The sequence below is a fragment of the Pinus tabuliformis genome, chromosome 9, assembly GCF_031772625.1.
Source record: "Pinus tabuliformis cultivar Carrire ecotype Pingquan chromosome 9, CPIR1, whole genome shotgun sequence".
Lineage (NCBI taxonomy): Eukaryota > Viridiplantae > Streptophyta > Pinopsida > Pinales > Pinaceae > Pinus > Pinus tabuliformis.
In genome coordinates this window covers 852,600,999-852,673,087 of record NC_142307.1, presented here as the reverse complement: position 1 = coordinate 852,673,087, position 72,089 = coordinate 852,600,999, and the positions used below count along the sequence as shown (strand labels likewise).

Sequence of the window (72,089 nt, the reverse complement as noted above, 5' to 3'; positions counted from 1 at the left end):
TGCTACTAGAAACTAGTTGTATCTTGAAAAGTTGTCAAGCAAAGAAAACATATATGCTCCAAATACTGTCTACAATATATGCTCCATGGACAATACTAGGTAGTTATCCTTGTCCAAGGTGTTGTTGAGATTACAAAAATCTATGCACAAGCGGATCTCCCGAGACTTCTTTCTAATAGGGACTAGATTGGAAACCCATGTGGAATGCCGAACTTTGTAAATGATCTGAGCATCCAACAACTCAGTTAGTTCTTTTTGTATGAGGGGCTCAAGTGAAGGATGAACTTTCCTTAGCTTATGTTGAAAAGGCTTGGCCCCTTCCTTGATTAGAATGACATGCTAGATTATTCACGTGTCATATGTCTTCATCGTATGTCCACGCAAACACATCACGGTACTATATTAAAAGGAGGATGAAAGCTTGCCACTCTTGTGATGTACAACACGTACCGAGATTTACGAACTTTGGATCCTTATCCATTCCCAGATAGACCTATTCATGCAACAATGTAGAGCTTTGGGTTTTAGCATTCACGGGTCCGTAAAATTGGTTTTGCAAGTCATACAACTTCTCAAGTGATACCATACCCTTGGGGATGAGGTTGCCTTTGCTTGCATCGGTTGCATTTTGTAGAGACTGCTTGTGCTCATCCTCCTCTATCGCTACGTCTTTGAAGACTTCAACGTTAGCCATGAAATGCAGTATCTGTTGATCATCATCAAAAACACGTAAATTAGTGATGTTATTCGAGACAAATGGTTTATACAAAATCTCAACAGAAAATCTATCTCTTAACGGTGACATCCTAGCAGTTGCATTCGCCAAGGCATCTGTAGTTTCATTACACATTCTTGGTACATAAATAATATCAAAAGCTTAGAATTGAGAGATGAGTCACCATATCTCCTATTGATAACTCTTAAGGCAGGGTGACACACAGTGTATAGTGTTACTTACCTAACACACCACGATCTCTGAGTCACCTAACACTTTTAGAATGGCAATGTTGAGGTTGATGGTTTTCTGTAAGCCCAAGATGAATGCTTCATACTCGTCGGTGTTGTTTGTGCACTCAAACTCCAAGAGGCTAGAGATTAATTGTTTTCTCTACAGCAAGTCTGTCAAAACACAACCAGCTCCAGAGCCCTCCTACGGCTTGGATCCATCAAAGTACATGGTCCACATGTTGTTTGTACAAGGACCACTTGCTGCACTAGTACTACTATCACTACTACTACTACTGTTACAAAGTACTGTACAAGTTTCATTTTCGCCAGTTGGGCATGGAAGGAGACCCAACTGTGTCTGGTGGGGTAGAGGATGGCTCTGCAAGATAGCACCCTAACTGTGTTTCCAGAAAGAAATTACGAACATAAGTTCTGTGAAAGCCAATGATTCATTTTCTCCATTCAAGGGAATCACATTATGCTTCATGTATCTCTATGACAACACCCGGATTTGGTTGTTTCTACCCTTGTATGGAAGCCATAGGTGTGACTAGTCAGAAGCAAAGTATCCCTGCAACTTGCTTGACCAATCTCTGTTGAGCAACACGTTGTATGCTTCTAGGATGTCCATAATCACAATATTGATGCATTGATGAACCTGTCCATCGGACGATAACCAAATGATCACATCCCAGAGTTCACTAATTGTTGGCACACATGTTTTGTCAAGTTGGATGATATATGCAGCTATCTTTCTACATTGGGCATTGATCTTCTTAGTGATGGAGAGTAGCATGACATTGTCCGATGCACCAAAATCAACTAGAAATTTGTGGACATTGAAATTGAAGATTTCAAATGATAACAGGAAAGGTGGGCAGAGTGAGTTCGCCTCCTCTATGTGGAGCACGTTGAGAATGGATGCGAGTGTGTCAGGAGACTTACTTGATCCCTTGTTAGAAGAGGTAGCATCACCTGTAGAGGTTTTCCCAAGTGCATGCAGAAGAATGTCCGCTAACTCATGATTTTGGTTAACTCATACAGAGATATGTTTGCACAAGTCTTCTTCATATCCTCTATAATGTTGTAATCCAAAGCAGGGAGACTCATCGAGGTGTCTAGGGGTAGACTTGTGTTCATGGTGTCCAGTGGGCTGCTCTTGTCTTTGCTTCTTACGGGTGTACTCTTTGTTGTAGTTGTCTTCCCAGACTTGCTCTGAATTTTCTGTGTTGAGTTGACCGGAAAATATACTGTTCTTAGCATGTCCTTTCTTATTTTATCTCTCGATATCTTAAACACAGTGGGGACCCCTTGATTTCTCAAGTTGTATTGATTTTTTTGCTTTGGGGTCAGGCCATCACTCAGAGACCCCTTCTCGGTAGTGGTCTTCTGGGTTGTGCGTGAAAACTGATACATGTTTACTACATGCCCAGTACTTGCGGCTTCATCGGATGCAACATCTTCTTCATCTTCATCATTGGGCTCAACTTGTTCATCAGCCACGAGGTTGTCGGATAACTGTGTGGCCATGATGCTCATCATATGGTTCCATTCCGAGTGTGTTCTTTCCGAGTGTTGTTCACGGTGGAACGAGCAGTATGAGTCTGTCACGAACTTGTCAAGGTTCAACACCAGGTTGGAGCTCTATGCAGATTTGGTTGGATGGCTGTTGCTATTACCTGAAGCCACATTATTCTTCAGCAGGTACCTAGAAGGCCTGCTGCTCAAAGTTATCTCGCTCATCCATTGTTTGAGTTCAACAACTTCGGTAGTCAAGGACTTGAGGAGATGAGTAAGGGTGTCAATGTCACTTACTTCCCTTTCCTTAGCCTTACTCACAGAGGCCTGAGACCTCTTTCCTGTGTCCTTGGATTCCTTAGTGGATTCGTCATCTGCAATGACTCCAATAGTGCGCAGGTATTTCTCCACGGAAATAACCTCTTCACAATTTTCTATCAGGGTTGGTCTCACAACTCGCTTAACGAACTGCACAACACTAGTCGACAAGGCAGATGTGTAGTAGTCGATGGTGATGGAGTCATGAGGTTTAGTGTCTACTGAGAACTTGTTCAAAATTTGGTTAAACCTCTGATTGAAATCTTTGACCTTCTCTTTCTGCTCCATCTTGAGACTACCCAACTCCTTTAGCAACATGGCGAGGGTCTTGTCTTCAGAAAACTTTTCAAGAATTTGAACACCCCCCAATTCTGGATGGAATTTGGTGGAAGGATGTGGTACCATACAATTGCTTTGCCATCCAAGGTACATGGAAGCAGTTTGCATGCAACCTTGTCATAACATAACTCGAGTGTCTGCAGATGTAGGTAGAGCGTGTCTTAATGGTCTTCCACCTTCACAGTCTTATCAGGGTCATACTTCGTTAAGAGCTTCTCTGCGTGTCTTGGAATCTTGTGCAGGACACCCAGGAGTGCTAATGGGCCCTGAGTAATCCATTCCAGATTTTTCTCTGCCATGTTGTCCTCTTCTTCGTCGTCCTCCTCCTCTTCAAATTTGATGGTTCTTCCTCTAAACCTGTTGGTTCATCTTTGCCTCCGCCTCCTCCGCTGCCTTCCCCTCCGCCTCCTCCATCAGAACTTGAGCCCAAGAGTAAGAGGCTTTTATTCTTCTTCCTTTCAAAATATTGGAGGTTCCTCTTGTTTTTCCACATCTTCTGCCAACTCTTCAACAGTTGCAAATATTGCTTCTTCCATAGATGAGGCTACCACTCCTTTGGGAGTAGTCTTTTACTTCATATGTGAATATGGAAGAGCGTACACTAGAATTAGTAAAATGGCTTTAGCGAATTGATGGGTGATGGGACTGAAAACGCGGATATGCTGATACAGAATTTCACGTTCGGGTCTGGGAGGTGAGAAATGACCAACTTCATAGTTGCGCATAGGGGAGAGGGAGTGAGTGTTATTGCCTTGACGAGATGATGGATGAGTGGGGTCAGTGGGACAATCAACCATAAATTGCTAGTGGCCCTCCTTCTAGGACCTGAAATTTTGATGATGTTGGACCCACCAACATTTATGGGATCTCCCCCGTATGAATTCCCAACTAGACCTCACACTGTTTGGTGTAGGATTCCCATATGGTACGATGGCCTGGTTGCCATTTACTTAGAGATTTGCCTTAGCTCTTGTTGTTCAACACATGAGAGTATTATGCTAGTGTCTTCAAAAATCTAGGTGAGTGCGTATTGTAACTCGTGTCTCGGTTCTCTTACTGCAAAGGGGGAGAGTAAAGTGAGCCTCTAAGTGAGATGTAATAGCACCACCCAGGAAGAGACACACGCAAACCAGAAAGTTCTTTCCAGCACCCAACGTAATATTCCATAGTGAATGTGGCAGTCATTAAAACCGAAGTGAAGGTGACAACACGTATACCACCCAACGGAGTAGTCCACGCAGATGTGACGGCTGTTATAACCAGAAAATAAAGATGGTCTATCGAGTATCCCACAGAGTAGTCCACAAGGATGTGACAGTGGTGATAACCAATACACAAAGGTGGTCTGTCTAGTATCTCGTGGAGTAGTCCATAGGGATGAGAAAACAGTGATAACTAATACAACACATTCCAAACAATGTAAGTAATAAAACAACTAAAGTAGTTCAACTATCTTAGTATAGGTGAAACAAACATGCATTACAAACGTCGAAAAATAATCTTACAAACATCTACAAAACATGCATGAAAACATGTTGGCCTTAACAGGCTTCTGAATTAAGCAAAATTCCCATGACACATATGTACACCATACATCACTAGTCCCAATAGTGGGACATTGGAGCCACTCCTCGCTCCTCAAAGAACTGATTTTCTACTCTCAAGGCTATGTGGGAGGAGCCAAGGTGAAAAGTCATTTCTTATATAATGGGAGGGGTATATATAGCCAAGGGTGATGCTTGACCTTTGTGACTCTTGGACTACCCTCATGACCGTTCAAATTCCGATGAATTTTCAACTGACATGACTCTTCAACTTCTTGTGTGTGTCCATTGGAATTTCACTTTACATTACATTCAGTTATAATAGATATGACCCATGGTGGTGACGTGGCCTTGACAACTCATGACACAACTTGACACGACACTGCTGACATGTACTGGCTGGCTATGGTGTCCATGTCAAGTTGCTGCTCTGCTAATGATGGATGTAATCTCAGGTGTGCTTTTTCTTCCCCTTCACATGGCTTGATGCTATAGGGTCTTTGATGGTCTTGGTCTTGCAAGATGGTTTCGTACATGTGTTCCTTTCTCTTGTTGCTTCTTTCATCTGTCCAACAGCAAGTAACTCTTCTAGCATGTGTGCTCCTTCTTGATATTGTTCGTCATTTCGCCATGATCTATTAGTGTACATGTTCCTGCAATTCACTCATGACGGGATGACATCATATCCAAAACCTCCTAGTCTAGTGTGATGCATTGTTTTCCATGTTTCGGGACTGGGACAAATGACAGGTTGGGAGAGGGCTTAGTAACTGTACCATGCATAGTTCCAAGTGACAGGGAGGGAGGAATGGTCACTGAGACTACGTAGAGAGAAGCTTAGGCTTGGACAAGGAACTTTGGGGCACAGTCTTCACTATCGGGGAAAACTGCGCAGAGGTCATTGGGACGCAGAATTGCACAGTTAAGGACACTAGTGGCAACTGCAAGGTGGGAACCTGAGGGACACCTCTGTGCATTTTCCAGAGGGATGACAAGGCAGGACAGGAGAGGGACCAGTTCTGTGCAGTTTTTGAGAGTAGTGAGTCTCGGATGAGGAAAGCCACTGGGAGGACATCTCTACACAAATTTTGGGAGTAGTGTAGGCTCAAGTCTCTGTGCAATGTAGAGTTCCAGCAAGCAGGAAGGAGGCTTGATGAATATTCTTACAGAGTGTGTAGTTCAAATAGGTAGTGAGGCAATTTATGCATAGTTATGGGAAGGAATATAGGTTGTTCACCTTTGGGATTGCATAGTGCCACTAACCCAGAGGACAACCTCAAGTACTGCGCAGTTCCAAACAGCAGAGCAGCACCACTGAGGGTTGAGACTGCGTAGTGTAGATCAGTCGGAGTCCAGTGAAGTGAAGTTGTTCCGTCGAGAGATTTTCAGGAAAATGGCTGTGTGAGAGGCAAGTGAACTTGTGATGACTCGACATTCTGATCACACACTTAACATACTTCGACAACACTGACCACCGAGACAATATAGAAAAGCATGACCCTCTATGGGATTGTCTATTACTGAAAGCGAGAAGTGTGGCACTTGGTATAGACCTTTGGACGACCATGACGACACTTTCTTAACAGTGCTTACAACTTTGTGTGTGTGTGTGATGGGTGTTCACATAGCTAAGACAACCCAAACACACCAAGTCAAACCTTTGAAATCACCAAAACAAGGTCGCAAGCATGACAAAGCAATCAACATGCCAAAAGACGACAGTTGGTTAAGCAAGCAAAAGGTTGAAAGGACCCTGAAAGAGGTCAAGGAATGAGCTTGAATGTTTGCAACCATCAAAGGAAAAACCAAAGAAGGCTCTAAAATGTGAGTGCAAGCCAAAATTTTGGAGGGTGTTGCAGCCTCTACAACATGGTCCTAAAGATCACAAGAAAGGTTAGTAAAGTTTTAGTTTGTCAACTCCACTTCCTTAATGAATCTAGGAGGTCAAGTCATATCATAGTAGCTCTTCCTCTCATATTTACCTTGGCAGGGCGGTGAAACTGGGTAGATATGGGAGGGATGGTTACATCGTATTTCTACTCACAACTTTTATAAGTAATATTCATAGCACATTTTTTGATGTGCAAAAAATTTCACTAGATATTTTTGCAATCAGTTATACATTAGATCTACAATTTTTGTTTAATGTAGCTCACATTATGGTGGTATTTAATGTGTAATTCTAATATTGAGAAGTAGTCATATGCTAAATCAATGCAGAAGGTAAAGAACATTTGATGTATATCTTCTGAAATCACTAGTATATTTTAAGCTTGAAGTTGTGCATGTGTCAATAGTTGTATATACTTGTATTGCCTCACTCATAAACTCAAATAAAATAACATAATATCACGTATAAAGTTAAGTAAACATACAAGTTCTACTTGCAAGTGGAAAAACCAATACATATAGGTTTTATTCTTACTTGAAATGAAAACCTAAACCAAAAGATGAAATTCCTCAATGGCGTCAATGGACACAAAGATTCGTGTTTCCAAAAGGAAGAACTTCGTAAGCAATGACACACCTTTTCCAAGTAGCTTTTATCCTCTTGAAAGGATGTGCAACACATGTAGTAGACGAAAGGGCTAAAGAAACAATTATGTCATATGCCACAGATATCAGCAACACGACATCTAAAAACCTCAAAAAATACATTGTTCAAATAGATACTCACATAATAATGATGGAACTGCTTGTTCGCACTGATTTTTGTCGGCAATGGGCATGACCTGCATAGAACACGAACATTAACAAAAATCGTCCGTGGAGGCATTTCCCTCGCGCGGGAAAATTAGGGAACTCCCACACACAAACACACAAAGATGTTATAGGATTTGATTGTGCAATAAAGAAACTGACTGTGATGAGAACGAGGGTTAAGGCATTGCTTGGGGTGCGCAATGATGTGCCTGAGGAGCACCACGTGCCATATTTCATTAGAATGAGGAGGATGAAAATAGGCACTTCTAATTGGCTAGATCTTCCCATCCAAAACTTGTAAATGGATGCTTATCAACGTAATTAAATGGCTTATAAATTTGGATACACATCAAAACACTTACCTCATGATATATCTCACATTGTCAAGATTAAAAAGTCGTAAAAATTAACCACAAGAGATTTGAACCTTGAATCTCATGGTTTATATAATATTTCATAACATATTATGATTGTCAATCACCCTCTCTCTTAGCCTAAGGGCAAGAATGAGGGTCAACACAACAATATTCATAGAATCATAGTCATTACATCAATATTTCTCATCATCCTATCGCTCGTAGGGAATTGAACCTGCTTAGGGAAGATAACAATCATTTTCTCCAATCACCTGAGATAGCCCCAATTGACCTAGTGAGTCAACTTGCTTTAAAATCATTATTAGTATCCCCGCCGCCCCTGACAGGATAACGCATTTGGTATTGCGTTGATTACTGATTAATTCAGTCAAACAACTATTTTTTTTAATATAATAAAGTATAAATTTAAACATTATTTTTTCTATTTTATTGAAATTATTTTATTAATATTTATCTCTAATTCTATTGGTTTTCAAATTAGAGATGTTATTGCCCCAGTCTTCGTAACTAGTGACAACATGACCAATAGTTGACACATACATTTATTGTAATTATAATAGAAAATGCTCTGCAAGCTGTCCCTATCCCATCTACTCTGCACTCAAATTTCTTTGCAAGTTGTCCCCTGTCCCATCTACTTTGCAAGCATGCATTCATTTATTTATCTCATTAATTACACAAATGAGATAAATAACGTAGGCTGACGCAAGGGACATGTAAAAGTTCAATTCCTCAAGATTTGATTCCGCCTTGGGCAAGGGACATGTCATTGAAGTCCAAAGACATTTACTGAATATTTTATAACATATTTCTTACGTCTTAATTAAATAAGTCCTGACAATACAAAATTCAACCACTTTAATTTCCAGTAGGATGATGTTGATTAAATGACATTAATACGAATCGAAAAAAATATTAAAACTTTTCAAATATGTGTTCATGGCCTAAAAAGACATATTTTTTATCACATTTGGAATTTTGATTTCCTTTTCTTTGTTCCTTTATTATTTTTCTAGAACTATGAATTCAACTTAATTTTGATTTGATGATGTAACACCCCAGGAAAATGTAAATATTTGAATTTACTGTGGTTAAAAACTAAATATGACATTATTAACTATTTTGGAATTTAATAATATTTTATTATTTCTAAAATAAGAATAAATGTTATTGTTGGAAATGCTAGCAACTTCTGAGAGGGAAGTTGGAGAAAACAATTCCAGTGAACTGCAACCCTAACCACCTCCCCTAACTGGGAAGGTTCCCTGAGGAAAAGGGGAGGAAAAAGGTTAGTCTGTGCTGTAGAGATAGGCAGAAAAAAGGAGAAAGAAATCTGGTGGCTAAGTCTGGTGATGATCAGATAGCCCCGCTCGTTGTTGAGCACTTGCAGAAGACTGCGGTCTAGCAAGAAGCAAGGGGGGAGATTTGGGTCCCGAAGGACGAATCTCATGGTCAGGTGGATTGAAGACAGTAGACCCAGACTCGGGTAACTGCTAGAAGCAATTTATCAGCCAGAGGATTCCAGGTATGTAAGAATTCAACTTTTCAGTCAGAGGACTCAGGTATGTAAGAAACTATGTACTTGGATTTCTTTAGAGGTTTGTACAATGTTAATCCTGTTATCTCCTCCTTGGTTTCCTGTGTTATTTTAGAAGTCTGTATAATGTTAATTTCGTTATCTCCTCCTTGGTTTTTCTGTGTGCAATGTGGAAAAGGGAGTGAGAGAAGTTTTCTTATAGGAAACCAGGATGGGTAGCTCAGTAAGAAAGGGACTGTTTTTCCCAGGGAATTTTATATTGATGAAAATGTTTGTCACTTGCGATAAATCTGAAACTTGTTTTCTTAAAAATGTCGAGAGGGAAATGTCGGATTAGTCTATTGGGAGATTCTCTCAAAAGTTGCAGTAGGAATAAACATAGCAAACCAGAATCATGAATCTATAGTACAGAGTCTATAAAATGGATCATGCAATAAAGAAAAGAAATAACATTTCGCTGAAAAGAAATAACAGAGCTCTTTCTTTAAATCTAATATTACGCTTAACACTGAGATAAATGTGTAGACAATTTAATGTACAGATTTGAACCTTGAAACAATGGGGCTAACGGTATGCATATAAAACAAAAATTATTGAGTGGCATGACCGCACTTGCATGGAGAAGCAGGCCTTACAGCTAGGGTTAGTGACCCTTCTCCACATGCAAAATCAATTAGGAGACAGTAAGATAAGAATTCAGGCAAATTACTCATATATATATCTATATATATATATATATATATATATATATATATATATATATATATATATATATATATATATATATATATAGATATATATATATATATATATATAGATAGATATATATAAAGAATATCCGCAAACAAACTCTACAGGACTCGGACCCATACGGAATCGAATAGCTCGGAGAGAATGCAAATATGAGGTCGAACATAGGGTATAGCCTTGATAGATATAGACATGAGATTTGTGGCACGCAGAGGCCATTTCTCATTCCAATTTGTACAAGAAAATTAAAACCTGGGTGGAGACCAAAAACCTTGCTATCGTGCGGTGCACATTATACAAAACATCTTACAATATAAAAACAGAATATTGTGCATTATGAAACAGAACCCCACAGGCAACGGGGGGGGTGTGGAACGACCACATATATCATATAAATAATGGAAAGATTTACACTACTACAGTGGCATAATCATTACAACATATATCATATAAATAATGGCAAGATTTACACTGCTACAGTGGCTTATTCATTATAATTCCATAACTTATAAAATTAACCAGGGGTTTGTAAATACAGAGTAGGCAATGGCCCATTAAACCGACTAAATTCAACCAGTAGAGACCAGACCAGTAGTTGGAGGATAAAAGAAAACTGGTACTTGCATAATTACATTGGGCGCATGAACAACTGTAAACTCAGAAGTCAAGTATTCACCAGGGCAAGGACCGAAATAAAATTATTTAACAGAAAATTCATTACATGAACAATAATGTAATAGAGCTCGAGGGCTCGTCCCAAATTACAGTCTACAACTAAAATGGAACCCTCTCGAAGAAGGATTCATAACCCTGTGTGAGCCGAGCGGAATTGTCAGGTTCAAACCCCGTCAATAATCTGCCATTATGCAGAAGAGGAAATAAAACTGTAAGGAACAGGTCAGAGGGCCTCTCTAGCCGACAAAGGCAATAAGCAGCTCTACTGATTCAGAAGAACCCCCGTTACTTGCTGTAGATTTAGCAAGACAAGTATAGAACGCAGGAAGCATACCTGTTAGTCAGGCGTGAGGACAGCCGCATCCACACCCATATATGATTCATAGGAAAAAGAAGAAGTAAAATCCATACCTATAGACAGCAACACAAGCCTGCGGTGTGTTAAAGGCCATAAATCTGAGCAGTAACAAAAGCGAACTGTAATTGCAGACAGATAATTGTGTAACACAAAGAACACTTACCAAGACCTCTGCTGTGGGAATAAACAGCTTCAAGCCGAACTGGTAACGTGACTAGGTAGCAGAATGATAGCCCTCCCTTGTCAAGTCAGGGCTTTGAGCCTGCTCGATGCTGAGGAGAGGTTGGAGCAGTGCAGAGCCGAACCAAATGTTTCATGGAATGCCATATTGGAACAATAAACCCAAATGAATTGCCTCAAGCCAGCTCCACCCTCGGATGGGCACCTCCCCATCTCCACCGTCGATGCGGGGAGAGCCCCGAGGGCGTGAAGGCAAAGGAGCCTCCATCACGTGATCGAGCCAGCCAGCATAAATGCCATAAGCCAGGTGGACCGGAAGCAGCCAGCGACATTTATGTCCGCAGACAATATCCTATCCTCCGCCAGATACTTCCCAATATGACTATGGTCATCTAGATAATTCCATTCATGAACCTTCTCTGTGATTGCCGCGTGTAAGCGTCATTAATCTGGAAAAAGCAACCACGTACAGGACCATGCAGGGTGGTAGCTTATGTGTAAATGTGCACAAAATTTTTATTAATGTGTAGATTAATTAGGGGGGGTCATTACAAATGAGTAATATTGATATCTAAACATTAAATTTATGATTATTTATTTTTATTGCTCTAATATTTTATATTTAGAATCTTTTTTTATTAAAAATCAAATATATCTAGAAAAAAGATGAGTTAATTTTCTATATAATTTTATTTTTATAATTTGGACAACAATATTATGATAAGTTAATATTAACATACATTAATAACATATAAAATATATTTACAATATCTTACTCAAACTTAAAAATTAATTTTCTTTAAATTTAATTAAAAATATCAACAATAGAAAACTAGATAAAGAAAAGAATTAATGTGGTTTTCATTTAATGATAATAATAATTAATTTTATTATTAATAATAAATAATAATTTTTTATTAATTAATTATTAAATTATAATAAATTATTCTAAATAAAAAAAAAATATTTTATCATATAAAATTATTTACAAATAAATAATTAAAACTTAAATTTAATTAAATTAAAATTGCCAAACTCAAATATAGAAGTGTCTCATTCCCAATCTAATATATTTTTAAAGTTAATGAAAATTTTCATTAAATAAAAATTACAAGTTTTTATCACACCAATTTTTATTATTATATAATTATAGAAAATTCCCTTTAAAAACATCCACAAACATGATGTTGAATAATAATATTATAAATTTATTTAATTACATATAGCAAACTTATTACAATATTTTTTCATTGCCTAAGAGTTACACTTAATAATACCTCACAATTTAATTTAACAATATTTAAAGTATAGGGCAGGGATTAGCTACTATGTAGCACTTGTTATTTATAAAAAGAATTAATATATGAGTTAAACACACACACATATATATTTAAAAAATATATAACAAGATTCTTAACCATGAAGATTCACTCTCATTATACCATGGAGATTCTTGACCAGTAAATAAGCTTTATTACAATACCATGGTTTATTAATACCACATACCCAAGTAAACCATAACTCATGTTCATATGGTATTTTATTTAATTAATCAATTTTATTAAAAGGGTATAAAGAGCATAACTACTTTTAAAATAAATCTCAATCTTTAATTTGTGATAATTATTAAAAAAATTGTAAAATATTCCATGAAGGTTAAATCATTATTATTTATTATTAAATTAATCTTCTAAAAACTTTATTCCAAAATAAACACAATCTAATTATACCTAAAACTCTGCTACTTCTTACGTGAGTACACATCCACAAACATTAATATATCTTTTACTTTTTTTTTTTAAATATGGTGAATAGGTAACTTATTGGAGTACTCTCACCAAGGCCCAAGACTAGGGTGGAGGAGCCTACTTGTCATTGGTTCCACTGAAAAAAATTGATTAAATTCTAAGTTGTGAGTAGACATCCACAAACATTAATATATTTTTTACTTTTTTTTTTTTAAATATGGTGAATAGGTAACTTATTGGAGTACTCTCACCAAGGCCCAAGACAAGGGTGGGGGAGCTTACTTGTGATTGAGTTCCAATGAAAAAAATTGATTAAAATCTAAGTTCGTTTGGGTGAATTTATCTAAACATGAATAAGCCAAACACAAACACGAATAATTTCAAGAAAATTTTCTAGAATTTTATTGAAATTCGTTTCAATTTTGTTATGAAATCACATGAAATTCAAAGAGGTTTGTAATAATAATAAATAAAAAAACAATAAAACCCTAAAGGCTAAAACCTAGGCTTGCTTTAAAAAAAATTCCAAATTGCATGCAATAATAGAATGTTGTCTCTGTCAAACTTGATAATGAAGGAGAGCCCAATACCAGTAAAGTTAGCTTTAGGACGATGTTGGGAGTCGTGTTGTTAATTTACATAGAACACTATTTTTTTTAATAATATTTTTCATTTCTATTTGTTTATCTTTATCTTCACAATTTTGGAATTTTAACATCATGTATATTTAAACTATATAAAATTATATATTTATAAATAATTATAATATAAGTGTAGTATTTTAATACTAGCATTTTCACCTTATGTTGCAAAGGAAATGTCGTAAGGCAAAGAGTGGGGAAGAATAACATAAAGTGGGGAAGAATAGGTAATCAAATCCGTCAAAATTAAGATTAAATTGATCTATTAATTTTTCATTTACAGACACTGAAATCGTATGCAGTGTGGGATAAGAATCTCAAGTTAACATTCAAATATTTCTATAGTCCATGTTTTATTTTAAATATTTTACTCTTTTGTCATAACTGGAAGAATCTCAAGTTATCATTGAGATAAATAAATCTCTATAGTACATACTTGTTATATATATATATATATATATGAATGAAGATCTCTGCTATGATTTATATTACTTTCTATAGTCCATGCTCTATTTTAAATATTTTACTCTTTTGTCATAACTGGAAGAATCTCAAGTTATCATTGAGATAAATAAATCTCTATAGTACATACTCATTATATATATATATATATATATATATATATATATATATATATATGAATGAAGATCTCTGCTATGATTTATATTACTGTGGCAATGCCATTTTTCTCTCGCAAAGTTGCATCCATTGGTTTTTTTAAGACATTAAAAGAATGTAGCTACTATGGTTTGTTATGATTGATGGGTTATCTTTCAGATTATATTGTAGATGATGTTAGATACATTAAATCATTTTGAAATAAACACGGACATGCCGTTGGCATTGATGAGCGGCATATGCTACAATAACTTATATTCATTGAAAAAGAGGTTGATGTATTCATTGAGAATCTCTCACACTAAAACTTCTTGAAACATGGCTTGAAACACCATGTGTTAATGATGTTTTCATAGAAGTTGCAACAATGAATGTTGAAGGCAACATGGATGTTGTAGAAAATAAAAATTTTAATGAAATTTCCATGCAATAGTGTCCTTGAGAGACAAAATATTTTTATGATTTATTTTGGAACAAATTGATGAAGAGCAAGCTATGGAAGGTGACATGTGGTTTTACATACAAGGAAATTTTTGAAGAAATAGAGGACATGCATGGACAACATGGAAGAATAGAACAGTTGCACTAGCCAATAAAGACACTGAAATCTGAAGCTTACAACAAAAAGACAAAGCTAAAGCAATGAAGAAAAGAAAAGGAAATCCAACTGATGTCAAAAAAAATTAAATTGTAAGCATAGCTTAGACTCGGACCAGAAAATATCTTAGTTTAATTTTTTTTTATTTGTAATTAAAGGGGAGTGTTGCATAAAATAATTTCAACCACCCATTTAAATAGGAGACAAATGTTTGTTGGAAATCTTCGAAAATTTTATATCGGAACGATCTAAAAACATACAGGTAATGACTCATTTTCTTCGGTCAAGGATAGTGTGCATTTGCATGGAGTGCACAAAACAATTACAAGTGATAAGTATATTTATTTTCAAAGTGATTGGTACATTTTTTCCCATTTGCAAATTGATGGTACAACGAACATGGTAAATAAAGTTCTAAAAACATGTTGCAGATAAATTCTGGAGAGCATATAGTCAAAATGAAATTTAACTGGTGTCAACAAAGTACAAGAAAACCACCCCTCCTTATCGTCTAGAGTTTTGAACTTAGTGGAATTACCAATATGAATAGGTCAGCAAAGGTGTCAAATAGTTCAAGCACAATAAATAGGTAGTCTTTCATAAAAATAAAAAGGTATTCCCATTAAAGTAAGTGATGGTACATCTAAGAGGAGTGATTTCCTAAAGGTTTCTGCAACAAAGTAAAGTCAAAAACAAAAGAGATAAGTTAAAACTTAAAAGCAAAAGAAAATTGAACCATGTAAAATTCTAATGACAAGGCAATCATCGATATACATCACTTAAAATTTCAATGTTTCAAACATTTATATATCTAACACAAGGTCAAATGATGAACCAAGGCAACGTTGAATGACCAATTACACGTCCATCAATTTATAAACTCTATTTAGTCAAGTGGAAAGGTTTACCAGATTCATGCCACACTGACAAATAGAAAAAAAATGATGAAACACAATGAGAGCAGTTTAACATAAATTGATAAACCAAAAAATGAAGATATGAAAATTGAAAAACCTGAAAAGCTAAATTTGTGAATGCTTGCTTTACGAGTAGAAGAACGTAGAGCCTCAGGGGTTAGTTCAAGATGAACCAGACATGAGATCTTTTCCCAAATTTGAGAGGTTACAAGTTCGACTTTCTTGATCCTCTTTATATTACGCTCCAGAATCACTCCAGAATCAGGATCAACGTTTACCTCATTTACCATTCACAGATCATAGGAAAGTACTTAGAACTTAGAAGGTTTTCCGCGAAGTATTTTCTTTTGAAAAAAAAGGATAAAAATATGTAAAACTTCAAAAAAACCTGCAACTAGATCACCAAACATGTATCAACCTGCAAACTTAGCTGACAACATGCAACATTGTGCGAATTGTATACTCAAGTCCATGAGAGCCAAAACTTGAAGTGTTTTGAAAGTGTTGAAGAGTTTAGAAAGTGTTACCATTTTAGTATTTTTAGGATTTATCCTCCATATAAACCCAAAAATCCAAATTATAAATTACACATTTTATTAAAATTAAGTGCTAAGTTCTCCCTAAGGATGGTCAAAATGACATTTATTAAGCAAAGAAGCCATAGAAGCACTGGAAGTAATGGTAAATGTATAAAGCATGCATACACATGTTTTCCAAAGTCCAGACTCCACCCTATGTTAGAGGCTTACCAGAATTTGATCACCACAGAGTCATTAATTGGTCAAGTTTATGAGGTACAAGGTTCATGTATCTCCCCATTCAAAGTGAGTACTATGGAGAAAGATAGATCTTCAATCCCTAGCCGAAGGATGAATAAATCTACCATCGCTGACAGGGAAGGCATGTAAAACAATATTAAAACTACCATCACCGAGGGGAAAAGAACTCCAACCTTGCCTTTAGGTGATAGCAATAAAAAAAGATGTAAACATTAGTAATTCTGATATCACTGTGGGAATATATGCAAACAATATTAACTACTATCACCAAAGGGAAAAGAACTCCACACCTTGCCTTCAGGTGCCAGCAAGCAAACATATTCAAATTTCCAACAAGCTCATCCCTGGTGCGTCACCAGTGTAAAGACAGACTTCCAAATTCCTACCAAAGCCTCAATTAGTGTCCAAATAAGATTCAATGGTATTTTGGTATTTATTCAGTTTTAAGAAACCAACAAGGCTGGTAGGCAGTAGTGTTCTTTTCCCAGTATGTACAATCATTATTGGGCAAACTTAAGCTTTGTCATATTGGGTTTCAGGACTAAACTTCTAGCTAATTGTTATCATAATGAGATTACAATGGGTAAATTGGAGTATCGGAAACCTCAAAATAGATTGTCGTAATCTTCACCATTCTTGGTGCTTGATAATATAAATACTGACCTTAGATTTTATGTGTAGGAGGTGCATGATAATATAAACATCGTTGCAATATTCCTAAGTAAAGTTCAGAAATTAGTCTGAAATTAGAAGATCTACACAAATCTAGACCTTTTTGCTGTCAGATGTGTTTGCGATATATGGAAATGTACTAAATAATACACATTTAAAACAAGAGAACACAGTAAAAATACACATTTTTGTGACATATGGAACCGTACTGAATGGTACACATTTAAGACAACACAACACAGTAAAAATAAGAGAAGTTGTGATTACTTAAGGAATCAACAAACATGTCACTTGGCAGAATCAAACAATGGTGGGGCAAGAACAACACTCAAATTTAACAGAACCCACAAACTTCCGTTTGACAACTCTGCTCCAAAATGTAGGATTAACTTAAAATTTCGTTGTTCGCATATAACTAGCTATCCTGCGACTAGTAGCAGATAGATTAATACTTTTTCCCTTGGCCAATTGGATGCCCCATTCTCCAATTGCAGATCAGTCCTCAAAATCTTATGTTAATTTTCTTAATTATGCAACACCTTATATTAAGATTCTTAACCATCATACAAAAGGATTATAGTATTCACTGTGACAAATATTTCAAATTATAGTTTTGCATTCAATCCCAAATAAAAAGCAATAGTAGATTGGGCACTCTCACAAAAGGTGAAACCTACACATATATGACAGAGCTATTCGTGTTTACTCTATGGTCACTATTTCGAATATGTACTAAGGTGACCTAAAAATTAGGACAAGAATACAAAACATCAAAATATACAAATTTGTTACTTCTGCATATAATTAATAAAATTAATTAAATTTTGGAGTAAGAGAGTAAACTGTTTCTGGTTAGTTGACTAAAACTGAGTTATAAGGAGTCGAAGTGAACTACTAACCATTTGGAAAGACTAAAAGTCTGTACAGAGGAAGCAGGGGTGGCAGTGATCACATTGGATCAATGAAAATCAGGGACTTGATTATGCCTAGAGGCTTGGTCATGCCACAAATGGTGAGAAAGAGGAACTGGCAGTTTATCAAGGCCTTGAACTGCTTAGGGCAGCGGGAATAAAATGTGTTACAGTGGTTCCACCATAGTAATTTGAAATTTGCATTGTCGAATGTCTCCACAAGAAATTCGTCTTGTAGAGTTCAAGCGAGTCTTGCTACACTCATTCATAGAGTTCAAGCAATGATAGGAGATTTTTGGGGAAATAACATGTGTAACAGTGGTGGGGATTCCACCATTGTAATTTGAAATTTGCATTGTCGAATGTCTCCACAAGAAAATGTCTTGATCGACTCATTCATAGAGTTCAAGCAATGATAGGAGATTTTGAAAATTCCTATACACAGTTCTCATCCGAGAAAGAAAAATATTATCAAAATTGAAGTCTTTCAGGCCCTAAGAACTATCCATTCAATCACAGATTCAAGGGCCAAACCCTCAATTCAATCACATATTTCATATAAAGTACTTAATGTGGAAAAAGTCTGCAAAAAATCATGATTAAATTCTAAAATTGTGATTTTTTCAACAAAACTATTTAATCCTCTGATTTTTTACAGACTTTTTCAGAAACAAAAAAAAATCGCGATTTATTTGTTATATGCCTGATTTTATCGGGAGTTGACCCAAAAAGTCTGTTGTCTTAAGAGTTGAGACTCAGACAAAACTCAAGATTCAGGGGTTGATTCACTATTTTGATATGTGATGTAGCACTAGACTTCATATACATATTATATATTAGCTTTCTTTACATGTTTATGTGGAAATGCATTTATTTGATGTTGTGAATACTCTAGATGTTAAAAAAAATTAAAAAAAAAAAATGAATATTTTTGTGTTTTTTTAATTTTGCCGACTTTTTTAACGAGTTTTTCAACTTTTGGACCCTTGCCGTAATTCCGACTTCGACTTTTTCCACATTGATAATTCCGACTTCGAATTTTTCCACATTGATATAAACTTTTGGACCCTTGTCGTAATTCCGACTTCGACTTTTTCCACATTGATATGAACGTTTCAGGGCCAATATGGGGGTCTCAATTCAAGGGCGAAGTCGGGAACTAATTTGGGGGTCATTTTAAGAAGAGTATTTCATATAAACGGCAGCGAGGGCTGCTCGGCCTTCTCTCTCGTCCCATGATATAACCTTACTATATACACAAGTACGTCGGTCATTTTAAGAAGAGTATTTCATATAAACGGCAGCGAGGGCTGCTCGGCCTTCTCTCTTGTCCCATGATATAACCTTACTATATACACAAGTACATCTTGTTGCCCCAAGTGTTAGACTGTTAGTTCAAGTAAGCAAGTGAGAAATGGGAGTTAAAGCCACTGCACAGACCTTTACTTCAACATTCATACTCACTAACAATAGGATTTATTAACTGTATAATAATGAGGAAGACTGTTGCATGTGGTTTTATTGCCTAGTTCTTGGGTGTTGGGTTTATTGTATTAGCTAGCCCTTCAAGTTGGATTCCTCTGATATTAGGAGTTTGGGGTTTTTCATTGATGATCTCTGTCAAGCAAGCTAGAAGTTTGGTGAATTCACCAGTCATTACATTATTGATTCAGCCAGCAAAGGGCATCAGTTTCAGATTGCACTCTAGGGGTCACAGGTTGAAGAAGAACTATCTCAGTGTTGTTGTGACTTAGGTGCCATCATGATTCATTACCAATATAGGAGGGTGTGGTGTCCTGTGTGAATGCGATGTTTATAAGGCTCAATGCGAATTGGCAAATGCATCCTGCAAATGGACCAGATGGCAGGGAGATTGGAAATACAAAGCAACGACAGAAAGCTGTGTTAGGGATCAGTGTGCAATTGAATCTACCATCCAAATGTTGGCATCTAATGAATGGGAGCATGTTTTTGGAGCTTGTATGCATGCTCACAAGAGGAAATATAAGCGGGTGGAGACAAATTGGGTTTCCTGTATACTCTGGTCACCGAATTACGGAAAATCTTCAGACCTCTTCTCATTTCGGTCCAACATGTGCGAAGGAGCGACTTCAGAGATTCAGCACCCCTACAAGCCATCTGCAGAGTTTTCCATGTTCGAGGCCAATAAATGGACTCATTCGATGTGAATATGAGCTCAGTCAAGCATGCAGTGCAGACTCTTACGTTGGCACGAATGAAGAAGCCCCTCGAGGGCCAAATTCTCTGTAATCTTTTGTGCTAGTTATGTTGTGGTAGCTTTTTGGTTAAACAAGTATTTTAGGCAATATACATGCCAAGTCTATAGGAATAGGTATGAGTAAGTTGGGCATAACAATTTTTCAATAAAAATATTCTATTAGCAGCAGGCTGCAATTGTTTTCATTTTCATCTATAACTGTCATTCTTTTAAATTTAAATTATTAAAAAAAGGGCGAAATTCTGCTCAGAAATCTCTTAAAGCCGACAAGTTTATGGAGAAAGGTTGTTGATGTGATTAAAGGGGAAAAATGAATAGCCCGGTAGGTTAATCAACGAGTGTCGTTAAAGGATTGTTCTACTTGCGCTCGCTTCAACAAGGTGGCCATATGAAGACGCTTACTTTTCTCATTTTACTTATTGCACAGAAAAAATTTAATTACAGTTCCAACTACATCATTAAAATCCATTAGAATACATCCATGTTAACCTGGGGAGGATCTGATAAGCACCTACACCAAAAAATGAAAAAAAGAGCCTGACGGAGCGGCTAGGGTAATCCTAGCTGTCGCCCTCAGCTGCTGCAGGAATTTGCAATTTCCGTTTGCTAGCTCAGCTGCCGCCTTCCGCTCATTCCAGGACTCCTTTTCCATGACTTAGGATTTATTATGTTTGTGAGTTTCGTTTTTGTTGATTTGTGTTTTCTGTTGTGTCCTTACTGGTTGATGGCCGAGTTTTAAGAATTCGCCCGCAAATCAGAGTTGTTGATTTAAAGAGTTCTTTGCTGGGTGGTCTTTGACTACCCCATGGTTCAGTGATTCACCTAAGTAGCTTTGTAAAAGGAGCCGGCACAATTCCTTCTCTTAATTTGGAATTTTCTTCTACAATCAACGAGAATGTTAAAATTCTCAAGGAAAAAAGGGTTGATGGGTAAGGTTATCCGCCTTTGCCCTAATTATACTTCTATTTTAGAACGGATTTCTAACAATTAGGTAGATCATGAACTCATTGGTACTCTGTACTGTGGAAACAAATATCATGCTTTTATTGTGATATCATGCTTTTATTGTTGAATGTGAGGACAAAGATCTGATCTTCAGATCTGAGCCTTACTTCATAGACTCCAGGAAAATGTTTCTCATCTATTTGACTTTGAATTTTAATCCTAACATAGAAATTTTCTACGCCTGCTGGGATCAAATTGTCATATATTCCCCCTTTTTTTTGGTATTTTAAATATATCGACAAATTGGCCCGCTATATTACTAGTTTACATTCTAAGGAATACAACTTCTCATGTGCCAAAATTTGTGTTAGAAATGTATTTTGCAAAACTCCCAAAAGTAATTTGACCTGCTATATTACTAGTTTACAGTCCAAGGAATACAACTTCTAGCATGTCAAAATTTGTGTTGAAATGTATTTTGCAAAACTCCCAAAGGTAATTTCGCTGACTTGGAGGGTCCAAGTCATCTTCAGGTTCTAGATTATGAGCAAGTTCCTTTCAAATGTAATTTTTGTGATAAGTATGTGTTTTACAAAAATTTGTCCAAATACTATAATATCTCAACTTCTTTCTATTTCATCGTCATCTTCTCAAATTAATAAATAGCAATGAACATTCAAACAAATTCCAAGGAAACACAAAAGGCCTCATTCTAATAGATTTGAGTCTCACCAACATTCTCCCTCTAGTAATAAATTTGGAATTTTGCACTCTACAGAAGCAGAGGTCAAGGTTGAATGATTAATTCAATACCCCATTTCGATCACGCAGTTCCATTCTCCCTCTAGAAATAGATTTGGAATTCTGCACTCTACAGAAGCAGAAGTCAAGGTTGAATGATTAATTCAATATCCCATTTTGATCAGGCAGTTCTAGATCTAGTGCAATTAGAGATCATCAATTCACCTGTTGAGGAAGAGGTTTCACCGAAGGAAAGGACAAAAACGGTCTTTGAGAAAAGAAGTAAGAAGTAAAGAAGAAAAATATGTAATCTTTTTTTTTTCAAATGTTCTAAAAATTAATCAATGTTATTAACCATTAATAAAATATAGACTAGCAATTGTCCCAAAAGGTACAAAGAGAGGCCGATAGATTTATGAAGTTGGAATTGTTGATTTTTTATAGAAGATTTAAAAGTGCAAGTATTTTTCTAAATTATATATATATATATATATATATATATATATATATATATATTAAACTAATTAAAAGCTCAATTTTATTTTCAATTTGGGTATTGGTTAATTTTTACACAAACATATGCTTCCACAATTGTAAATCTTTTCCAAATTTGATTCATAATCTTCATGAAACATGCCACATTAGTGCAGTGCAATAAGAAATATTTTAAAGAAAAGTCGAGAAATCTTTCTTTACATATAAATATATTTTTTAATATGTTTGAATTTATTTAAAAATGAGCAATTTGTATCGAATCTATATGTGCTTGTCCCAAGTAAGATCCATTTTTGATATTTCATTCACTTAATTATTCATAAATATTTTTACTCATTATTTGTTCACAATGGACAGTGCAGATCATTGTCACTACGAAGCTCTGACAAACTGTATAATTCATACGGTTGGGCGGTACTTCTTAAGCAAATGTTGTGAATTTTGCATGGTCTTTACATAAAATTGACTGCACGAGAAATGAGATCCAAAACTGCATTTCTAATTTTTCATTTGCAGGCAAAACAAATAAAGACATTCTCATTTTGTCTTCTAATTTTGTTTACCCCTTATGTATCGTGGTGTAGTTGGATGGAGTCATTCTGTGTTGAGATCTTCGGAACTCTATCAGGAATGAATAATAATGGTGCATCAAGCAAACTTCAAATTCAATTTGGGTAATGCAAAACAAAACAAAAAAACACGACGTTTTCGTTGAAACATACAATTACTATAAAACAATTTAAAAAAGGTAGAAACAAAATTTAAAAATTATCAGAATTGAAATTATAATGATACACAATTATTTTTAGATCTTTAGCCTTCAATCAAAATCATCACCTCTGGATGAGTAAAAAGAGAATATACTTGATGTGAATAACATTGAATAAAAGAAATACACACTAGATATCAATGAATGTTATGTTATCATGAAATGGGTGGTACAATAGTCATACAAAGTTTCTGAAATGAGAACTATCACATATACAATGTACATTTGTCTTAAGCATTATTCTTATATGGCTTTTATCACATATACAATGTACATTTGTCTTGAGCATTATTCTTATATGGCTTTTATGTGCTGGATAGATATAACCTTGCATGAAAAAACACATGTACAAGCAGTAGCACAGTAGAACTCAAAGCTATTAAGATCCCTCGAGTCCTTCATGTTGTACGAGCTAGCATGATACAAATAAGGACAACGACACAGAATAGAACGAAACAGAAACAGTTTCAACATATCTTCTTTTTTTGAAAAAAGTGAAATGAAGTGTTGTACTCTAATGTTATTTACAGGTGGGGAAATGCATTTCTGGGTGTCTCTTAACATAGTTACAGCTCATTAAAATTGGGGCCACCGTGACTGTAGCACCTCGATGCAGAAATTGGGAGAACTGAGTGTTGTATCATGCTATAGATTGTGCTGACAATGTGAAGTCTGTTGTGCGCTAAAGAAGGAAAAGGCAGCCCATCCCATCACGCCTCCAATGTGACCATATTCTACGTGAGCTAAAAATTCCTAAGAAAAATCGATTCCAAATGGTCATTGTCCTTACAATATATTTTCATATTATGATCTTATATTCACACCATTAAATACAAAGGGTTCAATATCACTATTTTATAAGCGATGTGGTATTTTGGGTGGTTATATCCTCTTTTTTTGAAAAAAAAAAGTGAAATGAAGTGTTGTACTCTGATGTTATTTACAGGTGGGGAAATGTATTTCTGGGTGTCTCCTAACATAGTTACAGCTCATTAAAATTGGGGCCACGTGACTGTAGCCCCTCGACGCAGAAACTGGGAGAACTGAGTGCTGTATCATGCTATATATTGTACTAATAATGTGAAGTCTGTTGTGCGCTAAAGAAGGAAAAGGCAACCCATCCCATCACGCCTCCAATGCGACCTTATTCTACGTGAGCTAAAACCTCCTAAGAAAAATTGATTCCAAATGGTCATTGTCCTTACAATATATTTTCATATTATGATCTTATATTCACACCAATAAATACAAAGGGTTCGATATCACTATTTTTTATAAGCCATGTGGTATTTTGGATGGTTATATCCTCTTTTTTTGAAAAAAAGTGAAATGAAGTGTTGTACTATGATGTTGTTTACAGGTGGGGAAATGCATTTCTGGGTGTCTCATAACATAGTTACAGCTCATTAAAATTGGGGCCACCGTGACTGTAGCACCTCGACGCAGAAATTGGGAGAACTGAGTGTTGTATCATGATATAGATTGTGCTGACAATGTGAAGTCTGTTGTGCGCTAAAGAAGGAAAAGGCAACCTATCCCATCATGCCTCCAATGTGACCATATTCTCTGCGAGCTAAAACTTCCTAAGAAAAATTGATTCCAAATGGTCATTGTCCTTACAGTATATTTTCATATTATGATCTTATATTCACACCAGTAAATACAAAGGGTTCGATATCACTATTTTATAAGCCATGTGGTATTTTGGGTGGTTTCATTAGTATTTTAATTTTAGCACATGTAGATGGCGTGGTAGGGGTTTTATAATTATGTGTTGTGTAAAAAATATTGGTGGTAAATTGTTAAACAACAGGAGCACAATAAAAATTTAGAAGAGACAGTTAGTATAGTCTCATCAAAATTGCATATGAAAGATGAAGAAATTAAGATTATTAGATAGAGGGCTACAGAGCAGCATGAGGAATGCAAGCCACTGTCATGAAATTGAGTATCTGCAAAAGATTCAAGCAGTGTCAAATCAACCTCAATTCCCATAACAACATTTGTATTGAACCACTTAACGTTATCACTGAGAAATGTAGCTACAATGCAATCTGATATGTGCTTCAGAACACCCCTGATCAAGTTATCCAAAACCTGCGAAGGTAAGTCTTCAAAAATATTTCAGTAAAGAGACTTCACAAGGTCCTTTGAGGCTTTTTCTTGACTCATGAAACTTCGCAAGAACCCTGACTATCAAAGATGCACAACAATTATGGGGTTGAACTTACTACATTTTAAGTCTGTTTTTGTTCAAGCATGTATCTCTTGAATGAAATCTTCATGGCATGCACTTTGAAACAAATCAAGTTATTCATGACGAAGAAGTTGTGGTATAAGAACAAATTGTGAATGCACTTGAACACAACATTGTAAACATACTTGAATACAGCATTACTATACATATTCAATAATGAATGCACATTAATTGTTCAACATCTATGCAACCTGAAAAACAGACAATTCCCTTGTTTAAGAGAATCAGGACTACTTTGCAAAGATCAAGTTAAAGAGAAACCACAATGGAATTTGGTAAACAATATTTACAACCATATGTATTTTTCACAACTTTGTTGTCTCCCAGGTCCCAAATCCAAGGAAATATTGGCTCCTTTTATCATTCGTACCACCACATTGAGCACAAAACAACCTTCTGCATTCAGGGCATTCTGACTCTTTTATAACAACAACAGCTGGCTCAGTTGAGCTTCCTACTTCAGGCACATCCTTCAACAAGAGTGCCGAGCAATCCTTGAACGGGCAATAAAACTTTGAGAACTGGGAATCTCTTTTTCCACCAATATGCCAGGCATTTTTTTTGGAGAGTAAAAGGCATGCAAATAGAGCTTGTTGCTCAATTGTATTGGTCTATTAAGTTATGAATAACGTGTTAGGTAAGACTTTTTTACGAAATTGGTAGCCATGCCATAACAATTTACGATTGTTTGTTTGAAAATATACATGGATCAAAAGGAAATATTACATGGATCAATTGTATTGGTCTATTAAGTTCCTCTGTCTAAGCAAAGGGCACTTCCAAAAATAGGATAATTGTTTTTTATCACAACAGAATTCTGTGCATGAACACCAAATTCAAGGAAATGACTTCACTCACATAGAGAAAATGTCTAAAATTTGACATCAAATTTACTAGCACGTTGGCTTTCATAGATTGACATCTCGAGTCCTGACAACAAATGAAATGTCCATAGGAAAAGCATCCATTATCTGCACAATAGGACTTTATTGATACATGATTCATAAACCTTAGTCTTTAAATCAAATTTCAAGAGGATTTTTCAAAATTGAAAAGTACATTTTTTTGTCTGTATTACTGAAATCAAGAAAAGGAACAACTATAAGTAGGGAAGCTAATTCTGTAAATTGTAATGCACCAGAAACTGCGAGTGTCATAAAAGGAACTTTTCATAATTATATAGTCATCCATATCCACAAATTAAAACAGATAAAATGCATTTGTACCTAGGAAAAGAATAATAAATATATCTCAGAAAATCCAGAAGTATTTGGATATAAAAATGTTTCACAAGGATTTTCATACCAAAAACAGAAAAGAACAGATTCAAAGAACAAGAAGAATTGGATTCATTTACAACTGCAGTTCATTTGATGAATATTCTGCTTGAGTATTAAATATACGATTTTTTCATACAAAAAGAAAGTACTAATGGAATTCAAACCCTATGGCATAGATCTATAGCAACTCATACAATAATAGAATCCAATCTCTTATCTCTTTTTCACTGTGAAGCAACGATATGAATTTTAAAAGGCTAATAGAATCAAAACTAAACTGCTATTGAACTCACAGAAAACTAGTGGTCCAGACTCCAAAGCCTTGATGAGTTATAGTCCTCAAATGAAACCTAGCCAAGTAACTGCTTTACGCAGATCTCTTATGGAAACCTACCCCAGATACGTCGTTGTTGATCTGTTGATCTCACAGAAAAATAGTGCTGCAAAGGCTGACAAACACAAACTATAGTCCTTAAGGTGGAAACTCAACCCAACAGGTGTCTTATTTTTATTGCAAGGAAGCCACAGAAAGGATGAGTTGCAACATCAGAGTCAAAGTTAAATGTATTAAAATGTTGCCTCTAGGAGGGGATTGAATTCCAAATACATAGTCACATAACTGATTAGTTTTAGCTTTTATGCATTAGGAAGAAGAAAACCTCAAATTGCTGCAAAATTGCCAGATAGAAGTCCAATATCTTAACAACCAAGCAGTCATAGAAGTACCTTACAAGTACAACTCCCAAGTGGAAATACAAGTATATGCTTGATCGAATACATTTGCACAATTCCGAGAACCCCAAAAATTCCTATAAATCAAATACAAAGCAGGACACTCGTGGTGCAACTGCTCTTATAAACATACATAGAGGTGAACATCCAGTACATCTTCAAATCTCTTGGCTACCTTTAGTATAAATAAAACTAATACACCCATTTTCCATACATTTTAGCTGAAAGTAACTTTGATCCGCTCCTGACAGTTCACTTCATGGGCGACTAAGACCACGAAAGCAGATGGTACCATAATTCTTCCCATGTAACCATGAAACATCCCTTTTGAAAACAACGACCAGTGCAAAACCAGAATAAATACATACACAGAAAAGTATTACTTATTTCTTGGCCTTTCTTGTTCCCGCACTCTGTTTTTCACTATGATCACTTTCATCCTCATAATTATCATCATCATCTTCCTCTTCTTCGGAATCAACAAACCCAAGACGAGCTGCATCTTTTGCCCACTCTACAATATTCTCTACCTCAGATTCTGAGATTCTTTCTTCATCATCAACATGTTCTTCTCCCACATCGTTAAACCGACCCGAAGAAGAAGAAATCCCTGAAACCTTACTCCTTTCAAGCTTAATGGAATCTTGAACAGAAGCTAGCAGCTCCTGCACTTGTTCCTCTCCAAAATCAATTTAATTTTGCTTCACAAAGCCTGTTTCTCCAGAATCACCGATTTTTTCTTTCTGGGTTCCTACTGTTGTCTCACGGGAATCGATCCCTTGACTTTCCTGTGGCTCAGCCAAACTCTGGGACTCACTAATTACGATATTTTTGGCACCTGAAGAAGATCTCAATGCCGCCAATCTCAATGCAAGTTCTTGCCCTAAAATTTTCTCCTCTTCTTCATCAATCAGAACCCTAGATTTCCCGCCAATTCCTTCGTTTTCTCTAACGTCCCCAACCAAATCTGGATCCTTCTCTAGATCATTCTTTTTCCCTCTGTCATTATCTATGCTGTTTTCTAAATCACTACTTTCCTTCTTATCTCTAATTTGGAGTTTGTTGGACTTACCAATTGGGGTTTTGCAGGAGGAGGAGCTTTGAGCTTGGAATATCGACGGGCCAATTCATTGTCAAGTCCAGCGGAGTCGAAGCCTCCAACATCTGAATTCAGCGGTGAATGTAAGGGTTTGGTTGATCTGTGGGAGTCAAGATTAAGTTGCAATGCACTTTCATCTTGGAACTGTGCGAGAAGTTGATTGACCTGTTCATCATTCTCTTCTCCTCTTAGCAACCTGCTCCAAATTGTGCTGCTGGAAGACCTTCCGTCCATTTTATTTTTGAAGTGTCAAGGTTGTGTGTCTTCTGGTTTCGAAACTGCAACGTCTATGTGCAGAAAATTAATAGGCTTTGTTTCTGGTTGTTCACACAAATAAATCCTGTGAAAATAGAAACGCAGAGTCAGCTGAGAAATATTTATTCAACCATTGGGACAAAATTGTGGAAAAATGAATGTCGAAAATTGTGTGCCACATGTCAATAAGAAAGTTCTTGCCCTAAAATTTTCTCCTCTTCTTCATCAATCAGAACCCTAGATTTCCTGCCAATTCCTTCGTTTTCTCTAACGTCCCCAATCTGGATCCTTCTCTAGATCATTCTTTTTCCCTTTGTCATTATCTATGCTGTTTTCTAAATCACTACTTTCCTTCTTATCTCTAATTTGGAGTTTGTTGGACTCACCAATTTGGGGTTTTGCAGGAGGAGGAGCTTTGAGCTTGGAATATCGACGGGCCAATTCATTGTCAAGTCCAGCGGAGTCGAAGCCTCCAACATCTGAATTCAGTGGTGAATGTAAGGGTTTGGTTGATATGTGGGAGTCAAGATTAAGATGCAATGCACTTTCATCTTGGAACTGTGCGAGAAGTTGATTGACCTGTTCATCATTCTCTTCTCCTCTCAGCAACCTGCTCCAAATTGTGCTGTTGGAAGACCTTCCGTCCATTTTATTTTTTAAGTGTCCAGGTTGTGTGTCTTCTGGTTTCGAAACTGCAACGTATCTGTGCAGAAAATTAATAGGCGAGGGAAGAGACATTGAGGATATACACGAAATGGGAGGGACGACCAGAGATGCAATGAACAGACAGTAAATTTATCGGCCTTATACAACCATACCATACAGTGAGAAACATTCCGAGGTAGTGCGAGCCAAGCACATGTCAGCTGCGAAACGAATGGCTCGCTGGCGGTGCGTCCGTCCCGCTTCCTCATTAACCGTTCAGTTTTGGATCAATGTTGGATCAACGATCACACTTCATTCAATCGTCTAACACCACAAATCCACGGTCAACAATAAGACACGGGGGCGGCTGGAGAAATTCATTTCAAAGGGAAACGCCTTACGGCGTAACGAGGGAAGAGACATTGAGGATATACACGAAATGGGAGGGAAGACCAAAGATGCAATGAACAAACAGTAAATTTATCGGCCTTATACAACCATACCATACAGCGAGAAACATTCCGAGGTAGTGCAAGCCAAGCACATGTCAGTTGCGAAACGAATGGCTCGCTGGCGGTGCATCCGTCCCGCTTCCTCATTAACCGTTTAGTTTTGGATCAGTGTTGGATCAACGATCACACTTCATTCAATTGTCTAACACCACAAATCCATGGTCAACAATAAGACACAGGGGCGGCTGGAGCAATTCATTTCAAAGGGAAATGCCTTACGGCGTAAAAATATATAAGTGAAATATATAAAAAAACATATGTAAATTTCCCTTCTCTGTTATTTAGGTCAAGAGATACGCTCTATGGCAGAATTCATTCCATTTGCAGGTTTCAGGATTTTGGTTGATCCAAAATTAACTTCTCTCCTCGGGGGTCGCCTCCTCAGTTCTCATGAGGCCCTGATAAATATGCAAGAGCCCTCCAGAAATACCTCGTCTGCCCTGGTTGTTCTATGGATTTCTCCATAGTCGAGCCAGATGAGCTTAGACTGATAGGATCTGTCGTTCCATAAGGTGTTTGTTGCTAAGGAAGATATGGAGCGTTGGAAACAATTTGTGGAAAACATGTTTAACATGCTAATGTGCATGATTGAGATCTCTAACAAAAGGTTGAAGCTCATGGAAAAGAAAAAGGAGGCCAGGTTCAAACTGTTAGAGAATCGTTGCGAGTGGCTTCATGTTAAAATGGATAAAAAGCTTGGAAGCAAAGATATTAATGAATTGAATTTTCAATCTAAATGGAGTAGTCTCGCTCGTCTACGACTCTAGAATAAAGCTTGGAAAAGTGGAGCATGGCTATAACGCGCTGGAGGCAGAGGTCAAAGAAGGAAATGTGCATGGCGAATGCACATCTCGAAGCTTTGAAAATAATCTCGGCAAAAGAAGTTCCCCTTCCCCCAGGAAGCAAAGACAAGAAAATTACTTTGTGGAAAATTACTGGAACATTTAAGCCTCTAGACTCATTGAATTATGTAAATGGTCGTTATTGAATTTTTTACATGAATGGTTCTGGCCATAATCCAATTTTTTAATATAAATAATAATCTTTCCATATGTGTGGATATGTAGACATTTAAATTATATATTTATAAATAATTATAATATTTCAATAAAATATAAAAATTAGATATAGAGTTATTATTAAAATTGAAATTTAATATTTCAATAAAATATAAAATAAATATATAAAAGTAAGATATATATATATATATATATATATATTTTTTAAATTTAAAAAATATTTTAATTTTTGAATTTGGTTATATATAAATAAAAGAGTTACAATAATTTTTTTAATAATTTTTTTAGTATTATATATTATATTTTTAAATTTTTTTAATATGTGAAATTTAGTGTTGAATTTTATCTTCAAAATTTTAAATGTTAAATTTTTGTCAAACTTTAAAATTCTTGAAATTTCTCTTTCGAATCAATCATATTAGTCGAAGTTTCGAACCATCTAGTGTGGTTCATCCTTATAAATGTTAAATTTTTGTCAAACTTTAAAATTCTTGAGATTTCTCTTTCGAATCAATCATATCATTCAAAGTTTCGAACTATCTAGTGTGGTTCATCCTTATAATTTTAAATGTTAAATTTTTGTCAAACTTTAAAATTCTTGAGATTTCTCTTTCGAATCAATCATATCAGTCAAACTTCGAACCATCTAATGTGGTTCATCCTTATAACAAAGATGGATCACAAAAGTTTGAAATCGAAGAAATTTTTTAAAGTCGTTCAACTTGAACACAAACACAAATTAAATAACTTAGGTACTACCAACTATTTGATTGTCCCACGAAAAAACCACAAATACTAATAGACATTGTCTAACGAGGCCACAATTTCGCTGGAATGACGAATTTCTTGCCTGAATCTGGCAAAAGATTCTTCAAGAAATTTGACCGTGACTGTGTTTAAATCGTTTTTGATAACTGAAATGGATTCAACACCATCAAGAACCGCGAGAAACCCAAAATCCTGAAGCTTGACAATTATAACCTGTATTCTCTAAAATTTCCACCAAATTTTCTCATACCAAAATTTTTATTATTAAACTAACTAAATAGTGAACTATCTAACTATGAACTATCTAGAATACGCGATATTAATATATGATCTAACACACCTACAACGAACGATTGTGACCTATTTAGACCACGCGATATTAATATATGATGTAACACACCTGCCATTTTCTTGCACAAAGTAAACAACACCTTGGGACAAGTCGCTTCCACTTTGACACTGTAGTTTTAGAATTAAAATAAAAGTAACATCTAAAATTTCGAACCAAAATATTTTACCTAACGACCAGCAACGCTTTCTTGCAGCGAATAAAAAATAAAATGCAACCGAAGGTTAATGGCTATAGGCTTCCAGCGAAGCACGTGGCCTACACGATGGACAGAACACGCCAGTCCACATGGTCACATGGACGACCTCCAAAAACCCCTTCTATAATGCTCCATGCGGAAACCGACTAAACTCTGTTTGGTGGGTAGCAAAACAGCGTGAGCCAATGACCGTATTTCACGTATTAAAGTGCACGTCTCCAAAAATCCATGCGAAACAGGCTAATCTCTGATTGGTGGGAAGCAAAACAGCGTGACCCCATGTGACCGTATTTCACGTATTAATTATTAATAATTATATGGTAATCTGTAAACATGGTTTCTACACCTTTGCGCGTGTCTGAACGGCCGTTACAACTCTCAGCGTTGAACTGGACTGAGTGGCTGAATGAATGACAGGTAGTCTCCATTAAAACACCCTTTTAATTCGTTCACGCTTCATGGTTTTTATCGATATTTTCAATGTCTGAATCCTCGCACCGGGTTATATACAGCTTCAAAAGCAGCTCTCGAAAATTCCCCAAACTTGATAACCTCTTCAAATCGGCATTTGATAACTTTCTGAAAATTTAATTAAACCGTTAGCATTCGTTATCAAAACGATTGCAAGAACCTTACATTAAAACTGGGTGATCTGCAGGACACAGCTCCATCTTGAATAGGCCGGATCCCAAAGAGATGTAAACAGAATTCATCGGAATTTGAGGATACCGCGAAAATATTTACAAACACATGAGCATTCAAGCACAAGGATCCACTTCGTATTGATTTATAAACCAGTGCCCAATCATTCTAACAAGGTGAGTTAAATTAGGCTTTTCTTTTTCTTATATTTTACCCCCTTTTTTATGTGTAGCGGCGTGGGGAGATATTAAAATTTCATGGTGAACGAAAGTTATAATCTACTAATTTTAGAGCTTGAAAGCTCATAGTTTTATGGACCTGCTATCCACATCTTTTATTATACTCTTGCTAAGATACTGAGTTTCAGCCGACTATGTTCAATTATGGTAATTTAAATTAGACCTTTTTTATTTATAAATCCCTTTTGGTGTGTGGCGTGGGGGACAGTAGAGAGAATTTTAATTTTATGTTTCATAGTGAACAAAAGATATAATTTTGTGATACCGGAGCTTTTAATTTCGAGGATCTGCTATCCAAATCTTATTTTATACTCTCTCTGAGATCTCTGGTTTCAGCTTGCTATGTCAAAGTATCACGCTTTCGTTCTATGCTCCCTGTCTGTCTCATTACAGTTGAGATTGATCAATAATGCCCCTTCTGATACAACACGTCATATTTGCACATAGAAAAACAAGGTGCATTCTACAGCCCAATTAGGAATGGGTGAACCATCAATTCTTTGTTTGTGTCTGCATAATGATACATTAAATTTAGATTCTGCATTGGGTGCATTGAAAATATTCAATAACACAAATCCTTCTAAACCCTGACCTGATGTGCACCTCTAGGGTGTGAAGATGGAGGATGCATATCTTGACTTCACAAATTCATACAAAAGACTGACGTATCACATGTTAGAATTCAAACTATGCAACGTTGAACTTGACAACCTTGAGGTGCATACTAGACTCATGGTTAGATAGGTATCTACGAGTTGCCAAGCATATTTAGCCGTATCACATGTTGGAATTCAAACTATGCAACGTTGAACTTGACAAACTTGAGGTGCATGCTAGACTCATGGTTAGATAGGTATCTACTTGTTGCCAAGCATATACAGTCATTTATGCAAGAAGGGATATTGATAGCTCTGTGTAGCTTAGAGTAGGAAGGCAATGCATCCCTCGATTCTATCATTAGATCTATGGATCGACTTACGCACTAACGGTAGGAAGTAGGTTGTTAAGGTTGGTTATCACTTAATGCTTAAATTGTTAATCTGTTTAAATAAATATGTTAGTGACCTTTACAAATTTACAAGGCATGTTTGACTTTGTTTTGGAATCTTGGAATTCCTATTTTGGCACTTCAAAGGATTATGGTAAAGCTCACCCAAGGGGGCTTTTATCTTTTATTTTTTCTTTTGAAAATTGCTTCGGAAACATGCCTTGAGGTTGGGGGCTTCACTACTGTTGGCTTGTTGGGGCCTGACCTAGGTTTAGAAGTGATTTAGCCAAACAAATCCTGAAGCTACCGGCCCTTTCAGCAACAGTTCGCGGGGTGTGGACTGAGGTCTCACCCGAGGTAGTATGGGAGGGTGCTGGAACCACGTTTCTGCACCCTAGGGATGTCTTGATGAAGTCTGGGAAGTTCGCGAACCGATCCTGCGCGCTTGCGCTGATCTGCGTAGCCCTTTGTCCTTCGCAACTTGTGCAACTGCTTCCGCGTAGCTTTGTAACGAGCGCGAAGAGGTGCTGTATAGATCCTTATTCCTTACTGTGCTTTTATTATAGATCTTAATTTAATTATGTGGGCCCGATATTCTCATTAATCATTCAACATCCATAACAAGTGCGTGCAATCATAAACTGTAAAGAGATGTGTAAATATAACAGAAGCATAGACATAGAATATTCCAAAATCAACTTATGTTTTATTAATTCTCTGTCCCAGTACAATCCCAACTCCGCCCTACGCACTCAGCTGCAGGGGTCCGCGCACATAGCTGCGGACTCTACCAGGCCTCTGCGCACTTAGTTGCAGAGCCTCTTCCTACTACTACAACCCAAGACTCGGACTTACAGACTCAGAGCTAATTCATCATCCAAAACCCATATGACTTCTCAAAGCTAAGACTTACTTTACACTTAGAGCCTCGGTCTATTTATACAACCGTGGACCATGGGTAGGCCGACATACCATACATTAAATTATATTATTTTAGGGCGGACAACCCTAGACTCTTGCGTTCTGCGCCCGCATTTTCGTGGGGTCTTTACATTACACTTGACCAAAATTCGGGCTTCAAGCCCCAAAAACATACTATGGAGGGATCCACTGCCCAACAGGCCCCCAACACAATCATCGTGACTCGTTTCGAATCACTTTGCGGGTGCGACGATCTATGGGCGAAGTCCATCTAACTGTGCCTGTGCTGCGCGGAGATCCGTAGCACACTGTTCTGTCGTCCGCTGGATCCGTTTTGCTCGCTCGGCCAAATGCTTATTGTCAGGGTCAAATCCCTGTCGCAGGTAATGCATCGCTTTCATTTGCGTGAGTTTTCCTTCGATGTCAGCCGTGATGAGGAAGGCCTCATCAATCCAAGGCTAGACGCGTGCTTTAAGTATTGCCTCTTTTTGGCGCGCTGCATCCACTTGCTCCTTCAATGCCTTTGCCTGTTGTAGCCTCGTGAGTTGTTGCGTTAGGACCACTGTCTGCGCCATCCCGCACACACTATCATATTACATTTGAAGCTCCCGCGCCTCTATTTCCAACCGCTGTATGGTGGGATCCTCTTGTAAGGTTGTGAGGACCCCGAAGGATTCTTCCAACAATGTGGTGCAGCTCTGCACTGCCTATTCAATTTCTTCCAACCCTTTTCGGATATCATCGACGCGCTGATCTCGAACTTCTGGGGGCGTGGAGGGCTGCACCTTTAACCGTAGTTCAGCAATTTGTAGGTTGAGGTCCAGTTGGATCCTCATAGCTTCCTCCTTTGCCTCGCGGAATCCACTGGCCAATTTGTGGATCCGTATTCCTACTGGCAGATCTGTCGCAATTTCCAGTTCTGGGACGCAACGACATGCTTCCTCTACGATCTGCTCCAACTGCTGGTTCTGAGCCACCGCTTCATCACGTTGTAGGCTAAGTTGTTCGATGTTGATTCGTTGTTCACTTAGCATTTGCATTGCGCGTCCCTCTCTAGCGCGGAGTTCTGTCGTCACTCCGTCCTGTAGCTGGTATAAAATATCCCGCGGAAGGGCAGCCAAGTTTAGGCCGAGTCCCTTGATCCGCCCTACCGCGGCTCTATCCTCCATGTTGTCCGCTGTCAGTGCTCCTTCTAGTAGCGCGACGGTGTTGGCCATTTTGGCCCGCAACAACTACTCTATTGCCGATGCTCCCGTGGCACTGTAGACGACTACCATTCCTTCTTGTGGGAGTCGCACCTGAAGTCCCTGCAGTTGTGCCCTGAGTGCCCCCAACACATTCTGTTGCTCCGTCATTGCTTCTTGGAGCGCCTCCCTGGTGACCTCGTGAACTATGTTGCCGATGTCGTATAGATCACCCTCTGTTAGTGTAATAGGCTCCCCATCCAATTTGGAAGCCTTGGTCTTCTTCCGTGGCCCTGTTCATTCCGTCCCACGCGATCATTTCAATTATATAAAGGTGGTGCTTGGGTCCGCGCCTTCCGTCGTATCATCTGTCCCATGTCCTGTGGTTAGGTCCGGGCCTCTTTCCTCCTGCGTCGTGGTGGCCCCTACTATTGCTGTTTTTTTGGCGGCCTTGGTCTGCTCTGCGATGGTCTTTGCTGCCTTGCGGGAAGCCCTGACCTCCTCGGCGAGCTGCTCGTTCCGCTTCTATTGTGCCAGCAGCTTGGCAGCATCCTTCTGTCTTTGTATCACTGCCTCATCCTACGCTGTCGGATTCGGGCCGCGCCATTCGAGTGGCCATGAGTCGAGCACCGCGAACACCGCACCATCAATTGCGATGAATGAGAGTTTGGTCCTGTTCTGCTCCGGGTCCTTCCGTGCTTTGATATACACATTGTGCATATCCGCCTTAAAGTCTGCAAAGCTTTGCAGACTGTTGTATACCGTGGAGGATAGGCACGACCATTTGTGGATCCACATTCGTACGCTTGCCTCCATGAGTATCCAGAGGATCTTGATCTCATGGATGCGTGTGGCGTGCCTTGTCGCCCAGAGCGACGCATATTTCACTGCCTCTGGCAAATCCTGGTCCAGGGGAGGAAACTGACTGTCCTCCGGCAATTCCCCTGCAATCAACAAGATGGATAAGAGCAACCACGCGTAGTGGAAGGTCTTACCCTGCTCCCGAGCCTCCTTGCAGAGGAATTGCGCCTAGTTGAACTGTACCCCTTCGACACATTGCTCAGCCAGCGCGATGACCGTTGCTGCTACCTCGTTGCCGCGGCATTTTCTCATCACTTTTCCTGCCAGCAGTTGAGTGGCTACGCGCACCCCTTTGTCTTGAATGCTAGTAATCACATAGCCCCTCTGCTTCTTCTCTAACTTGTATTTCTTCTTCATGGTTTCGGCGAGCGCCAAGTCTCCGCTTTGGCCAACTATTTCCGCGGGGTCCCTTCTCGTGCAGGGAAGGTTTGAAATCTTATGAATTAGCTCCGCCGTAATGGGAATCGGCTCCTCCAGCCACAAGTACCCCTCATGCATTAGGCAAAGCAGTTGCTTGATGACAAATATCGTGATTGGTGCCTGGTGAAAGTGCAGAATCCATAGTAGGTGGAGTAGCCCGGTCTCCTCCACCCTGCGCAACCATTCTTGTGGCTGCAGCGCTGTAACTACCCCCTCCTTGCTTTGTTTCATAAGTTGGCTAGTCTCTAGATGTGGGAACTTTTCGCTGTCCGCGAGGTCCCAATCTTCAAATTTCATTGTGGGTACGCGGCCCAGGGCTGAACCCTCAAATAGAATTCCATTTGGCAGGAGTGGGGTTTCGAGTGTGCTCTTAACGGTGTCCACGTCCTTGGGTACTTTTGCCTTCCCTTTCCGTGGGGGGACATATTTGGGCAGTTTTGTTGTAGCACGCACTGGCTAAATGTCTTCCGCCACTTCTTCATCTGATTCAATCTCTTCTACAAAGGTTTGAAGATCCTCCTCTTCATCATTTGTCTCAATATTAACCGTCTTGCCCTTATCTTCCATAGACAGTTTGCTGAATCGTGGATTTCGCGGAGACATACGGACCGGTCCTGCTGCCTGTGGATCCTTTTTGGGCCTTGGCGTTCAGGGCGATTTAGGGATTTCCGGTGCATCCCCTACCGACGGCGTAGAGCTCTGCGCGGCTCCCTTGGTTGTTGACATCATTCTGATCAGGGAATCCTGTGTCTCCTTTGGCAATGTTTCAAACCACGGACTTGCTCTCACAACCTCCAAATTCGTCAGGTTCATACCCACTTGATAACGCAACAAATGAATTCTCAAAACGCCAAGGGTTGTTCAGTGGAGAGCCACCTGTGATTTATAGGTCCTTTTGAATTCAAATTCGACCGTTCCCCCCATATTCGGCTCATTAATGTGAGAATGGTGGCAGATAGTCCCAAATCTAGTTCTGACTTTGTGTCTTAATTGCCCGCCGTCTGCTCCTCGTTGCCTTAAATTGGACATCTTGTCATGAATAGTGACACCAATGATCACGTTCCAACCTACCCGCGCGGCAGCGCAGCGCCTTGTGCGTGAACACGACCTGTGCGTCATACTGATCCCGCGCGCAACTTCCGTGTCGCGCAACTCCCATACAGACTCTTTTATAGTCCCGCGCTCTCTTTCAACTACTTGGAGCACTGAGACTGTGCTTCCTACGGATAGTCAGGTGGTTGCACTACTGGTGCGAGGCTTCAAGTCACCTTCCAACCCGGTCCGTGGGCCTTCCTTAGTTACCCTCGCGTTAGTTAGCGCCTCACGTTCTTCCTTATGCAGTGCGCTTCCCTGGTTACTTTGTCTGATAAGGTGCGGTCGCAGCCATGGTAGTATAGTCAAAAATTCTCAGTGACAATCTTCTAGTGTGGTGGTAGGGCTGCCCATACGTTTCCTTGTCCTTCTGTCGACGCGTAATGCTTGCGCGATTTTGGTTTCTAGTTTTCTGATATCCACGTCCATTAATATGCTTTTCTGCTTTAGTTGTACCCGATCTTCTTCGAGTTCGCGAAGCTTGAGGTTCCCTCGCCGAATGGCTTCTTGAATCTGCATATGTTCGTCCTCACGCAGCTGCATAATCTCTTCGCTCTGGTCCTTTCGTGCTGTCGCAATTATGGGAGTTATTGCGTGAGGATTCTTTCCCAAAGTTATGGCCTCGACTTTGCTCGTCGTCTTCGAAATCATTCCCGCGCTCAAGTTCTTGTGCATGGCCCTATAGGCCCATCAGACCGCTGGCACGCGCAGGTCCCAGTCAGTTCGTCCCTCTTGGTAAACTCTGTTCATGATTCCACATAGCTTTGTGAATGCTCCGACGTGGAATATTTGTGGTGTGCGTCACTTTTCCTACTGCCGCATCTGGTTCTGATTTTCGATCCTTAGTTTGGGAAGTGTTTGCACAGCACATGTCTGCACCCATCGACATAGGTGGGCGCACAAACTGCTTTGTCCTGGCTGCTCGGCTCTCGTTCGACGCTGGGGACTTCCAAACCGCAAGCGCATCCGTCTTTTACATTCGCACCAGTTTCCATTGGTCTTCTAATGTGTACTCCACCATCGTGCGGGTGTTGCGCGCAACGCCCATTCCAGCGCACCGTACTGCTACTGTTTCGGTACGACACCTTCAAATTTGTCCAGGAATTCATCCACCGCCGTTACTCCATCATATGTTGGCAGTTCCCTTGCCTTTGTCGTCACACAACGCAGGGATCTAATCATCATGTTGCAATTTAGCATTGTCACTTCGTGCAGTCGGTTCTGCTTCTTCATCTGAATCCGAAGTATAGGAACTGTCGCGCTCCCATGAGATTCTCCCATCTGCAGTCGGGTTCACCCGATTCTGGACTTGCGCCGTTATCTGGTAAATACAATCGAGCTCATCGTCGCGCACTGGTTCGGTGTAGCATGCTCCTTCGACTGGATCTAGCGGGCTGCGGAACTACTACGCGAAGGGAATTTTTCTCGAATATCATCTTCCGCTTCTTCAGGTTGATGACTCCATTCATATCAGTGGCCCAGTCTATTCCTAGCAACACGGGCTAAGGGTTGCTGTGATCGACAATCTCTATTACTTCAAAGTCCGTTTGTGTGCTCGTGCCTTCGATATCAACTCATACCCCTTGCAACCGTCCCATGGGCAAAATCTTCTGTTGGTTCGCCATTTGTAATTGAATAGGGGACCACTGTAACGTGGGCCTGCCCATGCGTTCCCATGTCTGCTTTGGTAACACATTCGCATTCGAACCCAGGTCTAGGATTACCTGATCCATTTCATACTCACCAATCTGCGCCGTCAATCTCATTTCCCTCTCGGTGCGCAATGCATGCTTTCCCAGTTTCCGGACTACGCGCAGTTCCCCTGACCCTGCGCACCTAGTTATCAACTCCTGTAGTCCTTTAACTGCCTTATTGTCGTGCAACAGTTTCATGCATGTCTCCAAAAAGGTAGTAAGCATAGAAGGATCCATCCCTGTCTCTGGTTGATCTTTACTACATGAAGTGGAGGCTTCCACGAAGCTCTTCTTAGCTTCCATGAAGGTCTCCTTTGCGCGTTCTAACTCAAACTCAGATTCCTTTGTAGGGGCCTTGCGAACCCCTGTATATCCCTCGGGCTGCTTCCCCTTATCTTCCCCTGTGGTCGCATCGCTTTTGAGCATCATATTCACATTTGGGTCTTCTTGGCGTGATTCAAACCTCATCATTTGAATATTTTGAGTCAGAGTAGGCTGAAGTACTCCTTTTTCGCGCATCTGTGCGATCAACGTAGGACAATCTACCATTTCATGATCAAACTGAGCACAGTATGAATATGATACTCTCGTCGGGTTGGTACAATCGCGGGCGTAGTGCCCTGGTCCTCTGCAATTGTAACAAATTAATTGTCTGCGGCCCCTTCCTGGCCCCATTCCTCCTCGTCCTCGACCTCGCCCTTGAAATCCACCACGCCCCATTCCCGCCACTGGGTCGAGGGCTCGCGTTTCTGTTTGGATCCGATAGGCTGGGGTTTGATCCATCGTTAACTCGTAGCTCCGACAATTACGCTCGTCGTGGCCCACCGACCTATAGAAATTACAAAACAGTTGCTGGGGTGCCGTTGTATACTTCTGCAACAAATGACAATTATCCATTGTGTGCTTTCCTCCTATCTGACAGATCGCACACCATAGTGCGGGTGCCGCACTCGGCCCTGCCTGTGCCTCTGGTCTCAATGGCATTGGTCCCCCTCCTGCCAAGTAGTTTGCGAATACCAGACAGTGGTCTTTGTTGTGGCCCTAGCCTTTGCATTTTATGCACCACACTTCTTCGCGCGCCTCCGGCCGCGGTGCCCTATCCTGCTTCAAGTTCTACATTTCCAGGCAGAGATTCTGTAGTTGCGCGTGGATTTGTTGAACTCCTAGCCCCAGATCCTGTATCGATGTTTCATGCAACCTCATCGCCATTTCCAACACTTCGGCCTGGGTAACGAGTTTCTGTGGCGACAGCGCCGTCCTCAGGTGTGGTGTCAGAGATGCCACAAACCATGCGCGATGCTACGCATCCGTGAGCGTCATATTAGCCTCGTGGATCATACTCTTCAGCTGCGGATCTAGATCCCAGGGGGTCTCGCCTGGAAGCATCGTGATCTCTTTAAATCTGATGATTGATTGTGTCTCTGATTTCGGTCGGCTAAATTTTCTTTTCAGCGCATTCTGGATCTCTGCTATGCTTGCATTTGGGTGATCATTGGAATGCTTGATATACCATGTCAATGTGCGATCCTGCAGCGCGCTCACCAATGTAGCCTTCTTAATGTTGTCATCTGTGATCCCTTGTGCTTCCCACACTGCTCTCACCATGAACCAAAACTGATCCGGATCCTCATTCCCTACTCCTTTGAATATGGGTAGCTTGATCGCGCTCGCCATGCTAAACTGCAAGTTTGGTGGAGGTGGAGTGGGTGAAGTAGGTGAAGCGGGTGATGGCGTAAGTGGAGGTGATAACTGCGGAATGCGCTGCCTTATCAAACTGACCGCACTTCTCGGAGAAACCCGATCGAGCTCTTCCTCGCTTTCTCGCGAAGGTGATATTAAGGGACCGTTTCCTAATCCCTTGCTACTTGTGTAGATCTTTCCGCTTCGCGTCGTTCCAAACATTAATGTATTCGCATAACCTGCTTTTCACATAACATCATCTTAATCCAAGTATTCAACGATTTAATGTACTTACCTCGCAGTCCCTTGAGAAAACGTCGTTCTATTTCGCTATAGCTCACAGTTGTGTCTACCGCGAACTCAGTGATAAACCCCCCTATTATCTGGTCGAGCCAATGTACACAGCTCGCGCGATCTTATCCTCTAATGCCTCTAGTCTGCGCACTAACTCAGGAGTCCACACTATCGGTTGGTCAAGCTTACACCTTCCCTGGTTGTTGGCCAACCTTGCGATCCACTCATACAGTTCGGAAGGAAAGGATGTGAAGAAGATCTCGTGGATTTCCGTATACACGTAGCGATTCAGCCACCTTTTCTCGGATACCTGCGGAACTCTGTTTTCCTGTGTCACGAACCCGTGAAGCTTCTTGTCCAAACACTCTTCAATTTCCTTCTTTGTTGGGTTCCAGTGGCACGACATCAGACATCCCTTAGGCAAATCCCGGTCCCGGCAACGGAACCATTTGTTGGCTTGTTGGGGCCTGACCCAGGTTTAGAAGTGATTTAGCCAAACAAATCCCGAAACTACTGGCCCTTTCCACAACAGTCCGCGAGGCGCGGACTGAGGTCTCACCTGATTTAGTATGGGAGGGTGTTGGAACTAGGTTTCCGCACCCTAGGGATGTTTTGATGAAGTCTGGGAAGTTCGCAAACCGATCCCGTCTGTCCTTCGCAACTTGTGCAACTGCTTCCGCGTAGCTCTGTAACGAGCGCGAAGAGGTGCTGTCTAGATCCTTATTCCTTACTGTGCTTTTATTATATATCTTAACTTAATTATGTGGGCCCAATATTCTCATTAATCATTCAACATCCATAACAAGTGCGCGCAATCATAAACTGTAAAGAGATGCATAAATATAACAGAAGCATAGACACAAAATATTCCAAAATCAACTTATCTTTGATTAATTTTCTGTCCCAGTACAATCCCAACTCCGCCCTGCGCACTTAGCTACTCGGGATAAAATCGAGAGTTTTTCCAAAAAATCGTAAGTGAAGTAGTTTATTTAACAAATTTTTGATTTAAAAAAAAAAGAATATTTTTGTATTTATTTAATTTTGCCGACTTTTTCAAAAACCTCATGACTTTAACGACTTTTTCAATTTTTGGACCCTTGCCGATTTAATCTCGACTTCGACTTTTTCCACATTGAGTGTGACACATCATTATGTCATGTTAGCACAACCACCTACTTGTAGGATTCAATAGTGCTCACGTGGACTCCATGTAATCCCCACATGGTTTGTTACGCTAGCATCTGGATTCGGGTTTTTTCAATAAATCCTCCTTTTTGAATTTTCCAAATGCTAGGACTTCCACTCCTCGACAGACTTCAGTGCCATCACTCGACAAATTCCAGGCTCATTTGCTACACTTAATGATATTCGGGTCTCCTCCCTTATCCAGTCCAATTAATAGATCATTGGATCAATGGACGATCAGATAAAACTAAAGTAACGGTCTCCAACAACCTATGGTCGATTTGGTTAGTGGACCACGGAGCCATCGGGAGAAATGAGAGTCTTTGAAAACTTAAGGCCGATCCAATTAGCGAAGCTCTACGTTCAAGCCTCTTCGCAGCTAAGCTCTCAATCATGGTTCTTGTTAGAACTTATGACCAAGGGTTAGGGCAAAGCACTCCAATCCCCAAATGTCTAAATCTCTACTAAACAATCCTTGAATTTCAGAACTTCTGCAAAGCTCTCGGGCTTGTTCCAAAGGTCTGGAATTGATTTCGATTGCAAAGAAACTTGCCTAAGGACTTCTAGAGGTTTAGAACTCTTCCGTAGTCGATGGAGGCATTCAAAATCATTGTCCACAGCTAAGCTACTGCTCTAAGAAGACAAGGAGATGGTCCATGGCCAAATCCACAACTTCGCCGAACTAAGTGAAGTTCTTCTCACTCCTTTGGGCTGCAAACTTCAAACCTCAACTCCAAAACATAGAAACAAGGAGGCCAATATTTTGGCTCATCTCTTGAGAAAACACAGTCCCCATGACTCAACTACAAATCTATAAACTATCTTCCGAAACTTCCCCAAATAGGCCATTATCCACCCTTTCGAAGGTCTCCAATCAAGGAAAGACCTCCCAATCTTCTCATCACCAAACAAGTGTTGGTTTTCCAGTACCATAGATACAAGTACTTTATTTTTGAAACTTGATAATTACTTCCAATGATGTATGTGATTATTTTCTCTTTCAATGTATCATTAAGCAATTATACATTCAAAAATTCAACCATAGAAATACTAGAGCAATAGAGATCACAATGCACAAAGAGACAAGAAGATTTTACCCTGGGAAAACCCATAATGGGGAAAAACCCAACCAACCTTTTCCTTAGATAATCAATGCAATAAGAGAAACATCAAAGTCAACTAACCAGCAAGATGACCATCCACCAAGAGCCAAGCCAACCCTCCACAAGATTCAAGACAAGTGTCCTCAATTCTATCCACAAAATCTCGCAACAAGGTCTGCTTCAGGTCTACAAGAGGGCCGGAATTCGTCCTGCAACTCTGCCTCAAACTTTGCGCTATTGCCACAGAAAATATGCCACAGATAAACATCCAAATCTCAGCCTCCTTTGATTGCTAGAGTGAGGGTAGATGAATCTTATCTCTTCCTTTTGTTCTCGGCCTTGTACTCCTTATCTTCTTCGCTCAAAAACAGAGGTGTGATGATGATCCAAAGTGTCTCTTGGAGGGATGAGAATAGGCTACTTATAGCCTTCCAATCATGCGAATGAGCGTCTGTCATGGGCAGGTCGTCATGATGACTAGGAGGTTCAACTTGGCACTTGTGGAGGCAAAATACAAATTTCAAATTTTCACTTTTCTTGCTTTGATAAGGTCATGCCTTATGAAATTTCTTTTGAATATAAAACAAATAAATATTCCTTTTTCTTGCAAGCATGAAGAACATGCTTCAAATAAATTTTTCTTTTACATTTCATTATTACAAGTACAAATGAAATATTATAAAGATTGACCATAGCTACAAAATTCAACACCAAGGATATAGCATAGTTGTTCCATCCCACAGTTGGTCTAGCATAGGCCATTCACACGAACTGAATATAGGAAGGGCCTCAGGCTCAATTCAACTTATATATTCTACTTTACAAAACCACACCTCACAATTTTCATAGGTAAGATACTTTAAAGAATACCTCTGTATACAACATTCATTCATAAAAGAAAAATAACAACTAATAATTGAGCACAATTTTCATAGGTAAGATACTTTAAAGAATACCTCTGTATACAACATTCATTCATAAAAGAAAAATAACAACTAATAATTGAGCACAATTACACATCGTTTCGATTTATCACTACAACATACTCAGTAACCTAACATGATAACATTCATGAAGCTATGATTCAAAATTTCAAACCAAGCTATTTCATTAAAAGAATATATACACTTATCAAGTCACTTAAGCTATCTTGGAAACTGAAGAAGGGAGAGCCACTCTCCAACCAACCATAGGCTCAACTACACCACTCTTTTCTTGCAACTAGCCACCCCGAGCTAGATTTGATGCCTTAAGAGGAAGACTCACTTAGGGCTTATCAAGGTTCAATTTATGGTAGAGAACATGAAGGAGACACTCCTTCACATATAGGAATCAATATTCTACCTTTCAGCTACTGAACTAGGGCCGGTTAGCACTCATAGTATGGCCACTGTGGGCTTGCACAGCACAAGGGGAGTTCTTCACTGATCTGACTGTTCCTCGACACTTCCCCTTTCTTAGTGCCTTACGTGCTTAGTTGAGACAAATTATTCAAACTATTCTCTTAACCCTCTAGCTTAGGTTTAAAGTTTCCACAGTAACTTCCTTATCCAAATTCAGTTAAACTCAAAATTCCACACAGGGTTGCTGTGACTCAAAAGGATTTCTGTCTCCAGTCTCCTTCTATGTATAGTCACAGTCCCAACACCCACATGGGTTTTCGCTCTCTTCTCACAGGTTTCTCTAGTTCACTTGCACGCAGTTGTTTGCGTATCTTAGACACTACCACCGTATTCAACTGCTTGTTGCTATTCTCTATTTCCGAACCACATGCACAATGTATAGCATGAAAATTCAGGGTTCTCCCTTGGGTTGTGTGGTCAATTTAGAAATCTCAAAAATGGGTATGTAGCCCATAACTCTAGAGTAGTTTAGTACTACTTCCCATTCCTTTCCATAGCTGCTGGCAGTTGGGTAGTTCAATTACCAAATCAGAAATCTAGACATTTAATTCAGGTAAGATAGGAAACTTCCCATATCCCCCTTACCACTTCACCCCAGGCATTGAGATCTGTGTTGGTTGTTCTCTTCTTCAGCTTTTGGCTTTATATATATATATATATATATATAACCAAATCCCCCTTACGATGTTCCCTCAGGCATCGAGATCTGTGTTTGCTGCTATCTTCTTCAACTTTTGGCAATACACACACACACAACATATTGCATCACATAAAATTTGTCAAACTATCCATGTTGATCATCCCCAACGTTATAAGTCTTAATTACAAATTACAAAACTTGGGGGTTTAAAAAGGGGTGTTACATCTATGGTCTTGCTGGACTCTCCTATCTTAGCTTTCATCAACCTTTTACTGCATTTGTGCTTGTCTTCGGTGTGTTCTTTTACCTTAAGTGTATTTATCATCTTTGTGTAGAAGTTTCCAATCCTTTCATGGAGAGAAATGTAGAACCCAACCAAAATGTCCTCCACCTTTATATTTATCCTTGAAGGCAGAATATATTCTGCCTACCATATGTTGTTCCAGGATTTCATCACTCATCCAATGCATTGTCACTTTGCTGTTCTTCCTCACTATCAACTTTCTTGAAAGACTTCCATTGTGATTTCCATTGACACTCATCTATATGATCTTACATCTCCATGAATATTGTCAATGCTCTCTTGATCCCGTTTTGCTCAATTTCCAGCGTATCTATACTTATTCTATTTTTCTAGTCTGCGCTACCCCCTTTGGCCACCCCTTTGCCTCCCTTCTGATCTTTTGATCCAAAATGGATCCCAACAAACATTGGATGGACTTTATGGCTCAACTTAATGTGGAAAACTTGGCAAATCCAAAAGGTTGGCTATGGAAGCAAAACTAGAGGGTATGGGGTTGATGACGAGTTTGAAGGATGCAATTGATAGTGTGAAGGCCCCACACTTATCCTCTCCACTATTGCTCGCATCCAAAATGCTCCATTGCCAATGAAAGCATACAATCAATAAAATAATTAAAAAAAGGAGAAGAAGACAAATAAAACAAGGATCCATGAACTGGAACACTGCCTGCAAAGGGGCAAAGTGTTGAATTTTCCTTAGGCCTTAGATCTGGTCTATGGCTAACCAAGCACACAAACACACTAGGAACCCCAACATACAAGCACTTTGCACAGCGAAAATTTAACAACAGTGAAATCAATAAAGTACACAGAGATATTTGGCCCAAATCTCGACCTTTATTAATCCATCAATAAAGAATCATTAGGGCTCTATATTGGTGATCATGGCCTTTTAGATCACTAGAACAACTAGTATACATAGTATACAAAAGTTAGGGCTTGAGGTCAGATAGCTTTTGACCTTCAAACTGCCCAAAACAACAAGAACAAAAATACTTGACTTACTTGTTGATGTAACCAACCCTTTCAGTCCTTATTGCCCTTGATGTACCTAGTTGTCCTTTGTCTCCACCCATTGATCTGGCTCCTTTCAGATCTCTGTCCAACCAGCTACTCACAATGCATTTAATCCTTCAAATACACTGCATATATTAGCTTCAACCACTTTAGCTACTCATAGTAAATTCGTCCTACAATTCATTGTATATATAAGACTTTGTCCTTGTTGTTCAAGGCTCCTTTCTTGAACCAACTTCAGATAACACATTCAACAACCCTCCTTTTCTCAGAACAACAGTCCTAACCTCATTCACTGACCACCCATAGGCTTGGGATACCAAACTGAGGTCACTCGGCTGCTACACAAGCCTCCCAAGACCTTCAACCCCCCTTCCTTTGTATGCGACCTCCTTGGATAGGTCTCCACCTAGTCTGCCAGGCAACCTGAGGCCTTTTGGCCCTATTTGTAGTGTGCTAAGGTATTTCGACCTTGTACTAGGGCTTCTGCGCAGCCTCCACAGTGGACAAAACTCGGCCCTAACACAAAGTCCTCTAGCAGAACCTCACGACAACCTTCCTTTAATCAACCAATAGACAAAGCACAACTCGGTTAGCCTTCTTTTGATCCTCCAACATGTTGAAGAATCTAGGGCACTTAGAGTTAGAGTGATTCTTCTTAGCATGATAGCAATTTGTGAAGTGCTTTTACAGTTTATCTTAGCTTGATCTTCTTCTTCTTATTATTGTGTGTGTTTGCTTTATCAAACTGCTACCAAAACAAAGAAACAAGAACACAAGATGTTTGGCTTTCTGCCAGGGCCAAAACCTCTCCCTCTTGGAGAGGAAAACCCGCACAAAATTCTTCTTATAGAGATTCCAATCGACGAATAACAAGACCATGACCCTTGATGTCCTAGGCCACTCCAAGACCAAGACACCAATCCTCTTCTTCATCAATGCTGAGATCATCATCATTGCTGCTTCTCCAAGGTCATTATTACTGCACCTTCACAAAGATACTTAACATAACAATGAGATCATTGCTGCTGCACAATTGCTCCATATTTACTTAGATCATTACTGCATTCTTACTAAGATCATCTCTACTGCATCACTTCATTGCTGCAACATCTTTGCACCTTGCTGCACTACCACCGAGATCTTTATTAGATTACTACCGAGACTGTGAAACAGTGATCGTCAGGTCTGTGACTGTGTTTATATGCTGAGACAGAGTGTGACCAAGATCCTTCATGTATGACTATGTGCCAAGGCAGTGAGTGCTATGAATGTGAGGAGGCTGTGACAAAGAGTGTTCTCCTCTTCATAAGTATGCCAAAACAGTAATGCTGCTTCTCTGATTACCCACGAAGGATTAGAGGCAACTGAGCTTCCTGTAACTTATCCGAAGTCCTGAAACACTGTAATCTTATCCGAAAATCTCAGATGTATCCTAGTTCTGTACCCATCCGAAGTTCTGCTCCTCTGTCCTCATCCGAAGTTTCAGAGAAGTCCGAAATTTCAGAGCTTCCTGCACCATACGAAATTTCAGAGGTGTACGAATATGTTTTCTGTGGTGACCCCAACGGGGTATATATAGTGGTCTGTGTGTAGGTAAGCCGACTTGTATTCATGACTAGACATGTCACTTTAACTGAGCCGACATGACTGTTCTTTAATATATATTTTGAGGCCGACTTAATTGTTTTCTTCATTGTTTTGCAGGCAGACTTCTTCATGCTTGTCTTGGAGGATTGTGCTTGTCTTGGAGGGCTGTTTTTGACTAGTATACATTTTACATATATGCTCAAGAAGAGATTTTTGCACGACTTTGACTCTTTGACTTTCCTAGACCTATGGAATGAGCAAAAAACTCATTCATATAATTTATAAAAATAATATTTCTTTTTCTTGACAAGTACAAAGATCAAAGTTATATTGACAAATACCGAACCTAGTTATACTTTCCTTCAACACTCCCTCTTAAATAGGGAGGTATTTACAATGGTACTTGGTTATTCTCAATTTAAATAATTTTTTATAAGAAGAATCAGATTGGTAATCCCATTTGTATAGCATCATATCAATCAACATTGTCATAGTGAAAGGCCTTGACTAACAACTCCATCTCTTCACGAGACCATGAGCTACAATGTTGGCGAGACTAATGATTTATAGACACCATCATTGTCTCTCAAGGTACATACCCACCTGGGTGTTCATTGAGTATGACCTTCTAGGACTATTCTTATCTTGGGTTCCTAGCCCTCAAAGAATATCGATCCTCTTGCTTACTCTTATCTTGGATGCCCTACACATCCTCAAAGAGTATCGAACGCCAGATGATTACCCAATCCTCCCATTCTTTCTTCCCAAGTGAAGACAAGAATGTTGCGTCTATCATGTGTCTACATTTCCATTCATGGCCTTCATCTAGACTTACGACCGTTAGTCCTGGTCTAGTGCATGATACATGACATGAAAAAACACAGTTGTCACTCCTTTGTAATCAGGGGTGATCTTAATTCAAACTCCCTCTTGATTAGGGACCTGTCGGAGCTCCCTCTTAGCTAGGGACTCTTCTATATATCAACAACTTTTTCTTTGTGGGTCCTTCAGTTGCTTGATCAACTTCTTTCCTTGATGCCATGAAATTTAGTTGAGCTTCTTCCTTGTAGGGCAACAACCATCAATCGCTTTCCTTCTTATTCCGTCATGTCATTCCTTTCTTCATGGAAAGTGTCCTTCTTGGTGCATATCTGGGACCTTCTTCATATGGCTACTTCTTCCTCATCATGTTTCTTTAAGGAATTTTCATCTACCATATTAATGCTAGTTGTACTTGTACTTACAAGTCTTGTGCCAGTAGCCCTGCATGAACTCATCTAGATATCATTCAAGAAATCAAAGCATTAAATCAAATTGTACCTTTCGAGATGGCTCTTCATCAAGACATCTTCCTGTAGGTGTCAGCATCCTGCATACATGTTGACAGATCTCCCAAATATATCCATTGTCAAGGGTCTTCATCTTTTTCAGACTTTCATCAGAGTCTTCTTATCTTTCCAGGGGATTTCCTAGTCAAATCTTCTTGGTCTCTTGGATGTTGATCGCCTTCATCATGGTTGCATACCTCATGATCTCTTCCTTCCTCACACATTCCATTTGCAGGAGCTTTCAATCAGAGTTTCTTAGTCAACTACCTCATACTTTATATGAGGACATATTATGTTGATTTCATATAGTGTGACTTATGCCTTCCTACATTCTTTCAGAGGAGAAGATCCTTTTTCTCTTGATCATGCTTCTCAAGATAGAAGTAATGATCCATGTTACCTGCAACTATATGACATGATATTATAATAATAAATACAAGCATATATACCTCATTTTACCTTTAGGTCATCTAAGCTTCTTCTAGCAGCTTCCTTGTTTGAAAAGATCTTCAATCCCTTGATCTACTTCATGTCATCACACCATCATCCCATGAATTCGATAAGTTGGAGTTCCTGATGAAACACTTGCTTCCTCTCTAGATTAGTGAACCCTTTGATGAGGATTCCATTAGAGAACTTTGAGGATCTTGCATATCCCCATCTGGCAGATGTTTCCTTTTTGCCTTGATGTATGATGAGCCTTGTCCTGGATGACATCTGTCTTTACTTCAATGTTCAATGAGATTCCCAAGAGCTATATCCTTCATGTTTGACTGCCATGGGTTTTGTCCATTTTTGTCCTTCATGATTCCCATGGTGATGTCATGAGCTCTTGCTTCTAATGCTTCCATGATGCCATGATGCCATGATGCATCTTAATTTCATAATCACAAGATCTAGGAGCTTATGATAGGACTTTTTTGTGAGGGATACTATCTTACTCATAGGAGAGATTTGTTACTCCCTCTTTCATTGGCCCTTTTCTTCAGCTTCCTCCATCTTTTAGTGATATGAGCTTCCAAAATCTTTCTATAGCATTGAATCTTAACTATACTTATTTTGTCTTGCTTGAGGACCAACCTTGCCTTCCTTTTCTGCACATGGTTGAGTTCTTTTAACCTTCAATATTTTTGCCATCAACTTGTCCTTCTCTATTTGGCATAGAGACCACAAGTTGTTGAATGAGGTAACCTTCTTGTTCATGGACATTTGTTACCTTGATAGTTAGTGCATTATGGTTATCTTCCTTTCTAGGTCTTGTAGATGGAATATATCCTACATCCTTTGATACCCTTTACTTTCATGTAGATCAGATTTCATGTGACCTTCTTCATAGCACCTTAAGAGAATGAGTTTATCATCTACATCACTTTGACGTCTCCAATTTTTACTATGTGGGGGAATCTTTAATAAATATCCCTTTTCATAAATTCAGAGGAGACCTTTTGATGACTTCAACTACTTAGAGGACTATGTCTATTCTCCTTCTTCATGCAAGGAATCTTGATAACCCATCCAATTCATAGATGTCCTTGCAATCATGAAGTCATTTAACCAAACTTGAATATAGAATAAAAAGATACTTGTCATGTGAAGATGAAATCTTCACCTTGATGCTTTCTTGAATGATCTCCTTCAATGAGATTCTTGCTTGAGCTGTCTGGTACAATAGAGTTCCAGAACCTTTCTTGAGACTTCCTTGCATTGTTCAGCACCAAGCACTACTGCCTTTTATGATATGTTGAGATTATTTGATTCCTTGACTGTGAGGGTATGGAATCGAAATCAAGAATTTTGAGAGCACTGTCATGATGTCCACCCGAGATGTGGCATTGTGTTCTCCTTTTGAAGTGATATTGCTGTAATGTATGTTGTGACTGCATATCTTTGTAACTTTGCTGCAATGCTCCTTGCTGGAGTAGAACCTTGCTTGAGTTGATTAGCATGAGCAAAGATCTTTGTGGCCTTTGAGCATTGTTCAACACCTATCATTGAAACTGCTTAAGTCATTAAGATTGCTTTGGTATGACACGGGTTGTAATGACATCCAAATTTTGAGGCTAGCACCGAGACTGTGAAAGGTACTGTGTTTTCCTTTTGTTGTAGTGTAGACTAGGACTGCTCCTCGGATTTTCGACCTTCTCCAAGATGATAATCTTTGCTGATGTAGACTGCTTGTTGTAGACTTGATCCTTTATTCTTGACAAAACCCTTAACCTTACTTTGATGCCTTTGAAGACTGATCCTTGTATGTCTCTTTGCTGCCCTTCCTTTGACTTCTGAACCTTAGCTCTGATACCATGTTGAAGAATCTAGGGCACTTAGAGTTAGAGTGATTCTTCTTAGCATGATAACAATTTGTGAAGTGCTTTTACAATTTATCTTAGCTTGATATTCTTCTTATTATTAGTGTGTGTGTTTGCTTCATCAAACTGCTATCGAAACAAAGAAACAAGAACACAAGATGTTTGGCTTTTTGCCAGGGCCAAAACCTCTCCCTCTTGGAGAGGAAAACCTGCACAAAATTCTTCTTATAGAGATTCCAATTGACGAATACCAAGACCATGACCCTTGATCTCCTAGGCCACTCCAAAACCAAGACACCAATCCTTTTCTTCATCAATGCTGAGATCATCATCACTGCTGCTTCTCTGAGATCATTATTACTACACCTTCACAAAGATACTTAACATAACAATGAGATCATTGCTGCTGCACAATTGCCCCATATTTACTTAGATCATTACTGCATTCTTACTCAGATCATCTCTACTGCATCACTTCATTGCTGCAACATCTTTGCACCTTGCTGCACTACCACCGAGATCTTTATTAGATTGCTACCAAGACTGTGAGACAGTGATCATCAGGTCTGTGAGACACAGTGTGACCGAGATCCTTCATGTATGACTGTGTGCCGAGGCAGTGAGTGCTATGAATGTGATGTGGCTGTGACAAAGAGTGTCCTCCTCTTCATAAGTATGCCAAAACTGTAACGCTGCTTCTGTGATTACCCACGAAGGAGAAGAGGCAACTGAGCTTCCTGTACCTTATCCGAAGTCCTGAAACACTGTAATCTTATCCGAAAATATCAGATGTATCCTAGTTCTGTGCTCATCTGAAGTTCTGCTCCTCTGTCCTCATCCAAAGTTTCAGAGAAGTCCGAAATTTCAGAGCTTCCTGCACCATACGAAATTTCAGAGGTGTACGAATATGTTTTCTGTGGTGACCTCAACGGGGTATATATAGTGGTCTGTGTGTAGGTAAGCCGACTTGTATTCATGACTAGACATGTCACTTTAACTGAGCTGACATGACTGTCCTTATATATATATTTTGAGGTCGACTTAATTGTTTTCTTCATTATTTTGCACGCAGACTTTTTCATGCTTGTCTTGGAGGGCTGTTCTTGACTAGTATACATTTTACATATATGCTCAAGAAGAGCTTTTTGCACATGACTTTGACTCTTTGACTTTCCTAGACCTATGGAATGAGCAAGAAACTCATTCATATAATTTATAAAAATAATATTTTTTTTTTCTTGACAAGTACAAAGATCAAAGTTATATTGACAAATACCGAACCTAGTTATACTTTCCTTCAACACAACACGTGGACAAGCAACTCAACCTCCTTCTCTAACCCAGAAATCTCAGGACAAATGTAACTTGTCACTCTTTGAAGGTCTGCAACTCTCCTTCTTGGCTTGATGTTCTTCTCAAGAATGATTGCCATGATTTAGTTTTGTTCTCACTCATGGGTGCCCTTCTAACTTGCCCTCGGTCTTCCACAACACTTTTGTTCACAACGGCTGAGGCACTCGGCCTCCTTCAAAGGCTACAATAGCATGGCACAAATCTTCTACATTAGCTTTAGACCAGGCCCTAAACCAAGCTTGACTTAATCTCCAGCCCTCCAAAACCTCAACTCTCTTACTCCTCATCCAATCTTTGATTCAGCCTCATAGAATAGGAGATATACTGCTGTGGTCTTCTCTCAAGGGCAGATATCACCTTCCATGAGCAAAACTCAGCCATCCACTAGGGCAGTCCTTGCACAAGTGAAGTCATATCTCTCTTGTGTACCATGAGCCTCTCCTTTGGCTCTATTTATATTTTTCTCTTGGATCATTTAGGAAAACTCTAGATCTTTAGGATTTTAGCCTCTCAACCCATTAACAATAAATTCGAATAATCAATTCATTTCTCTAGGTTTCAAACCCACATCTTTGGGTCCAAAACCCCACTCTTTGGGTAACTTGCCCAACCAATTATTTTGGGTGGGTTTTCACTGTCGGAAATACCTTCTGAGCTACCCAAAATTCCAACAGTCCCTCTTAGTGAGGAAGGTATTTCCTTCACACCTCCAACTCCATGACTTTCCTTGCACACCTATGACTGTCCTTGCATGAGTCATGACTTTGCCTTGCATAGCCATATCTGTCTTCGCATGTGCCACATCTTCCTTAGTACTTGATCAAGATTTATCTTGCATGGTGCATAATTTTCCTTGCATTCATCATGTATTTTCATTGCACCACCATGAGTGTTCTTACATGGATCGTGATTGTCTATGGCTGACCAAACACAGAAACACACTAGGAACCCCAACATACAAGCACTTTGCACAGCGGAAATTTAACAACAGTGAAATCAATAAAGTACACAAAGATATTTGGCCCAAATCTCGACCTTTGTTAATCCATCAATAAAGAATCATTAGGGCTCCCGTACCAGGGATCATGGCCCTTCAAATCACTAGTATACACAGTATACAAAAATCAGGGCTCGAGGTCAGATCCCTTTTGACCTTCAAACTTCCCAAAACAACAAGAACAAAAATACTTGACTTACTTGCTGATGTAACGAACCCTTTCAGTCCTTATTGCCCTTGATGTACCTAGCTGTCCTTTGCTTCCTTGACATAGTGATTTGGCTCGTTTCAGATCTCTGTCCAACCAGCTACTCACAATGCATTTAATCCTTCAAATACATTGCATATATCAACTTCAACCACTTCAGCTACTCATAGTAAATTCGTCCTTCAATTCACTATATATATAAGCCTTTGTCCTTGCTATTCAAGGTTCCTTTCTTGAACAGACTTCAGATAACACACTCAGCAACCCTCCTTTTCTCAGAACAACAGTCCTAGCTTCAATCACTGACCACCTACAGGTTTGGGATACCAAACTGAGGTCACTCGGCTGCTACACAAGCCTCCTAAGCCCTTAGGCCCCCCTTCCTTTGTCTGCGGCCTCCTTGGACAGGCCTCGGCCTAGTCTACCAGGCAACCTGAGGCCTTTTGGCCCTGTACTAGGGCTTCTGCACAACCTCCACAGTGTACAGAACTCGGTTGTAACACAAATTTCTCCAACAGAATGTCACGACAACCTACCTTTAATCAACCAACAGACAAAGCACAACTCAGGTAGCCTTCTTTTGATCCTCCAGCACATAAACAAGCAAACTCAGTCTCTTTCTCTAACTCATAAGTCTCAGGACAAATGTAACTCGTCACTCTTTGAAGGTCTGTGACTCTCCTTTCTTGGCTTGATGTTCTTCTCAAGAATGGTTGCCATGATTTAGTTTTGTTCTCACTCATGGGTGCCCTTCTAACTTGCCCTTGGCCCTCCACAACACTTTTGTTCACAATGGCTGAGTCACTCGGCCTCCTTCAAAGGCTACAACAGCATGGCACGGATCTTCTACATTGGCCTTAGTCCAGGCCCTAAACCAAGCTTGGCTTTGATCTCCAGCCCTCCAAAGCCTCGGCTCTCTTGCTCCTCATCAATCTTTGTCTTGGTCTCACAGAACAAAAGATATATTGCTGCGGTCTTCTCTCAAGGGAAAATCTCGCCCCCCATGAGTAGAACTCAGCCCTCCACTAGGGTTCTCCTTGCACAAGTGAAGTCACATCTCTTGTATACCATGAGCCTCTCTGTTAGCTCTATTTATATTTTTCTCTTGGGTCATTTTGGAAAACTCTAGATCTTTAGGGTTTTAGCCTCTCAACCCATTAACAATAAATTAGATTAGTCAATTCATTTCTTAAGTTCCCAAGCCCACATCTTTGGGTCCAAAACCCCACTCTTTGGGTAACTTGCCCAACCAATTACTTTTCGTGGGATTTCCCTCTCAGAAATACCTTCCGGTCTACCCAAAATTCCAACGCAAAGGAGAGGAAGAGTTATGGATTTGGCGAACTTAAGGGCTGTGATGCTTCGCCTTTCAGCTGCTCTCAGCAAGCCAATTCTGCCTATAATCTTTTGCAAAATGTTGTAGAAGAGGTTCTTTGGCAGAGAAGAGAGGATTGCAAAAGAATTCCAAGTTTGTAATCTGTAATGCTCCAGAGAGCAAAAACAGTATTGTAATTTTGCAGTTGCTGAGAAATAAAGCTCGGCAAAGGAATTTGATACTAGAGATTTTCCTTTGGGTTTTATCCACAATACATTCCATTGCTTATTGTGTGATTCATCACTGTGCGACCGAGTTTTTATGCCTGCTGTGTTCTGGTGGTAACAAAATCCAGTGCCCATGAATTTCACATCCAAATTGAAATTACAACATTTATGCCTTTCTCTGTTTGTTGGTATGAAGTATTGGCTTGAGCTGCTATGTAATTCACAAGAAATAGCAGTGACTTACATTACCCACTCTCTGTTCAAAGCATAATTGCATTCTACTGCTCGATTTTCACACATTTATTCATCAATTTAGTTCCCCACCGCATTTGTAAACTGCTCAATTGGTAACTTATAATAGTTTCTTTGCATCTATACACCCAATCGATCCCCACAACACTCAAAAGGGATTACATCATTACTGGAATCATGGTTTCATAGTTACAGTCCAATTATTAGTTTGCTTAATCACTGGATTAAAGTAATTGCCTGAGTGCTGTGCAAATCACATGCTACAGCACATAATTGCATTGAATCCATATAAACATTGGCAATCAAGGCATTCCTTGCATTTGCAGTTCAGAAGCCATGTAGTTGTTTTCTGTTCAAACTGCAAGGAATAAATCTGCATTATACTCTCTCTTCAGCATGTAGCAACCACCCACAGCCGTTGTATGGTCTATTCAACATCATAAATCCAACAAATACAAGCATCTTTCTTATTGCTTGAATATATATATTTGAATATATAAATTTCAAATTGGATGTGTTGTTGACAAAGAGCTGGGATTAAATGGAAACCTTCTGATATTCAGAGTATGCACATTGAGAGACACAGGGTGCTGTTGTTTGTGTTGGCATCACAGAATTGAGGAAATAGAACTGTAGGGACAGAATTGGCATTGCTTCTGTTGCTCGAATTTGGCCTTAGCACCTTGAGAAAACAAACAAGCCTTGAAACCAAATCTGGATTCTAAACAGAGATTAAGAAGCTTTGAATTCAGCATGATAGAGAATTGCAGAGACATTACACTTTATTTCTGCAATAAAGATCTGTGCTGGTGAGATGGATGGGTCAATAGGTCTAACCATTTATGAGTCATAAGGTATCGGAGTCCAAGTTCAAAGGTTCTGGTTGAAGGACTTGTATAGTAAACAACTAAACATTCATAATGCATACTGAGACGTGGAGAAGCATTGCTGCAAGGTCTAGAGAGCAGAAAAACAAGAATGGTGTGGACTTCTCAAGGAGAACATGACAAGGAGGACCCAAAAGCCAGGTTTATTGAGCAGAACATTGTTTCATTGACAGAGATGGAAACAGTTTTTGGTTATGAAGGATAAGGAAGGACACTCAGCAAAGACTAATTATGAAGAAGACACTCCAATTCATGCCAATTCCATTGCCTCTAGTTTAAGTTCAATCTGGGGTTTTCAGATGATTCAAAATTTGCTTTCTATTCCTTGACTTATAATGAAATCGACATAATGCATGGAGTCCAGTCCAGATAACAATATGTGTTTAAACGGGTCCTGCAACAACATAGAGAACGAGGTAGTTTTTACTTTTTCGTTATTATTGATCACATGTTTCTGTTGAAAATGGTGTAAGCTTTACTTTCGGCCATGGCCAACTTTGTATTGTAGCTATTATCTAAAATTTTATTTCTGGGTTTGTCTAAGGATGAATTTGTACACATACACTCATAACCCCTCTTGGGGAAAAGCATCCCACTCTTAACTTGTGTATAAATACACAACTCCCATTTGCCATCCATCATCACGTGATCATTCATTCATTCTTAATAAATTGTTCTGTATAAGGGCACTCTCAAGTGGTGCTCTCTCTTTTGTTCATGGGTTTCTTTCTCTTTCTAGTGCTCTTGTGCTTGGGTTATTACTCTCTAGGAATCTGCCTCTCTTAGTTATTTTCTCTTCAAGTGTTGGACTGCCCTAATGCTGGTTTATTTTTTCTTATTGCAGAATTAAAGTTTGATTCCATTTGATCCTCTATTTCTCATGTTTCTCAACAGTTTTTAGATAATCCAACGACCCACCCCAGTTAAACTCTATCTTGTTATAAAGACCAGGAAGTAGAATTCAGAAATGAACAAAAAATCATGCTATATAGGATATACTTTCCACTTTAAAACATACCTTTGGATAAATTCTTACTTCTGGAAGAAAATGAGTCTGACGCAGTTTATATAAATAAGCAAGCTTCAAATTTCATTACCTTGCTGCACGGGCATGGTTCGGAGCCCTTTTGTTGAAGCTCTTAGGAACTTATATATTTCTTCAGTGCTCATAAGTCATACATATTATATAGAAATATCTTCTAGATGTTTATTTTGATGTACACGCTGTTAGGGGATGTAATTAAGGAGGATCCATATATTTAATTAATGATAATTGCTATGAAAAATAATATAACTCACAGATATAAATCAAGGTTGCATGATAAACCAATAAAACATCGTAAGTCCAAATAAAAATTGAAATAGGTTCAATAGTAAATATAGGCAATATCTTTCTGATAGGTATCTACAGAAAACGCCTTCCAATTCTAAATCAAAGTGTTTCCTGAAATGGGGTGCATAGTGAGTATATATAACCTCATCTGCCTTTTATCATTGAACCAAAGTGATAATTCCTCAAAGTTTACATCCATAAGTTCAGAATGTTCGCTGTTGAGATATGAGACTTATCTTCTTTGTGAAAAAAATGTTTCTCATCACTTACCTTACTAAATGATGCAGTGAACTGAATTAAATACTAAATGAAAGGCCATTTCCGCTCGTTTTCTCTCTGGATATTTGCATATTTTTTGGGATATTTGCAACAACACAGACATTTTAATGACATGCTCTGATACATTTTGGCATTTCAGGTACATCAATGGGTTTGGTGCAAAGTCACTCAGGCGAAGATGATCCAAATGCATCCTTGCTGAACAATCCCGTTTCCCTTATTGAGGACGAGGAAAGTGGTGTTTCTGGGAAGATTTTGTACAGGGCAACATTTGATGAGCTTGAAAGCAGTCATGTGAATTATGATACAGTTCTGTGGATCCTAATATCATTGTTGTTGACAATGGCATGGGGAATTGGGATACTACTGCTTCTTTACCTTCCAATTAGAAGATATATTATACGAAAGGATATCCAGTCTCGTAGTCTCTATGTGACATCTCATGCAATAGTTTATAAGGTTTGTTTCTGTTCTCCGTTTAATCTTGTTCCATGGATTTAGATTGGTCAATTTCTCATACAGTTTTCGGTTCCTAGAGGCATCCTACATGCCTACTTTGCATTTTTATTTGTATTGGATATTATATCATATTGCAAGAAGATATTAAAAGGCACAATACTCTATATGGAAGACAGAGCAGTTAAAGAGTCAGGATTAGAAAGAATTCTAGGACGAATTTTGCACATCTTTTTCTAATCCAGATGGAATAAATAAGGGCTCCAGCTTGCAATATCCCTTTTGGGCTATATGCACACAATTTTATAAAGTAAGAGGGCTCTATGAATGTGGAAGAGTAATTAGAATGTTTTAATCGTGGAATTTCTATTTGATCTTAAAGGTATAGTAAAATCTTTTTTGGTTAGTGTTATTAATTTTCAGTTCTTTACCTGTTTGTGTTTTCCCTTAAAAGGTCTAATATAATCCTCGGAAATTTGTAGGTAACAAGACCTGCCTTTTTGCCTTGTTTGGGCTTCACTAAGATGGAAAAACATGTGCTTCTACCTCTTGTCACAGACATCATCATTGAGCAAGGTACACCTCATATATGGACATTTTCGTTAGCTTCTTTTTGTTTGTGGAGAGCTAGGGACAGGCTACGTTAGAATACACTCATATATTCGCTGAATATCTGGACTTTCAGCATAATGTTTAAGATCTCTGTGACTGTGGTTAAGTGTCTTTTCTTTATCTAATAATTCAAAGTTTGTTAAGCCTTCTCATAAATATATATTACAGGGTGTTTGCAGGCGGCATATGGAATCCATACAATCAGAGTTGAGAGTTTGGCATGTGGAAAACCTACTCCTGTTGATGAATTCCAGATTCAAGGTGTTGTCAATCCTAGAAACTTGAGGAAGGTAACCTTCTCTAATAGTCAGCGTACAAAACAGAAAATCCCTTTCCAATGATTCCAGGACGTTAAAATAATTTATTCCTTTCATCTACTCAGGTGATCTTAGCAGAAGCTTCAAAGTTTGGGCCGGAAGCTGGATCTGTGGCTTATGATCCCTTTAGGCAGGATATCATAATTGCTAACCCCTCTTTGAAACATATTCAAGCTGGCCCCGGATCACAGCCATCAAGTCATCTGGTATGTTTTTCTGTCTTTTGAAAGCCTCTATCATGAATGACTGGCTCAACTATTTTGTTTAAGTTCACATACTATATTGCATGAGTTGGCCAGTACCGGATCCTTCATACACTTGAGCTTGAATGTCCTATGTGTATGTTATAGTTTTGGACCTTTTAATATCTTAATAAACTAGTGGCTTAATTTTAGAAGTGTAGATGACAGATCTATTGTTTCTGCGAGTACTTGGGAGAATAATTTATAGAACACTTACAAGTTAAACCTAAGATAAGACACTAGGAAAATTCTTTTCTAAATGCTTTGTCAAGATGGCTTGCATAGGACACATTCAAGGGAGTATTTCTTATTGGCCATTTTGCTTGATTGACTATATTTCAACTAGCCAAACTCCTTTTTTAGTAGTACCAGTGTTAACCTTTTAATTCTGTGGGCAAACTATATACAATTTTAGTTTTTTCCAGCTTATTCAGATGCCAAAGGACTCGTATCTGCACTAAGAGAAGTGAGGTGCACTTTACAACCCCGCTAGAATAAATGTGTAACACTAATAAACAAAAAAATAAAAATTTGATGTTGGAGTTTAGTGTCCAACGAATAGTCAACATAAATAGATAAATCAATAAACTAGCATAAATTCTTAACTCCAGATCTTTTAAGTAGTGGCAGGTTTGCATGTGGGTGCTTTTGGGGCTCCCACTCAGTACTTAATAGATCTAGAATTAAGATGGATTTATGTAAATTTACAAACAGCTGAAATTGCTTATTTTGTAGCATAATACAAATTGGACTTTGTGTGGGGGAGGTTTCTGTGTTTTTAGATGTTTATGAGTATGCCTCTGGCTCTGAAATGAAATTATTTTACTTTTGTCTTTCTGCATCAGATTCCTTATTCACCTCGAAAGGTTCTGCATGAGGCTGGTTCATTAGATTCTGGTGACATGCTACTTATCCATAAGCTTGATGAAGTTGAACGTTCGGTGAAGGTATGGAAAATATCTTCACTCTTTGAACTTTGGAAACAACTATCTTCATATTGATTTTTAAGATTTTTCACCATGAACTGAATTTGTAAAATACATTTGCGTCAAACTGATATTTTCTTGGGGTTGATATTCCTGATTCAGAGAATTGAAGCCTTGGTTGAACATTCACAATCATCAGAGGCATCTCCAAGATATAGTTGAGCAGACATTATTGAATTGCTGTACATCCTATTTGTTGTCATTTGTAACAGTAGAATTAGATTTCATAAATCTCCTGTGAGAGATATATATGTTGTTGGAGTTTTGTTTGCTTATGTGGCCATAAAATTCAGTTCATCGTTTGTCATGTTTCAATGTATTGGTTTCTCAAGGAATATGCATAGCTTTATGTTACAATATGGGCTATGCTTATTATCTGCATATGCATGTGCTTGTCCGTACATAAAATGTGCTATATGCATTTTGATGTATATGATTTTTTATTCGATACGTCAAATTTAGAGGTAGTGTATGTGCATTGATTTTTGGTTCTTTGCATATAAATGAAAATATCACATTAATTATTTTGTTGATGACCTTTCTGTTTTGCTCGTTGTTCAAGTTGGATTCATAAGTTTTAAACAAAATTCTACTCTAACACCCAAGAATTTGCAAATGTATTAACGATAATTCTTCTGTATTGGAATATTTATAGCATGAACAGTCGGCTAGCCAAATTAGATTTGCTTACGTGATGGTAAATCTGATTCTTAAAATGTTGCCACTATTATGGAAATGAACTTGATTACTAAATTTAGATACCCTAAATAAGGTTGAGACACAGATATACACAATAATTAAATGTTATATTAAAGAAAATACTTCACCTACTTACAATGAGATTTAGCTCTTTTATATGGAGTTCAAGAGGTTTTATTTGTCCAAAACCGTAAATGTTAATAATAACTCGAAACCCTATCTTATAACCTAAGTCATTAAGGTGACTTTCTTACACTTGTAAGTCTTATATTGTAACACCTTCTCATAAGGCTTACAATGCTGAAAACAAAACTTGTTGAAAGCAAACACATTTACTAAAAGCTAAAAGCAACAGAATCAAACATTCTTTATATGCTTTTTTCAAAAGAGTGCTTGAACTAGTACGATTTCTTCAAGCTATTATGTATTACTTCGAAAGGTATAGTCTCCTAGCTGCAATCCAAGTTCCTAGTGTCATTGGATAACATTTGCACATGGAGTGTCTTGTAACCCTCATAAAGGTATGAAATCAAATTTATAAATTCTATATCTTCCCTAAACAATAGAATGACGATCGTTACATTCATGTCTCATAACCCCAATGAGATATGGTTTTTCTGATCCACAAGCATCTTGGATTATTGAACCATTGTTGGACCTCCCTTGTATCACTCACTCTCTCTCTTCAAAATAAGGGCCTCTTAAAATGTAAATAATGTCAGTTTTTTAGTGGGCTCATAATTGTTGTGAGTGGCCGGTTGACCTCCAATAATTGCTACATTTGTCAATTCTTTAAGCTTTCCTTTGAGAAGGTCATTGGCACAAATTTTGCAATTAATTTCTGTATGCCTGTTTTTCCCACAGTAGTAAAACTTAATCCCCTTGCCCCTTGTCATTCTCTTTCCCACCCTTTTCTTGGAGTATAGTGCTATCTTTAGTGGGGAATCTCCTTCCAAATCTCTTTCGATTGGTCTCTTGTCTTCAATGAAGAGAGATGAAATCATTTATTTTAGAGTGTGTGAAGACATCTAAGTAAAGATAACATTGCCATATCGATAAGACAACATATTTAACAAAATGGTTTTGGATCCTCTTCCTCTATTGTAGCTTTGACTTCAACTAGCAGTTTGTTGAGAGATCTCAAATTGTTTATTTGGCTAGACATAGTGACTTCAATATACATATTGAATATCAATAACTGCATCTTCAGAAAAAACTCTGCATTCATTGCTTTTGCTCTAAATAGTTTATTCAGGTTATCCTAATTTCACATGACATAATTTAAAACCCTAGACAACTAAGGCCAACAATAACTTTGGCTTTATCATCTTTGCTCTCCCATCCTAGTAATTTATTTGCCTTTTACCATTCCCATAGGGTTTTTATTTTCTAGGTATGGGAATTTTGGTTATTGAATTCTTCTAGAGGAGTTTCTGGTTTTAAAATTGTGTAAACTCTTTTAGAATCTAATAAGAAAATTTTATATTTTGGAATATTCCTCTACATTTGCATATTAGAATTGGTGGCTGATGTACGTCTTGGTTGATTGAATGACTTTTGTATGATAATGTACAATGGATAGACTTTTGTACGAGGGGTTGTATGACAGATGACACACTAAAACAATTGTATTATTTGGTAGTTGATAGGGATGGTGACTACAAAAATTAATCATGACACTTTCTTCTTTTACGACTCAGCAAATAGTGGCTAGATGATGTTTTCAAATGGAAATTCAAATGTAAATCAATGTGGCAGCTCTCTTAGACTAGAAATGGCGGTTCAAATTTATTCCTTGATATGCCTATCTCCAAAGATCAACAGATTCTTCATGGATGGTGACTCAAATTCTTCAAATTGACATGGGGGTGTGATCCGAATTGGATCCATAAAGAACTGTCAAAAAACCATGACTGTATCAGGTCGGGACAAACACTAAAGGATTCAGAACCGCGATAAAAAACACCCTGAACCAGTGGCAATGGCAGCCAGCGTGGAACGACGAGGACCTCGGTCAAAGCGCGCTGACTGAGGCCCATGGAGACTACGCGGGAGGTCAATGTAGCCCTTGGGAGCACCGGATTGGGAAACAGAGGTGATTTTTGATGCGCGATTAGCACTTAATTGCGTATCGCTAGGCGAACAGGGTCGAAATGGAGAAGCCTGAGCACTCGGTCGTGTGGGGGAGCCAGAGAACCGCGGGCGAAAAGTGAAAAAGCGCTAAAGGACAAAGGCGGGATCCGCGCTCTGGAAACTGGTGGTATTGATCGAGGCGCCCTCAAACGGTAAGTGGTTTTGGACGAGAGCAAAGCGATTCCACTCAACGATCGATGCGTGGCAAGCGGAGGTGAGAGAAAACCGCCGTTGATCGCGCGCTAACGGGCGAGCAAGTCAATTGCGCGAAACATGCGTATGGCGTTGGATTTGGGGGACCTAGATCTAACGGCTGAGATTGCGCCCGATGGAGGAAGCAAAATCGACGAAGGAATGAGCCGCAATTTAGAAGGATTTGGAGTCCGTTTTGACCGCCACGGTGGAGAAAGACTTCATCCACGATGTAACTGAAGAAATCAACCGACGAAGCAGGTTGGCACCATTACAGGAGGACATGTGGCCACTTCCTGAGTGCTGATGATGACGCCGAACAGGGAACTCCAAGCACAGCTGTAGAAGGTGATTTGACGGGGGCGGAAGAGGAACCGAACAGGCATGGAAATGAATGGCTTCAAAGCCACGAATAGAGACAGGATACAGGAGAAAGACAGTCAGTCCGAGAGACGAAGGGAGAAGACAGAGAGACCAGAATCCCGAGAGGAGGATGGAACACAGAGAAAGAAGATAGTGAAGCAAAAGCAGAAAGAGGACAGAGGGCCGAGCTGACCAGAGGCAGCGTCAAGCACTAGAGGCTTGCGAGATCCGAGCCATCCCAGAGAGGATCTGTCCTGGCTGAGCACCACATTGGGCTCTCCACTATAGGCCAGAAGGTCACAGAGCTGGTAGGAAGATGAAGTCTGTGTACTCAAGTAGCCTGGGGAATCCAAGAACCACCCTGCCAAGCAAATCTGTTTCAGGTGACTCATATTGAGCTCCTACATTGTAATTCTCTGCTTAAAGACACAATAAACAAGGCCACCACTGAAAGCTGGATCGGAGATGTAGCCCTAGAGGATAGGGTGAACTCCTTATTAAATTGCTTGTGTTCTTGTATTGCTTACTGTATTTCTCTGTTGTCTTTCCATTTAATTGTCTGTGTATTGGCAATCTGATCGATCCGTTGCTTCAATAACACAAAACACACACCAACACGAGTTTGTAATACCTTTGTTTAATAAATCTTTAACTGAGGTCACTAATAGGGTGATTATCAGATCAAGTGGTATCAGAGCTCTACGCTGTAAGGTTAGACAAGCTTGTGTTGGTTTAGCTATGAATGCTCACTAGATCAAAGCTCAAATTAGGAGAAGGAGAGTTGGTGGAAACTAATCTTGAAATTGGGAGAGTCTATCCTCGGAAGACAATGTCAGAGGAAGGTTCTGTAGGGCCAGATTCTCAATTTATAGAAAGTTTCCTAGCCATAAAGTCTATGGTAGAAGAAATGTATAGGGACTTTAGGCATAAGGTTGAAGATTCATCAGGTTCTAAACAAGATAAAGAAGAAGATGAGTCTCACTTTAATGACCTCTCCAAAGGAAAGGGGAAAGAGGAAAGCCTTCTCACACCTCCTAATAGCCCTGTGCATAATAAGAAAGCATCTTTGATTAAGCTAGATGTTAAATTTGATTTTCCTATATATGATGGAGAGCTAAATGCTGAAAAGTTGGACAATTGGATTAAACAAATTGATGTGTATTGCAAAGTACAGAACATAGACTCAGACAAGAGTAAGATTCAACTGGCAAGCCTATGCTTAGGAGGCATTGCCTTGGTTTGGTGGAAAGGCAGAACCCAAGCTGATATGAAAAGACATGGTAAGACCATCTCTGTTTGGAGTGAATTTGTTGTTGCAATCAAGAAGCAGTTCTATCCATTGGCCTACATGCAACAAGCCATGATGAGTTGGGAAACTCTTCAACAGTTGAAAGGGCAAAGTGTGCAAAGGTATACTCAAGAATTTAGAAAGAGAGCATTGATGTTGGGTATCTCATTAGATTCACCAGAGACTCTTTTGAAGTACATTGGTGGTCTACACAGCTACATGAGGCATACCATCCTCATGTTTAATCCCACTAGTATAGAAGAGGTATTTGTACAAGCTACTCATCTAGAAGCTAGAGGAAAGAATGGAAATCCAGAAGTTGGGGGACCATCCCAACCCACTGTAAGTAAGGGCAAGGAGAAAATAAAGCAGAAGTGGAAAGCAAGGAAGGCTAACACTGCACAAAAAAGCAAAGCTTCATGCACTCAATATAAAAAGGATGGGCATGATGATGAGCATTGTTGGATTCTGCATCCAGAGCTGAGACCTAAGAAGTCTGAGGGCAAGAAGAAGAAGGCTGCTGCAGCTATTCAGAAAGATTTGGGGTCAGACTCAGGAGATGAAACAACTATAGCAGCCACAGGTATAAAAGGTAAGAATTTTGAAGAATCTATTAGTAATTCTGCTCGATCTGTTATTGATGAAGAAAATGAGAGAAAAAGACATGAGCTTTTCCATATTCGAGTTATTTCCAAAAATCAAAAGATTGATACTTTGTTTGATAATGGCTCACAAGTAAATCTAATTTTTGAAGCAAACATCAGAAAGCCTTCGACACCTTGAAAGAAAAGATTAGTACAACACCTGTACTAGCACTGCTAGATCTGCAAAGACCATTTGAGATCCAAACTGATGCCAGTGACTATGCCATGGGAGCAGTGTTGACACAACACAGTAAACCCATATGTTATCATTCTGAGACTTCTAATCCTGCAGTAGTTAACTATCTTACATATGATAAAGAATTGTATGCATTAGTTCAGAGTGTGAAAAAGTGGAAACATTACTTAATGGGCAAAGAGACAGTAATACACACTGATTACCAACCACTTCAATATTTACACTCCCAAACTAAGTTGCAGCAATCAAGACATTACAGATGGATGGGTTTTCTACAACAGTTTCATTTAGTCATCAGATATAAAAAGGGCATACATAACAGGGTTGTAGACATGTTATCTAAACCCATTATAACTGCATCCACCATACTTAAGCATAACACAGTGCTACATGAAAGCTACATTGAACAATATGCTCAGGATATGGACTTCAAGGATGTATATGCAACTTTGAGTCAAGGCATAAGAGTAGAAGAATTGGACTATCATGTGAAGGACAAACTCTTATATCATTGTGGGAAACTCTGCATTCCACAAACTGAGAGAGTAGAGATAATTAGGGAAGCACACACTTCTCTGATATCAGGTCACTTTGGGTAAGTAAAACAGTTGCACAGCTGCAAAGATTTTGTTATTGGCCAAAAATGAATGAGACAGTTTTCAGATATGTAAGAGGGTGTGCCATGTGTGCTAAAAGCAAGCCCAACAATAGAAAACTAGGCTTGTACACTCCATTGCCAGTACCTTCTCACCCTTGGGAAAGTGTTTCCATGGATTTTGTTGGAGCACTGCTTAAATCTAGGAAAGGTCATGATTATCTATATGTTGTTGTGGATAGGTTCAGAAAAATGTGTATTTTGATACCTTGTAATAAACAAATTACAGCTGAGCAGACTGCAAAATTGTTCTTTGAACATGTATGGGTTCATTTTGGATTACCCACTTCCATTGTATCTGATCGAGACACCCAATTTGTGGGGAAGTTTTGGTCTAGTCTGTGGGAACTGATGGACACCAAACTAAAGAAAAGCACAACTTTTCATCCACAAACAGATGGCCAGATAGAAGTAGTTAACAGGACAGTGATCCAGTTATTGAGAGGATATTGCAACAAACATCCTAAGCTTTGGGATGAACACTTGTGTTATGTGCAGCATGCTTACAACAGAGCAAAACACTCTTCTACACAGAGATCTCCTTTTGAGACCTGTTTTGGTCTCGCATCAAGGTCTCCTTTGGATTTTGCTTTTGGTAAAGATACCATGGTTGATGGACACAGTGATGTGGATAGGGCAACTAGGTTCATTGAACAAATCCAGGAGATCCACCAGGCAGTGCAGGAACAGCTGGAAAAGAGCCAAGCCAAGTACAAGGCTAGGCATGACAAGCATCGGATGGAGCATAGTTTTCAAGTTGGAGATCAAGTCTGGCTGTATATCAGCAAGGACAGAATGCAAGGTGAAGGTAAGAAGCTAAAGCCTATTAGGTATGGACCCTTTAGATACTTGAGAAGATTGGTGAAAATGCTTTTCGCCTTGATTTACCAGCTTACATGCACATCTACTCAGTCGTAAATGCAGATTGCTTGAGATTGTTTGAACCTTCAATGATTGAGGAAGCTGAAGAGCAAAGTCAATTGCCTTCTATTGATGACCTGCTACCCGAATATCTTAATGAGTTGCAGGAAGACACAATGCTGGACAGGAAGGTGAGGACAACGCGCAGGGAGATGTTGAGTACCTCAGGATTAGGCTCAAAGGTTCAAAGTCGAGCAGTGTAAAGTGGATTGAGATTGGACAAGTGAGAAAACAATACCCTCACTTAGTTGATGCTTGAAAACCAACTTTTGGTGGTCCAAAAGCTTTTTTAGTGGGAAGGCCGTGATTCGAATTAGATCCATAAAGAACTGTTTAAGAACCATGACTGCATCAGGTCAGAACAAACACTAAAGGATTCAGAACCGCGATCAAAAACACCCTGAACCAGTGGTAATGGTAGCCAGTGTGGAATGACGAGGACCTCGGTCAAAGCGTGCTGACCGAGGCCCATGGAGATTACGCATGAGGTCAAAGTAGCCCTTGGGAGCCTCGGATTGGAAAACATAGGTGATTTTTGATGCGTGATTAGTGCCTGGGCGAACAGGGCCGAAATGGAGAAGGCCGATCACTCGGTCGTGTGGGGGAGCTGGAGAACTGCGGGCGAAAAGTGAAAAAGCGCTAAAGGACAAAGGCGAGACCTGCGCTCTGGAAACTGGTGGTATTGATCGGGGCGCCCTCAAATGGTAAGTGGTTTTGGATGAGAGCGGAGCGATTCCACTCAACGATCGACGTGTGGCAAGTGAAGGTGAGAGAAAACCGCTGTTGATCACGCGCTAACGGTCGAGCAAGTCAACCACGTGAAACGTGCGTATGGCGTTGGATCTGGGGGACCCAGATCTAACGGCTGAGATTGCGCCCGATGGAGGAAGCGAAATCGACGAAGGAATGAGCCGTGATTTAGAAGGATTTGGAGTCTGTTTTGACCGCCACGGTGGAGAAAGACTTCATCCACGACATAATTGAAGAAATCAACCGACAAAGCAGGTTGGCGCTGTTACAGGAGGACATGTGGCCACTCCCTGAGCACTGATGATGACGCCGAACAGGGAACTCCAAGTGCAGCTGCAGAAGGTGATTCGACGGGGGCGGAAGAGGAACCGAACAGGCATGGAAACGAATGGCTTCAAAGCCATGAATAGAGACATGATACAGGAGAAAGACAATAGTCCGAGAGACGAAGGGAGAAGACAGAGAGACCAGAATCCCGAGAGGAGGACAGAACACAGAGAAAGAAGACAGTGAAGCAAAATCAGAAAGAGGACAGAGGGCTGAACTGACTAGAGGCAACATCGAGCACCAGAGGCTTGAGAGATCCGAGCCATCCTAGAGAGGATCTGTCCGGGCTGAGCACCACATTGGACTCTCCACTGTAGACCAGAAGGTCACAAAGCTGGTAGGAAGAAGAAATCTGTGTACTCAAGTGGCTTGGGGAATCCAAGAACCACCCTGCCAAGCAAATCTGTTTCAGGTGACTCATATTGAGCTCCTACATTGTAATTCTCTGCTTAAAGACACAATAAAACAAGGCCACCACTGAAAGCTGGATCAGAGATGTAGCCCTGGAGGATGGGGTGAACTCCTTATTAAATTGCTTGTGTTCTTGTATTGCTTACTATATTTCTCTGCTGTCTTTCCATTTAATTGTTTGTGTATTGGCAATCTGATCGATCCGTTGCTTCAATAACACAAAACACACACCAGCACATGAGTCTGTAATACCTTTGTTTAATAAATCTTTAACTGAGGTCACTCATAGGGTGATTATCAGATCAGGGTGTCTCTTTGGATATTGTGGCTTAATGATCTACCAATTAACACTAGCAAAAATATGTTGAGGTAATACACAAGCAACCAATGCCCTATGCGATTCACCTTTCTCTCATGTCCTCTTCATTTGATCCTTTGACTTGGTGGTCGAGATGACCCTCTTCATCTTGCAATCAAATTGCATAAATGTTATGAAACCAGCGCAAGAAAAGATAGAAAAGATAGATCAACGCCTTAGAATTTAATCTCTTCGAGGGGGCAACCTCCTTTACATTACATAAATGAACAATTCTTGGATGATTCAAATGACAAAACCTCCTTTCTATATATAGGAGTCTAAGGAGTCATAATATAACCCAGCCGACCTAACAATAATAATATAAAGCCACAAAAATAACAATAGAGGGATTCTATGGGG

General features: G+C 39.2%; 1 protein-coding gene across 1 annotated transcript; it reads left to right on the top strand.

Moving 5' to 3' along the window:
- The first annotated feature begins 32,632 nt into the window (after positions 1–32,632).
- On the top strand, positions 32,633–63,316 carry LOC149151468 (uncharacterized). Its single transcript, XM_089441219.1, has 8 exons — positions 32,633–32,852; positions 33,094–33,253; positions 60,319–60,638; positions 61,118–61,211; positions 61,416–61,537; positions 61,630–61,770; positions 62,652–62,753; positions 62,895–63,316. Exons 3-8 carry the CDS (start codon positions 60,327–60,329, stop codon positions 62,952–62,954), a joined length of 831 nt encoding a protein of 276 aa, XP_089297345.1. The 5' UTR covers positions 32,633–32,852; positions 33,094–33,253; positions 60,319–60,326; the 3' UTR covers positions 62,955–63,316.
- The last annotated feature ends 8,773 nt before the right edge of the window (positions 63,317–72,089 follow it).

Coding starts and splice junctions, on each gene's coding strand:
- LOC149151468 (XM_089441219.1), top strand. CDS start 60,327: ATGGGTTTGGTGCAAAGTCACTCAGGCGAAGATGATCCAAATGCATCC. Junction 60,639..61,117: donor CTCATGCAATAGTTTATAAG/GTTTGTTTCTGT, acceptor GGAAATTTGTAG/GTAACAAGACCTGCCTTTTT. Junction 61,212..61,415: donor AGACATCATCATTGAGCAAG/GTACACCTCATA, acceptor TATATATTACAG/GGTGTTTGCAGGCGGCATAT.